We start from the raw sequence: 72,089 nt of genomic DNA, 5'->3' as shown, positions 1-72,089 counted from the left end.
AAACACACACACACATACATATACAGATACATGTATACGACAGGCTTCTTTCAGTTTCCGTCTACCAAATGCACTCACAAGGCATTGGTCGGCCTGGAGCTATAGCAGAAGACACTTGCCCAAGATGCCACGCCGTGGGACTGAACCCAGAACCATGTGGTTGGTAAGCAAGCTACTTACCACACAGCCACTCCTATGTATGCATGTACATAATGTATATGTATACATACATATACATATACATAAATATCATAAATATATATGCACATACATATACATATTATATAACAAAAAAATAAATAAATGTGCCCTTTTAAAGCGTAGCCAGGCTCATGGGCCCGGTTTCCCGGTTTCTATGGTGTATGTGTTTCCCAGCTGGACGAGACGCTAGTCCATCGCAGCGTTACTCATTTTTGCCAGCTGAGTGGACTGGAGCAACGTGAAATGAAGTGTTTTGCTCAAGAACACAACTCGTCGCCCGGTCCAGGAATCGAAACCACAATCATACGATCACGATGCTGACGCCCTAACCACTAAGCCGCGCACCTCCACATACATATTATATACATATTATATATATATATCATATATATATATATATATATATATATATATATATATTATAATATATGTATGTGTATATATATATATATATGTATATATATATATATATTATATATATATTATATATATAATATATATATATATATTTATATATATATATATATATATATATATATATATATATTTATAACGGGAAGGTTTACGAAAATAAACAAAAGATGAAGGCAGGTGGAGTACAAACAAACAAAGGTATTAGTATGGCGCTCAAGAATAGAAATAGAACAAGTCTTTTACGTTTCGAGCCTACGCTCTTCGACAGAAAGATACACAGAAAAGAAACAAGGAGAGAAATATATATATATATATATATATATATATATATATATATTATATATATATATATATATATATGATATGTATATAATATGGAGGTGCGTGGCTTAGTGATCGTATGATTGTGGCTTCGATTCCTGGACCGGGCGACGCGTTGTGTTCAATCAATCTCTCTATCTATTAATCTATCTACGTATATGTGAGTGTGTGTGCGTGTTTGCATGTGCTTGTGCATTTAAATATTTGCATATACCTAGATGTGTGTGTGTGTGAGCGCCCAAGTGTATACATACAAATACACACAGATACACGCAAACGCACACATAAAAGCATATACATATATGCTTATACATAAAAGCTACTTAAGAGGTTATTAGCCGTTACATATAAGGAATAGTTGAAGAGCACCTGCTCTTCCTGCATATCCTTGATACATATAAGTCACATTCTCGTGTTCATTGATGATAAGCCCATTAGCATGCATCATGTACTTAACAAGGTCCACAAGCATTGACTTTGTCACAGAACATCCCGATGGCACTACATTTTTTCTCTCTTTTTGTCACTGTCTCATTCGCCCTCTCACCTTTCTCAGTCCCTCCCTCCACCATCTTCTTTCTTCTTCTTCCTTTCTGCTCGATATTTTCCACTCAAAATCACAGAGAACAAATCCGTTAGTACTAATACTACAGAACTGCCTGCTGGGGTGTATTGTACACTACACATCAGCGCTATTTATCAAAGCCAATACTACCGGCGCATGAAGTAAACTCGTATGTTTATACCAGCAGAGCAAGCTGGAATTTGACGTGCCAAACGATACTAATAGTCAAAAGTTACACAAAAAAATTTACTAGACATTGGCTTACTTGTATTACCCAAAAGATATTTCCTGCTTAAAACTGCCTCACTTTAATTATTGAACTGCCACATTTTGTCAAGTGACCCGGATAGGCGGGAATGGATATTCAGCAGGGGCACACCGGAAGTTCCTTAAGGAATACCGGTGTGGACAAGGATCGGCTCACGACAACATTTACTCGTTAGTAAACGGGTTCATTAATAATGTGGACGGCTGTACTGTACTGTATCATTTATAATAAACATGAGGTATCTTACATCGGTTGATCCAATCGTAAACTGAATATCTGCATTAAAGTTCACGTTTATACAAACGTTTCCTCCAGCTTAAATCATTCGGAGAGATAGTCTTTTACACTCAAAGTAAAGAAAGAGATGTTGGACATTTAAATAATAACCTTTCCTGGCTAAACTTCTTAATCCACGCAAATTGTTTCATTAAACACAACCATTCCGCGTAAACTATAGCCTCTTCATTCCAGTGTTAGTTCCTCAGAAAATAACTGATGAGTTATTTGAGCTAGCTCATTCTCTGAATTTTCATAAACGAATTTTATCACCGATATACAAAGTAAAATATATATATATATATATATAATATATATATATATATATATATATATATATATATATATATATATATATATATATATATATAAAACTCTCGTTTGCATATAATTTCATTGATTTTTTTTCTTTCGTTTTCACTATTTGGGAATTTCATTGTATTGGATATTTTTAATATCATATACATACATACATGCATGCATGCATACATACATACATACATACATACATACATACATACATACATACATACATACATATATATATATATGTGTATGTGTGTGTAAATAAATAAATATATATATGTATATGTATGTATATATATATGTATATACGTATATGTGAGTGTGTGAATTTGTGTATGTATATAGACAACACACATTTGTGAGCGCGTGTATGTGTGTATATATATATATATATATATGTGTGTGTGTGTGTGTGTGTGTGTGTATGTGTGTGTGTCGTGTATATTGCCTCCTCACTTCTGTCTCCACTAGAAATATGCTGTCTGTTGTTCTTTCCAGTAATTGCATATATGTATTTATGTACACTCATACTTGTATATATTTTCTTTTTTATATTTTCAGATCGAGGGAATATTGTTACAAAAATTAGAGTTAAGATCTAAAATACACATTAAAAGAAAAAAATTTACGTATGTATTTTCTAATTTTTTTTTTTACTCTTACGAAAGTCTATGAAAGAATTCTTCTCCTTCTCCACGTAACACATTTCTTCTCTAGTCATAAATGCATTACGGTACCTAAATACAATATTGTTTATATTGATCACAAATATTTCTGAAAATATTTTGAAAGCAAAATGGATTTGATTGTGCATACAACAGCAAACTGACAATCCTCTCTGGCATGGCAAATACGAATAAGTCCAAACTAAAACCGACAATTCTACTGCAAAGACTAAACAAGTGGAAGAAATATTTCCAGTACATTCACGGTAATCCTCTAAAAGTTTTTCTTTATCGCTCTTTTTTTTTTTTAGTTTTTAGTTTTCAATAGAACAAACAGTGATAACGTATTATATGAACTCACTGGAGTAGTAAAAAAACACAGGAACGCAGCTGACTTTCATAATGTACCACTTGAAGTTTGGAAGATAGAAACACTGAATAATACCTTCTGCTTTGTAAATACAATCAAAAGCCAAACAAATGGATTGAAAATTGTATTTTCCCATTCCCTAAGAAAAGATCATTTAGGCATGTCTAAAGATTGCAGAGAGAATACTATTACAAAACCAACAGTAAACCTCTACAGTAAGTGCACTGTACTTTAAGAAGCGAAGTCAATGATCCAGCTATGCTGTTTAGTTTCTCGCTCCAGTGTCACATGCTATTGTTTGGGATTGAACCATACCTTGTGAGTGAAAACTGTACAGAAGTCCCACCGAGTGCATTGTATCTGTAATTCTAAAGGTAGAGCCTATCATTCGGTACGCCATGCTGATTCTGCGATTATACATCTGTCTGTAAAATGCTCAGCCACTTACATGTCAATTAATGAACAGAAACGAACAACCGAAAAACACAGCTCAGTCAAACTTTTCTACAACAAAACTTGCGTTTCTTCTTTATGTTGAGCTAATCGGAAAAATTAAATCTATCTTCTTTTCGAAGATGGGTTTCGATCTGTTCTCAATCATGTCGATGGGAACTAATTTCTGAGAATATGAATTTGGACATTTGTGGTTTCTTGTTAGTAGATTTGTTACGGTATCATAGATTCAGAGAGCAACAAGGAAACAGTCGAACAAAGACAGAAGGGTTTGCTTTCATTTAGTTGTCTTAGTTCTGCATTGTTCTTGAATATAAGTTTGAACACACGATTCTTTGTTCTTGGTTGTGCAATTAGTCTATTAATTAGCGCCAACATTTCAATAGTGTTTGGAAGTGAAAACCGAGTATAATATTCTGAGATCATATTATTCCCATTAGATTCGATTTACTCAGAACGACGAATTTAGTACATGAGTTGTATCACAAGTATCACCTTCACTGAGTCCATTCTCAAACTTATTTAGGGATTTTGTGTAGCAGTTATGATGAGAAATTCCGTCTGGAAGCCAAATATAATGTTCTTCTGTGTAATGTTGATAGCCAAACTCACAGAGCATGCTAAAATGAACGAGAACACTGCATATGGCATAGTGGTTAAGAGCGTGGGTTACTAACCCTCAGATTCCGAGTTGAATTGCAGGCAGTGACCTGAATAATAATAATAACAATAACAATAATAATAATAATAATAATAATAATAATAATAATAATAATAATAATAATAATAATATAATAATAATAATAATAATAATAATAATAATAATAATAATAATAATAATAATAAGGACTACGTAAGGACTACGGCTGCTATAATGGTACGATTATAATTGTAACGGCAATGATGGCCGTCTCCCCACGAGCCAATCAAAGCTAAAAAAATGATAACATTATTGTAGCACCAAAATGTTTTTGGAAACTAAAAGGAAAACTAAATCAGTATACCAAATCGCTTGTCCTATGGTTAATCTGGAAGCGCGTCCCCCAGGGAAGAGCCAGCCTGGGATCGAAAAGTCAACAACTGGCACAAACTCTTCTCCGAATACGGACATGGATGGTCACTTGAACGGGAATCCCCCACTCGAGCCCTCCAAGTTCACCACCACAACCACCACAGAAAGAAAAATGTAAGCGGAACAAATGGACCCGAGAAGAGTATAAAGAAGTAATATACGCTTATTACTATGCATTAGGTAGGCCATTTCAAGAGAGACACACCGCAAACTCTTACAGTATATGGAGAACACGGAATCAAGACAGTAGGCCCTATTTGGACGAGAACAAATAGCAAATGTGAGGAGGGATATCTTTAGAAATAACAGACTCACAGACAGTGAAATAAGCGCGATCAAGCACGCAACGGAAAATGACATAAATATAAGACACAAAGGAAATGAAGAAACATGAACAGTATAGCCCGCCACGAGGCTTAATTGAAAGACTGCCATCTGACCAAAGTACGCAAAGGCCTGAAGATACAAGAAATTCTATTGTACCTGTTAAAGATAGCCAGGAAAACGAAAAAACAACAGTAACTGAAGATCTCGCAGAGAGTCTATAGCAGAAATGAGGCAGAAAATCCTGAATACGCTTGAAGTTGTAAGACATACAAGTATGAATGATAGAGAACCGCTTCATAAACTCTCAATACAAACCAAAATAAAAAACAAATCCAAATTGGCAACTATGTAACAAATGAAATAATACGAGAATTAAAACCTGATTTTACTGAGTTAAATGAAATTATTTACGCTTCTGCTAGGGCAATTGAAACCAGCTGTATGTCCCCGAAAAAACAAAGAAAACAAAACCTGGGAAGAAATCAAACCTGGAGAAGTAAAATTGAAAAAGAGATTGAATTTATGAGAGGGGAAATATCAATATTAAATGAACTAATATGTGGAAATGATGTAAGATCCAGAACAGGAAGAAAGATGAAGAGAAAATTTGGATCCTCACCAAGAGAAGAACTGATATCAATAAAAGAAACGTTGAACAAAAAGTCCAAGCAAAAGCCAAAGAATACGAAGATTTGAGAAGAGAAACAAGTTTTACAAGCAAAATAAGCTGTTCACATCCAATGCCAAAAACTTCTACAGAGAAATAGGGAAGGAGAAAGTAACCGTTAAAGACCCCCCTCCCATGGAAGAAGTTCAAAACTTTTGGAAAAGGATTTGGAGTGACAAGAAGACGTACAACATAAATGCAGACTGGATTATACAAACTGAAGGATCCTACCAAAATTTACAACAACAAGCATGGGAAGACATCACAATAGCAGACCTAAGAAAGGCACTCACGAAGGCCCATAATTGGAAATCCCCCGGTAAAGATAGGGTGCCGAATTTCTGGCTCGCATCGCTCCCGTGCGCACACGGTAAGCTAGTTCAGCTGCTCAATGGAATTATGAGAGACCCAAAGAAAACACCTGAATGGTTAGCAAGTGGCATTACTTACCTACTCCCAAAGAATAACGAAACCAACCTTCCAAAAAACTATCGGCCTATAACCTGTCTATCCACCACGTATAAAATCCTAACATCTATCCTGGCGGAGAAAACATATGCATTCATGGAGAAGAACGATATTTTCCCCATTGAACAAAAAGGGTGCCGCCGAGGCTCTTACGGATGCAAAGATCAACTGCTAATCAATCGTATGATCCATGAGAACTGTCACAACAAGCGCAGAAATCTCAGCACCGCATGGATTGACTATAAAAAGGCCTTCGACAGTATACCACATCCATGGATCTTGAGATCGCTGGACATCTTCAAAATTTCCCCTGTGATTACAAACTTCCTGAAGCACAATATGTCGTTGTAGAATACGAATCTCCAATTATACCACTCTAATGGAGTACTTGCCTCAGAAAATATAAACATCAACTGTGGAATTTTTCAAGGTGACTCACTTTCACCTTTAATATTCTGCATAGCCCTAATACCCCTTACAAGTGAATTAAACAGAACAAGGTATGGGTATAAAATTGCCAATAAAAAAAAAGCCATCTTTTTATATGGATGACTTAAAACTTTATGGTAAAGACAATAATGAACTTGAAGGCCTATTGCGCACCGTGAAATCATTCAGCGATGACATCGGGATGGAGTTTGGACTTGAGAAGTGTGCCAAGGCCACTTTCCAGAAAGGGAAAGTGAAGACCACAAATTCAGTCGTGTTAGATGTTGACACAGTCATAAGAGAGCTTGAGCAAGAACAAACATACAAATATTTAGGGATAAATGAAGGCTCTGGTATTCAGCATGCAAGCATGAAAGAGAAAATCAGGAAGGAATGTTATAGGAGAGTTCGTGCAGTCCTGAAATCTGAACTAAATGCACGTAACAAGGTGTTAGCTATAAATTCCCTAGCAGTTCCAGTTGTTACTTATAGCTACAATGTGTTGAACTGGAATATGAGTGAAGTAAAGAATATAGATAGAAAAATACGCAAGCTGCTGATTGTAATAGGATGCACCACCCAAAGGCAGACGTAGATCGCCTTTACCTTCCCAGAGCCCAAGGAGGTCGAGGCCTGATCCAATTTGAATTAGCTTACAAAACAACCACAATTGGACTGGCCAAATATCTCGAAATATCGAATGACTGGATGCTAAAGCTCGTGGAAAATCACGAGAGACGAAAGAAGCTTCATTCTATCATCAAGGAAAGCAAAAAATTTGCTATTGATCTCGTGCAGGATACCCAAACTGACAACCCGAGGGAAGTACGGCGGCAACTATTGTTGCAAAGAAGGTGAAAATGATGGCAATGAAAAAAGCGCACGAGCAATTGGCTGATAGGTGGGAGGAGAAACCTCTGCACGGCAAATATGTGACCCGCAGCAAACAAGCTGATGTTGACCAGAAGCAAACCCATCAGTGGCTGCGGAGCTCAGGGCTAAAATCAGAGAGCGAAGGTTTCATCCTGGCTGCTCAAGACCAAAGCCTATCAACCCGGAACTACCAGGCCAACGTGATGAAAAATGGAGCAGACCCAAAATGCCGATTCTGCAACGACATGATTGAAACAGTGGACCACCTAATCTCTGGATGTAAGTCTTAGCACCAGTGGAGTATAATTAAGACATGACAGAGTTGGCCAATATCTCCACTGGCTAATAAGTCGGCATTACAATATCAAAACTGCCGACAAGTGGTATATCACCCCCTGAGGCTGTAACTGAAGGAGAAAATGTAACCATTCTGTGGGACTTTCCAGTACATACAGACCGAACCATCAAGGCCAATAACCAGATATTGTTGTGAAAGACCAAACAATAAAGTTTGCTTATTGATCGACATGAGCATCCCCTGTGATCATAATATCTCAGCGAAGAGTTGACAAGCTCAGAAAATATAAAGACCTACTCATTGAAATTGAGAAAATGTGGCATCTCAAGGGGTTACAATACCAGTGATCGTAGGAGCACTAGGAATGATCAAGAAGGGAACCGAAAATTATATGAGAATGATCCTGGCTTACCATCCCTGCAAGAAGTGCAAAAGATTGTCTTAACTGGTACATCACACGTATTGAGAAGAGCATTGTCGATGTGAGAACTGTTGCTGCTCATGCATTTTAATTTAACTTTAAAAAAAAAAAAAAAAATTAACGAACTACTGAGTTTGGTTAATGGCCTACCATATACACTATGAGTTTCTTTGCCCTAGGAGTCGGGAAGACACTCAGCAAGAATGGAAGAAAATTTGAAAGAAGAAAAAAAAAAGTAATAATAATAATAATAATAAATAATAATAATAATAATAATAATAATAATAATAATAATAATAATAATAAGAAGAAGAAGAAGAAGAAGAAGAAGAAGAGGAAGATGCCCTGATGCAGTTCCAGGCAGTAGCTCTCATGGTTTTTGATCTTAACTGATTGGAAGTGTTATCATGTACATTGTTTTGTCTTGGTATAAAAGATGGGCTACAGCAAATATTCTGCTCAAATACCACAGATTTGCTTGTCAGTTGTTTGACCTTAACCAGTTGAGCATGTCCCTTATGGCTGACGATATGTGCATCTCTGATCACGAGCAGAGTAGTGGGGGAGCCTCATAGCCATGTGTTGAGAGGGATTCTTTGGGGTTTGAATAATTCACCTCTGGAACATGGGTGGTTCTTTCAACATCCTTAAACAACTCTTATTCAGGGATCTTTTGAGCGGGATGGGCTACTCAACCTGAAGAAAATTCTAATTGGGCCCCACCTGCAAGGTGATGCGCTGTTTATCTTGATATGAGATCACCATGTCGCGCACATATAGTTGTGATGCATGTGCCTGGTGTACCCTTATCAGACGGGTAGTCATGATGGGTATATTGGGCTTCATACATTTTACCCCAGTGTCACTTTGATGGCATGAACTGCTCTCTCACTCAATAATAATAATAATAATAATAATAATAATAATAATAATAATAATAATAATAATAATAATACCAAAAAACATGCCTCCTCATTGATATGACTGTCCCAATCGATATAAACGTATCTGTCAATACCTGTTGTCATAAGTGCCCTGGGAATGATAGCAAAAGGGGCTGATTGCTACCTAACTCAGATACCAGGAAACCCCAAAATGGCAGAAATTCAAAAGATAGTGCTCATGGGAACTGCCCATATCCTACGCAAAATACTTTCTATGTAATCTCAAGTTTTAAAACAAACATAATTTCCGTATGGTCTTTTAGACATTCACTAGTACAACACTAAGTACAAAACCAAATATACAGTACCCTAGGCATAACACCAACATGAACTTCCAACTTGTTGTCTCTTGAGGTCTCTGGGTGAGATTTGGAGCCAGCTTCTACAAATGTAAAGCAAAAGTCAAACATAGAATAATAATAATAATAATAATAATAATAATAATAATATAATAATAATAATAATAATAATAATAATAATAATAATAATAAAAGCGATATCACTAAGCTAAATGACTTAGTATACGCAGCAGCCACTGCAGCCACAAAAGAAGCTGGATACTCACTCAAACCCATCCAAACAGGAGTACCACCACCCAAACAAACCCTGTGGATAAATAACATCCAAAACAAAATACAAAGAATGAGAAAAGATCTGTCAATTCTTAATGAAATCAGTAGACAATAAACGCTACTGAGCAACAAAAAGAAAACAAAAATACTCCGCAAATATAACATCACAGAAAAAGATTTACCTGAGATAAAAGAAAAGCTGAAGCAAGATATCCTTGCCAAAGCACAAAGGATCCGCCAGTACGAGAAACTCCAACGCTTCTTTGAACAAAACAAAAAGTTCAACTCCAACCCCAAAAAGTTCTACCAAGAACTTGGCAAAAATAAAATAGAAATCACTGCAGCACCAACGGCAGAAGAAGTTGAAGAATTCTGGAGAGAAATATGGTCGGCGAACGAACAACAAAAAACAAACAACAAACTCAGCATCTGAGCAACTTTGGACCCCCATAACAACTGAAGAGGTCACCCAGGCACTGCAAAGACTGGAAGGCACCTGGGCATGACAAGAACCCCAACTTCTGGTTGAAATATCTAACAGGAATGCATAAAAAGCTGGCTGAAAATTTAACAACATACTAGCAGAGCCAGAGACAATGCTGAATGGCTCACGAAGTGGAAAACCATCTTAATTCCCAAATCAAATGAGACAGTAAAACCAGAAAACTACAGACCAATAACCTGTCTCCCTACAATGTACAAGGCATTTACTGCAGTGATATCGCAAAGGTTGAACAAGCACCTGGACGAAAACAACCTGTTTCCAGAAGAGCAGAAAGGATGCCGCAAAGGCTCATATGGCTGTAAAGATCAACTAATGATTAATAAAGCCATAACTGAAGACAGCCACAAAGAAGAAAGACCTCAGTATGGCCTGGATCGACTACAAAAAGGCGTTTGATAGCACCCCCCACACATGGATCCTCGAAACACTAGCCATTAACAAAGTAGCACCAACAACTATAACATTCACAGAGCACACTATGAATAAATGGCAGAAAGTGCTACAGCTCCAAACAAAAGAGGGACTCATGAAATCCAAAGCCATCCCCATTAGAAGAGGAATATTCCAGGGAGATACGCTCTCTCCACTCCTTTTCTGCTTGGCACTGTCACCTCTATCTGATATGCTAAATAGAACTGGATGCGGATATAAATGTCACGGCAAAACGATCAGCCACCTTTTATATATGGATGACCTAAAACTATACGCTGCAAATGACAAACAGCTGGAAACACTATTAAAGACAGTTCATGGATTTACCAAAGAAATAGATATGAAATTTGGATTAGAAAAATGCGCCAAAGTAACCATGAAAAGAGGAAAACTGGTTAAGAGTAGCAACATCATACTAGATAAAACCAATGAAATAAAAGAATTAGACCAAAGCCAAACTTACAAATACTTAGGAATCCATGAACTAGATAAGACACAACACACAAATGAAAGAGAAAATAAAAAAAAGAATATTATAGACGAGTTAGATCAATACTAAAAACAGAGCTCAATGCTAAAAACAAGATAATAGATATTAACACTTTAGCTGTCCAGTTATAAGTTACAGCTACAATATCCTTAACTGGACACTAAATGAACTGACCAAAATAGATAGGAAAACAAGAAAATAATGACAGGATCTAGGATGCATCATCAAAATCTGACATAGAAAGACTATATATACAACGTATAGAAGGTGGTAGAGGCCTTATACAGCTGGAAAACTACTATAAGATAACCACCATAGGACTGCAAAAATATCTACTTCAGAAGGAAGGAAAACTGATACAAATAGCGGCAAAACACGAGCAACAAAAAAAACTGTTCTCAAAATTTAAGGAAGCTGACAAATACAAACAAGAAATCATACCACCTAATAAATATGAAGAAGAAGAAGAAGAAGAAGAAGAAGAAGAAGAAGAAGAAGAAGAAGAAGAAGAAGAAGAAGAAGAAGAAGAAGAGAAGAAGAAGAAGAAGAAGAAGAAGAAGAAGAAACAACAAATGAAATCCAAACTAAAAATAGAACAGCAACGAACCATGATAAAACGATGGCAAGAAAAGCCCATTCATGGTAAATACTGGACTAACCTAAATGCAAAAGAAATAGACAAAGAAAAATCCCAGCAATGGTTGAGAAGCTCAGGACTCAAAGCAGAGACAGAGGGATTTTTAATTGCAGCACAAGACCAAAGCCTCCCCACCAGAAATTACCAAAAACATGTAATGAAAAGAAATATAACAAGTAACTGCAGAATATGTGGAGATGGACAAGAAACAATAAATCATATTATCGCTGGCTGCCCAGTCCTGGTTAAGAAGGAATATATTCACAGACATGACAGAGTTGGTACCTACACACACTGGAAGCTATGCCAACATTATGGAATAACAACAGAAAAAAGATGGTATAGGCACACACCAGAAAAGGTCACAGAAAACGAGAAAGCAACCATACTCTGGGATATGCCGATACACACAGATAGAGAATTAAGGCCAACAGACCAGATATAATTGTCAGAGATCATGAAGAAAAAAAATGCTTTCTAATTGATGTATCAATACCGGCAGATGACAACGTGTCTCTAAAAGAAATGGAGAAACTCTCAAAATACAAAGACCTGGAAATAGAGGTAACCAGAATGTGGAATCTAAAAGCAGAAACAATTCCTATCATAGTAGATGCATTAGGCATGATAAAAAAATATTCAGACAAATACATAACAAAAACACCAGGACTTACAAACACATATAACATACAGAAAATTGCACTACTAGGCACTGCACACATCCTACGCAGAACACTTTCCATACAATAACCATCAGAGCATCACAACAAATCACAGCACATACCTAAGGCACACAGAGCTGCGCTCGGTAGTGAAGTGAAAGCACGCTATAAAAATAAAACTACAGAACAATAATAATAATATCGAAACATACCTTAGGAATGAGAAACCAGGTTCGAAATTTCCCCAAGACACATGATAAAGGCTGTAGGGTATATCAGATGAAACGCTGTGTTAACAACAAACAAGATGAGGACAAATACCCGTCAAATGTGAATAATGTAAATAATGTACATAATTCCTCATCTCTTATGTATAGAACTGTAACCCTACTTTAGTTTCGATTTGGCCATAGCAGCATAGAAGTGTTTTATCTTGTTTCCTATTAGTTTTAAATAATTTAGGAAATACACAAAGAGAATAATACAATTGTAGCTAACAGTAATTTGCATAATTGAAAATAAATACCTAATTTATTTTTAAATTTCTTTACCTGACAGAGAAGGAAACCAAAAACCTAGAGGCAAGTTTTAGCAACTCTGATTGACAAGAGGAGATAATTTCAAGAAATTTAGAATAAATTCAAAATTTAATTAGTTTGCAGTCTTTGTTATGGAAAAGGGAGACTGCTATGGGCATTGCTTTTCGGCCTTAATTTGGCTTCATCAGCATTGCATAATCTTGTCTGACCTTCTCCTTCAAAACAAGAAGTTAATACATTCTCACAAAATATTGGAATGTAATTATCATATATTCTAACTTTAAATACACACTGCTGCGCAGACAAGTAATGATGTTGCAACGGTGATAGCTGTTTAGAATACTTCGATATAAATTTGTTGTGTTGATGTGGTAGTTTTTGCTGTCGGTGTCGTTATTGTTCCTTATAACCCGGTCATGTCTAATTAAACAAGCCTCTAGTAAAGGCATTCAAGTTAACACAATTCCATCGGGTTTTTCTTTTCATTCTTCCTAGAAAATGTATTGTACTATGTATACATTTTCAAGGTAAAATGTTGCGACTTGAAAAGAGTTAGGTGTTGATGATAGCCAAGTACATGTAAGGTAAATATAACAAAAATTATGTTTACTATAGGTTGTTCGCGCATATATTAATATAGGTAGGCACACACACATACATGTGTGTGTGTGTATATATATATATATATATATATATATATATATATATATATATATATATACATATACTAGACTAGAGCACCCGTGACCCGTTGGGTCACCGGGAAACTGAGTTTTCCAGCAACGGAGTTTTGTTTCGTGGATTTCTTTTTCTTTTCCAGGTTATTTCGTATGCTTTCAAGGAACTTGACATTGAAATCACGTGTAAAGATTTGGGTGCTAGTTCTTGCACGCCCTGCTATCACGTGACAGGTATTTCCGGTCCTTTATCACAAAAAGCTGTTACGTGGTAGTAGGGCGTACTAGAATTGGCAGCCAAATATTTGGAGGTGCGATACGTTGAATGCACTGACGTTACGAACGGGTATTTGACGGAATACTGTATTTTTAAAGTCATTTTCACTTTACAACATTTTCCATATATGCCAAAAATAATTTTTCTAATGGTATTCACTTGAAAGTAATTTTTAAAAATGCATTAAAATATTCTTTGTTTAATGAAAGCTAAAATATAAATACTTACTCTATGAATCAACTTACATTTTTGAAATCACATTCACTTAAAAATATTTCTAAATGGTTACAATATTGTGTTTAACAAAAGCGACAATAGAAACATTTACTATGAAACAAAGAATTGTTTCGTTGTCAACTCAGTCAAATAGAAAGATAAGAGTTTCTTACCTTTCAGGATGAAGATTATTTTCGGAGTATTTTCCCGTTATGCGCCAGCTTAGCTGAGTAACATTACAAGCAAGCAAGATTCAAATTGACATTTAATGTATTATAGATATACATACATGCATACATGTATGTATGTAGTATGTATGTATGTATGTATGTATGTATGTATGTATGTATGTATGTATGTATATATATATGTGTGTGTGTGTGTATGTGTGTGTATGTATATATATATATTATATATATATATATACACAGACAAAGAAGGATTAATACATATATTCATACATATGCCTAAATGTATAAATGTATATATATATATATGTATGTATATATATATATATATATATATATATATATATATATATATACATATATATATATATAATGTATATTAAATACATGCAATACAAAAAATGTACATATGTATACATATAAAATGGTCCAACTGATGCAGAGTACAAATGATATACAGAATTAAAGAGGCGAAGGAAAAGAATAAAAAATCTAACAGCTGTTTCTGGGGGCTCAGTGGCCCATAATAATGCTTGTAGATTGATTCCATCATAGGATGAGATGAGCCTCTGTCTTCAGGGAAGAGATCTTGCATTTGAGATGTTAAAGGAGAAAAGTTCAAAGATGGGATGATTCAAAGTGGAGAGCTAAGTGTATTAGAGGGCGGAAATGAGGAGGAGATATTAAGGTAGGGAATAGTGTGAGTAGAAAATATAGTTCACAAGTGAGGAGTTAATAAAGAGGCCAGTAGGGAGTAGTAGTATTAGAGGTGGAAAGTAGGAGGATGAGAGGAGTGTGGGGTAGGTAGTATGTGAGAGGTGGTATATTGTAATAGGTTTGTATGAAAGCTATAGAATTAATGCTTGGCAGTGAGAAAAGGGAACGGCCATTATTTGAGGGAAGTAAGGCGACTAGTTCAGTGGCTGAAGGAGATGACTAAGGTATGTAGAGAGGTATGAGAGGGAATAGAGGGGATGGACAAAGTGGGGTCTGTGTTGGTAGTCGATATAGCAGTGGTTAGTGTGATAATGAATTTGAGTTGGGTCTGGAGGGTGAGTACATGTGTATGCAGAGGTGTATGAAATTTAATAAAGGGAAGTGAATAGGGAGGGGGTAGAGGTTGACAGGTTAGTATCCAAAAGAGTGGGGTAATATTCGGTGTAATATTAAGTACTTTTGGTAAGGAGGAGAAATGAGAGGAAACTACTTAAGAGAGTGGGAGGGTTATGAGGGAAGTGGGAAGTAATGGTTTAAAAGAATTTCGAGTGGTACGTATGAGAAAGAATAGTTTAATAATGAGGGTAGTATTTGTTGAGGTAGTGGGTTGCTAGGCCGAACTTGTCTTAGTTCAAGGGTAATTAAGAGTATGCATACTTATATTTATAGGATTACATAGATTTAATCAAATGTGTGAATGATGAGTAGAACTTGTGTGTACAAGACAATATTACATCTGAGAATTTATTAAGTAATGAGGGATCGTGGAGGCGAAGAATTGTTAAGAATGCTCTTAAACATGATTTTTACATGCCGATCTTTGTGTCGTATGGGGGGGGTCACTTACTATGGACCAGGATAGGGTATATGAATATTTTGAGATTTAAGGTTGCGTTACATAAGTTGTTAAGGAGGTTGGTAATTTAAAATTTGGATTGGAGAAAGGGTTCGTCACTAAACGGTAGCGGCGCTTGAAAACAACAATGCCGCCGATATAGACCCTTGCTTTGTGGGAGCGTGGTGTTATAACATGACAATTGTAGATTACATTTTTCGTTGACAGAAGATTCCAAGCGGGCATAGTTGAGGAACCCGAGAATTGCAGGTTTCCTTACCTGCTCTGATGTTTAAGTTTACACAAGTAATTAGTGAAAGGGCATGGTCTAGTAGATAGTGTATTCGGCATGGACAAGTAGATAGTGTATTCGGCTCATTTTTCCGGGGTTTCAATTTCGCGAGGAGACGACGCATTCCGCCTTTCATCCCAACTTACTGCAATCTACTGAGCTTAAAATAAGTGCCAGACGATTGCTGGGTGCAGCTCTGCCCCTCTCCAGTTGTCACTTTCTGAATATGCTGCTGAGAGAAATGGTGGAAATATTTACAAGATATACTATTTGGTATGTAGCGGTTGACTCTTCATTTATGCATGTATGTATGTATGTATGTATGTATGTATGTATGTATGTATGTATGTATGTATGTATGTACGTATGTATTATATATGTATGTATGTACATGGAAATATTATGTACGTTTGCATGTATATATGAAAACATGTATGTAGTATATATGTGTGTATGTATGGGTGTATGGATGAAAATACGTATGTATGTATGAAAATATTATGTCTGTCTGAATGTATGTATGGATATATATATATATAAGAGATAATTGTGTCATTGAGACACAAAGGTGCCAGGTAATGCTGAGTAAGTTCTATAGACAGGCCATAGTTAAGTTCCAGATTCGGTAATTTTACGAATAAAGGGTTCAACGTTGGTTCTTTGTCGGCGTGTGTATATAAGAATTTTTTGCGTAATAAGATAAAAAACCTAGGGTGTGTAGATATTAGAGCATTTATAGACAGAAGGTCTTACAGATAGAAGGGATATAATTTATAAATATCCTAGAAACAGCTGTAAGACCTATGTATAAATGCTTTAATATCTACACAGCCTTGGTTTTTTATCTTATTACGTAAATACTTCTCATATATATATATATATATATATATATATATATATATATATATATGTGTGTGTGTGTGTGTGTGTGTATGCATATAACTATGTGTGTGTGAATATATCCATATATATATACGTATATTGCACGTGTATATTCGTGCAATTCGTATATACACACATACGTACACGCCAACATAGAAATGTATATAACCTTAAGTTGCTGTCGCTGTATCTTGTTGATAATGATCAAAGTGGCGTGTTTGGAGACAGTGATGGAAATAAACGAGCATCATGTCTGTTGGTGCTACGTTTCAAGGTGGGCAGGAAATTTAAGAAAATTAGCTAAAAATTCGCGGAGATAGCTTCGAGTTATACACCTGCCACGCTATAGTAATTTCGCTGCCAGAATCGTGAGAGTGTCGGAAAAATTATTTGCATTATTTCTTTCAGCTCATTTCGGTTTGATGAAGGCGTTGTCTAGTGGTTAATGTGTTGCACGCAAGTTCGTGGTTTCGATTCCCATACCGGATAGGACGTTCTGTTCTTGCGAAAAACACATTATTTCACATTCAGTTCACTTAGCCGTAAATGCATAAGCCTTCGATGGACTGGTGTCCTGTTCAGAGGGAATGTTAAGATCTCTGCTACTTACACGTCGTGGAAACCAAGTATGGGGCCCTATGAATTCTGGGAGTCATGGCAGTACATTCATTACGTCTTTAGTTCAAATAACATGAAGGGCAACTGTTCCCTTCATACCTCCTGGGTTATTAAGACTGAAACCAGTGATGTATTGGCTTCAGTGGTATTGATAAAAACGAGTACTTTCGAAACTCAAGGAAGCGCAAATTGCCACTTCTAAAAATCTGTGCCTTTGTAAGTTTAGAAAAATAACTACTTCTACTGTTCACTCTACTCGGACGTAGGATACAATGTTTCATTTATGCTTCACACGCAAATGATACGCGATGAATCTTCGACAAAACTCTGAGTATATTGAGCAAGTCTCAGACAACTGGTAGCATCACATCGAAAGTTTTTGAAAAGAAAACCTGTTGGTAGTTTAAAATATTTCGTCACATCTTCTCATATATAAGCAGCAGAAGTTTATTTGGATTCTAATGATAAATAAAGTTGACTCCAAGTTTTGCAGCTTTTAGGTGTTGTCTTCTGGATGAGTGTTATTTCTTAAAGGAAACAACGTACTGAATAAATTTACACTTTAGAACAAATATTTTATATATATATATATATATATATATATATTATATATATATATATATATAATTTACAAGATAAGGGCAGAAGAAAAATTCTAATGCCAAATATGCCGAAACAAAAAATTGTCGATAACCATTATAATTTATGCGTCTCGGAACAAACCGATAGAAATCTCTAAAAAAAATTCGTTATTACCGTATTGGTCTCTATCGGTTTGTTTCGAGACGCATAAATTATAATGGTTGTCGACAATTTTTTGTTTCGGCATATTTGGCATTAGAATTTTTCTTCTGCCCTTATCTTATAAATTATGTATAAATTTTACCTTTAAAGGCATTTTTTGATATGCTGGCCATTGATAAAATTTTTTCCCGAAAAAATTTTATCTTATATTAATTATAAATAGATTAGTGTTCACTTCCGGATTCTATCACTCTGTGAAAGTTTCTAGTTCGAATCACACTCGTCTCGAGGTGCGCCGAAGATTTTTCTATTTTGGATATATTTGGGGTACTTAAGTCTGCTCGGGACTTAGTACTTGCTTTTTCCATGGGTATGAGTAAGTATTTCATTTATATCTCGCATATTTGCCGCTGAAGAGGGGAAAATTTATTATGAATTAACCCCGAAATTGGACCAATACGGTAATAACGAATTTTTTAGAGATTTCTATCGGTTTGTTTCGAGACGCATAAATTATAATGGTTATCGACAATTTTTTGTTTCGGCATATTTGGCATTAGAATTTTTCTTCTGCCCTTATCTTGTAAATTATGTATAAATTTTACTTTTAAAGGCATTTTTTGATATGCTGGCCATTGATAAAAAATTTTTCCCGAAAAAAATTTTATCTATATTAATTATGTATATATATATATATATATATATATATCAGAAATTAAAGAAGGTAATGCACACACTTTACATGATTTTAATATAAATTTTAATATATCTTGTATTGTGTTTGTCGACCGATTTCGCTTTCGCTATTCATGATATTAATTTTTTTTAGATAAGTATTATCTGCTTAAAAAGAAACTTTTGGGGTCCATGTTGTGTATGATATTTATGAGTAAATGATTCAACAATTAGAAAAATCTAAGGGGGTTCCCCTTATTATTGTACGCAGGGGAGATAACTGTTCAGCTTATAGTTGGGGATATATATATATATATATATATATATATATATGTATGTGTGTGTGTGTGTGTGTGTGTGTATATGTGTATGTATGTATGCTTGTATGTATGTATATGCACAAAAATTCGAAAACTAGATTAGTGGGGAGTAATATGTACAGTGATGGGTATATAATCGTCAATTAAAATATGTAAAGAGATCAAACTTGGTTATGCGTGCATATTTAGACGTGTTCTGTATTTTTCGATGAAAAATTTTTCTTTATTTTAACGTTCTTTTAAATAAATTCTATCTTTGTACTGGTAGAAACGGAAAACTGTGAAATATCGTTTGATGTTACCTGCACATTTTTCTATGTGTTCAATTAAAGGAATTTGTCAGTTTTGCGGGAACTAGATCTGCTCTTTATGTATAGTAGTTCTCCATCTCAGAGTCATACTCCACTATCATATGTAGTGATCTCCACAACCTGAACAGGTTATTACGTAAATTAGGTTCTCAGAGGCACAAGTGAAGTTGGTTTTAGTGTGAACCTCTCTCCTTATTTGAAAAAGAATCTCAGCCTTCAAATAGGTTGAGGCATGTTCCACAGTTTGGGCGTTCACAGTTTTTAACCGTTGGCTTCGTGGTTGTTGTGTAAAGCTTTGCATTTGTTAGAAGTCTCTTTAGCGATTTTGTTGAATTTTGCTTTTGGTGAGTTTATGTGTTTTCAGGATGTTGTTCATTTTTGGGTCTCTTTTTGGGAGATTTTGCACAATAGTTTTGTATGCCTCATTGTTTCTAGGGTTGAGGGTTGATACATACAGTAGTGTTTTGAGATGAGATGTGGTGTTATGCTATGTTGTTCTTGGTGTTTTTATGTCTAATTTCTTGGTATAAGCTTAATGCCATCGTCTATAAGTGAGGATGGATATTGTCTTTCAGTAAGTGTTGTTTTGAGGTCTTGAAGACGAAGGTCCTGAGTAGTTCTATCAGACTCTATTGTGCAAATCTTTTTTGCCAAATTAAAGGGAATACTTATTTTGATGTGTTTCGGGTGGCATAAACTAAATAGGAGATATTGTTTCGAGTCCGTTGGTTTATAATTTGTTATAATTTGGTTGTTGACTTTTTTTATTCTGATATCCAAAACTGGGAGCTGTTCTTTGTTATATCCCATTGTGAATTGAATATTATATCATTTAGTGTTGATTTTAAGTCCAAATGTTTGTCAGTGGTCTCCTTCCAAATGATAAAACAGTCATCCATGTTTCTTTTCCAGCTTTCTCTTATGCAATGGTGAAATGGATAACAATATTTTTGAAGTGACACTTCATATATGACGAATTCAAAAAACCCATTATCAGGTTCGCAAGAACAGGGGCTCCTTTCTTTCCCATCGCAATTCCGCATTTATGACGATAGTATGTGTCATCAAATAGGAAATAATTGTTCTGAAGTATAAATTTTAAGATTCAATAATAAAGATCTGATTTATGCATTCCGGGGCTACTTCGGGGGTTCTTTTTTCAACAAGAATTTGATTGCCTTTATTCCATAGACATGTAGGATGTTGGTGTAAAGATTGATAAAATCGAAGGAAACCAATATTGCCTCTTCATTAATTGGGTTTGGTAGGTGGTCTATTCTTACTTTTATTCTAACTCCAATAAATATACTACCTTCCTCCCCTTTGTAAGGTTTATACCATGTTCTTTATGTACAACTTTTATCAGTTAACGGTTTGGAGCCGTATACTGAACAAGCAGGAAAAAGAATACCTAATTGTATATCTTTAGCCAACTCTGATGAGATTCGACTTTTAAATGGTTTTAATTATAGTAATTAACTTATTAAGGTCTGGAATAGAAACAGCTTCCAGAGATGTTGTCTAATTCTTTCATTGATAAATAATTATAAATTATCTCTCTATTTTCTTATCTTCTTAAATTATATGTAAAGCACGGTTTATTTAGTTACCTTACAGCTGAACGTTAATTGTAATTTTCAACACTTTTTAAATAGGTAACAAACCAGCATTTTCATTGGACTTTATTATCCTTTATTGAAGTTTGTAATATTTATTTGAACTTATATAATGTGTGTTTAGGCACAGGAGTGGCTATGTGGTAAGTAGCTTGCTTAACAACCACATGGTTCCGGGTTCAGTGCCACTGCGTGGCACCTTGAGCAAGTGTCTTTTACTATAGCCACGGACCGACCAAAGCCTTGTGAGTGGATTCGGTAGACGGAAATTGAAAGAAGCCCGTCGTATATATGTATGTTTATATGTATGCGTGTGTATATGCTTGTGTGTCTGTGTTTGTTCATCCAGCATCACTTGACAACCGATGCTGGTGTGTTTACGTCCCCGTAACTTAGCTGCTCGGCAAAAGAAACCGATAGAATAAGCATTAGGCTTACAAAGAATAAATCCTGGAGTCGATTTGCTCGAATAAAGGTGGTGCTCGATCATGGTTGCAGACAAATAACTGAAACAATTAAAAGAATAAACGAATAAGAATATGTATATATATATATATAATATATATATATATACATATATATATATACATATATATACATATTATATAGAGGGCATTATTACACATAAATGCCACACGCTAGGAGGGACTCAAAGTCAAAACTACTAAAATAAATAAACATATCGTACCGAATGCAATTCTCGAAGCAAGACATTTAAAAATAGGATAAAATCTTCAAAAGAATTTATCAAGTAGTTAGCGTGAAAAACCTCATAAGAGAAAAAAAATCCACTAATTTTTTCACTTGAATATATTTATTTGTATTATTTATTTATATTATATTATTTATATTATACAGGTGATATTCAGCTGAATTCTGTTTTTAAATGTCTTGCTTCGAGAACTGCATTCGGTACGATATGTTTATTTATTTTAGTAGTTTTGACTTTGAGTCCCTCCTAGCGTGTGGCATTTATGTGTAATAATGCCCTCTATATAATATGTTTATGAGTTATTAGGTGTTTGCAACAAGTGACTCTGCTAGAAGCAGTTTTCACACTGATATGTTTGAGTTTGTTATTCAGTCTATAGAAAAGGCTGTTTAGTTACAAACATACACACACACATACATACATACATACATACATACATAGATACATAGATACATACATACATACATACATACACAAAAACACATACACACATCTGTATATATCCAATGATACACTCATATAGAGAAGCACACAGACACATGTATGTATGTATGTAGTATGTATGTATGTATGTATGTATGTATGTATGTATGTATGTATGTATGTATGCATTGCTTGGAAAGAAGGAGTGTAGCGTGTGATCGTCGCATTGATCATGACAGTGGAAGTTGAGCAGAGAATTTGCACCAAATTTTGCCAAAAGCTTGGTGATACCTGCTCAGAGATCTACGCCAAGTTTTCGAAAAGTTTTTCTCATTCTCGGAACAATCAAGGAAATGTTGTGCATCTGAAACGCGAGTGTCTTCTTGGTCAGCGAAAGGCAGCTTTGGCACAAACTTGACAGACACGCATCTCAAACCCAAATCTTCAGTGATAATAGACTGAACTGAACCGTAACTAATCTGCACATCCTCTGATAACTCACGGAGGTTGACTCGACGATTTCTCCTTACAGCTACACACACATCTGCGATGTTTTTCTAATTTCTTCTGGTTGCGGGTCTCCCTGAATATTCGTCCACATCGACATTTTTTCGATCAACTTGTAAACGTCTGAACCATTCCTCTCCGTGCAGCTCATACATTCCCCTCCATCCACTTTCTGCAACTTTGCGTAGGCCTCTGAGCAGGTATCGCACTGACAGCTTTCTCTGTCATAGTCAATGCGATGGTCACACGCTACACACCTTCCTTCCAAGCACTGTCTAGCGGAAGTGAGCTAGAACGTTAAAGCTAAGTGCGCATGTACAGCAGAAAACAAGGTCAATCTTTGCCTAGCTGCTGGCTTCATATTACGTGCTTTAGTTCCGTTTCTATGGCAACGGTCCGGATACCTATTGATCAGACCTCGTATATACATACATACATAATTACACACACACACACACACCACACACACACACATATATATATATATATATATATATATATATATATACATGTATGTGTTTGTGTGTGTATGTATATATACATATACACCTAATATACCATAACTATACATACACACACACACATTTATGTATCGATAGAGACATAGAAAGGCGAGAGAGGGAGAAAAAGAGTCAGCCATACAGACAGAGATTACGTATTTACTATCATGTGTAATGCAAAGTTCACAATGCCTCACGGCGGGTAGAGTCAGAGCCCCGCTATGAAAATTCAAGACATAGTAGGACATTGAACTTTCGAAATACCACAATAGGATTTAAACTCAAGAAAGCTATTGAATTCTGTCTCCCATCAAATCATTCTTCAGATGCGTGTTTGTTGTGAGTTTGCGAGTATATCTGTGCGTCTGCACACAATTAGGAACTCATTCCTACTTACGTTAAAGCAATGCGCTTTACTTATTTATTGCTCTTTGCATTGCTTCTGTTGTATTTCTTTTTTTCAAGCTCTGCTGAAGTCGTTTTCAAAATATTTTCGTTCTTTCCTTTTAGGAATGATAGCATTCAATTTGTTATAAATGGGAATAAAACAGATGAAAGAAATACTTTTCTTTGATACAAAAAAACTACATCATTTCACACCACTAGTTATGTAATGATGGAAAAGGGAAATTATGCCGGAAGTATCAAACACAAAGCCAGAAACAAAATACAGCAGATATATTTGATATAATATATATGCACGCAGATATTTGTAGGCGTGCACACATACACACATATTACATATAGCATATATGTAAACATTATTGATATTATTATTATTATTTTATCATCATTATTATTATTATATTATTATTATTATTATTATTATTATTATTATCATTATTATTATTATTATTCAGTAGTTTTATTTTTATTATCATTATTATTATTATTATTATTATTATTATTATTATTATTATTATTATTATTATCATTATTATCATCATTATTATTATTATTATTATTATTATTATTATCATTATTATTATTATTATTATTATTATCATTATCATTATTATTATTATTATTATTATTATTATTATCATTTCGCTTGGAGATAGTGACTCTAATAACCCGGTGTTAGAATTCGATATACATATGCGGTGGAACAATGCGTCCGTCGAATATTGAGCAATAATGAAAAATTACAGTGACAAAGGAGAAAGAAATTATGCAATAAATTTCATTAGCTTGCAGCTGTTTCTGCTTTTAAGATGCAATGCACTCATAGTTGAATGAGTGCAGTTTTATATGTGAAAGCAATTACATTTGTGAATGTAAATGTTTTGCCAAACGAAACTGCGTTTCGTGTTTGAAGCTCCGATGAATCTATAGGGTGATACACAAGTGTTCTACTATAAATGCATCACATCTCGCAACAAAATAAACAGTAAGCTAATGATGTTCATCATATGATTTCTTATTCCTTTGTCATTTTAATTTCTTTTATGCACACACAAACACGCACACGCACACACAGACACACACACACATTTATGTATATATGTATGTATATGTATAAAATCATATATGTGTGTTGACACGCTTAGTGTGTTTGAAGCATTACTTCCTTTATTTTTGCCATGCTTCGTGTTGCTAGAATTACCTAAAAATGTCTGTCTCAAGCTCACAAGCAAATGAGACCGGAGATTAAAAGGAACTTCAAAGTTTCGTTTGGGGATTTGGTTTGCAAGATTCTTTATATGAGTTCGTGTGTTGAAGCATATTCTGTTGTGTCTGGGGATAGTCATTTTCTTTTTGTGACTTATTATTTAACACACTCACCGGTAAAATTTCCACTTATTTCTTATTTTTATTTTCATGTTTTTTCCCCAGACACAACAGAACTTCAAAGTTATTAGGTTGAAAGTACAAGACGTCAGGTTGAAAGAACGCGACGTCAGCGCGACCCAGGATGAATTACCAGACACCACTAGTAGTTATTTTCAGTCGTATATAGCGAAAAAGACTTGAAAGTTTTTTTTCGTTGCTCATAGACAGTATCGAAACCAATGTTACTCCGCTATATGTAGAAGGTATTTAAACAACTAGTTAATGAATAATTAATGGATAGGACTGGTGCTGATGAGTAACAAGAACTCCTGAAATATGGCATCTACACTAGTTACCCATTTTGCCTCTTCGATCACACTGTTGACTATAATTTCTTTAGGAAATCTGTAGAAACAACTTTAATAAATGATTTAATAGCACTGGTAACACATTAGAACACAGCATTGACTAATTTGTAGTATATTATGGTTGCATAGTGAAAAACGGTGTCCCTACAAGTCACTAATATTTACGTACCAGCTCCCAGGAATGTGTTTAATATGTAAATTGGTATACACAATAATGTTACACCGCTAAATTTAGTGGCTATTTAAGCAAAGAATCCGAAGATGATTAATAGCTTAGATGGGTGCTGGGCATATATGCTCATTAACCATTTTCTCATCTTCGAATCTCATTGGTTTTTTTACATCTGACTTCTCAGATACAAAACGTCGTAAAAAATTTGTTCCGCCTATAATTTCAATAGAAAATCTGTAGCGATGACCTAAACACGTGATTTCAGTGCACAACTAGCACAGTAGTACATGATATTGACTTATAAAACGTTTAATATGCTTTGTAGCATATTATGGTTGCATAACGAAATGCTGTGGGCTTACAAGTCATTAATATTTGTTTATATTGATCAAATATCTCAAATCGACGTTGTCTAAAAGGATTCACGAAAAAATCACGGAGAAACGGGAGACTAACTGTTTTGATCAAGAGCACAATGCATCAGCCCGTTATATTATATTCTAGTTTCAACTCAGAGCTGTGGCCATGCTGGGATACCGCTCTCTAATATGTGGAATTTGGTGAATAAGAGAGTTTGATGTCGCTACCCTCATTTGCACCTCGTGTCGTGAGGTAGGTTCATCTGGGACTTTCGACAAGAAGAGGTCCAGTTTTGAGTTGAAAGCACCTACATCAACTTTGCGTAGGTCTCTCAAGCTCATTGGGGTGATATTAAAAAGCTACGGGCTCCTGAAACCCAGGCTGTTGCAGCAACTGGTCCTGATGTGCGATGGCATTGTTGGGATCTTTGGTAATGTGCAATGTCGACCCGTTCTGGCATTTGTGTAGCTTTCAATGTCAAACTTTGACACAATTTCTTCCAGGATCTTCCAGATGTATATTACTGCATACCTCTCCCGCCTTCGCTCCAGGGAGTAGAGTCTTAGCTGCTTCAGCCTTTCCCAGTAGCTGGGCTATCGCAATGAGACGATGTGGGTGACCATAGCTGGGAGCAGTAATCCAAGCGGCTGAGGACGAATGTCCTCCAGAGTACCATCATGATTTCCTTCTCTCTGGTTCTGAATGTTCTCAAGATCCAGCCAGCCAGTCGTCTGCACTTTGTTGCCATCCTGGTAATGTGCAATTGGAAAGAGGTATCATCGCACATGTCCATACCCTCTCTGATTTAGGTTCTGGGATTGTAATCCCATGTGGACCAGTGTAACCTGTAAGTTTTATATTCAGTTTTGGACGCTGGTAGCGCGGGGCTTGGAACTTTTCAGCATTAAACTGAATCTAATCATCCTCAACCCATCTGTAAATTGAGTCAAATTCCTACTGCAGGTGTGCAAATTTGCTTGGGTTCTGTATTTTCTGCGATACTTTCGTATCATCTGCGTAGCAAGCAAGGATTTCAATCCGGGCAGTAGCAGGCATATCTGAGAGGGCCACAATGAAAAGCAATGTTCCCAAGACTGCCCTGTGAAACACCGCTTGCTATTTGTATTTTCATTGAAGTGGATCCATTGGCCACTACTGCCTGACTTCTATCTATCAGAAAGTCATGTAACCACTCCCCAAGTTTTCCAGATATGCGTAGATCACGTAGTTTGTGGCATATCATACCATGATCCCCTTTATCAAAAGCTTTTGAAAAGTCAAGGTATATTAAGTCCACATTTGAGTTGTTGAGTGACTGCCTTAACACACAATCATAGTGCTGTAAGAACTGGGTCAGGCAGCATGAGACCTTCGAGCTATTTGACACTGGGAAAGTTGAAATCACCCATAAGAAATACGCTTACGTGGTGTTCCAGTTTCATGAGGATTTCTTTAATTCTTGTGAGGCAATCTTCAAACTTACCTATGTGGTTTGGAGCATCCGATGGGCGATATGTATTGTATATGACTATATTGTGTTGTCTTATGCATACAATTAGAGTGTCATATACTGAATTTGAGTATGACAGTAAGACCTGTGGTGTGAGGTCTTCATACACCAACTCCACCATGGCTCATTTCCCTTCTGTTTGTTCGCAGTATAGTATGTTTTTTTACATGTACTTTTGCATCCTCTATATAAGGGCTCAGATGAGTTTCCATGAGTGCTATGCATAGGGCTTGATTGCATGCAGCAAGGTCTCCCAGGGAAAACTTTTGCTTTTGTTGTTGTTATGCAACAGGCTCCCAATATTTATAAAAAATATTGGCGTCACAACTATGCAGGCATTAGGGGAGGCCATCCCGGGCCTGTTGATTATGATGGTCTTGCGCAATGGTGGTCAAGGTTCCTTGTTTGCGCTTGATGTAGCTAGGTTAGCTGCTGCACAATCATTTGCGCCATGCACAAAAAAGGCTCTTGTTCTGCTTCTGCCTTACGTATAACATCTGGGGAGCGCACTGCATTTGTATATTTTTTTCTGTGGAGACGGTTGATGCCTTTCCTCAAAGGAAGTATTTTTCCTTAAGGCCCCTGTAGTTTTGGCAGGCTGTCAAGTGAACATACCGGCTGTTTGTACCGTCTTCCCCATGCCAACATCTGCATGTCCTTGATTCACTCTTCTAGGGTTTCGGATTCCATTGGAGCCTCCATATTTGAGTTTTCTATTGTTTGCTTGATGGTTTGGGGTTTTGACTCTAGTTATTTAATGTTTTCCTTTTCCTTTTTTCTCCCTTTCCTTATTTATATTTATGCTCGTGTTCTTTCCTTCCTTTTCGTGTGGTAGAACTTGCATCCTTCTGGTTGTCCAATGGGGTGAGGACTCCGTTCCTTTGTAGGACCACAGGCACAGAGGGATTTCTGGTTCCTAAGCTTCCCTATCCTTATCAGCCTGGTTGTTCAGAAGAGTGGAGGATCCATTCTTTTGAGGAACCACTGGATCAAAGAGACTTCTGGTTTTTGCTTCGTTTTCCTTATCCTTATTAGCCTTGCCACAGTAGTTTTCCATGATGACATCAAGAGTGTTAATGTGTGGTCTGATAAGGGCATAGGATCAGATGAATTCGGTTTTTTCAGTTCTATCTGCTCAATGGTTCTACAGAAGCCATTGTTCATCAGTGCAGCAGTGATGATATTGTTTGGCGGATCGCCGCTAGTAATCGCCTATGCTCGCAAGAGAAGATTCAATTATTGTTCTCCCTCTTTGGTGCCATCTTCGTTTTCCAAACATAGAGGGGGGGACAGGGTAGAAAGGGAGTGAGAGAGACAGAGGAAGGTAGAGAGGAAGAAAGACAGAGGGAGAGAGAGGGAAAGAGAGAGGGATATATGAAGAAAAGAGAGGTGATATGAAGAGAGAGATGGTATGTAGCGATAGCGAGACAGAAGGAGGGAGAGGATGGGAAGAGAAAGAGGGGAAGAGAAAGAGGGGAAGAGAAAGAGGGGAAGAGAAAGAGAGTGAGGAAGAGAGAGGAAAGAATGAAGGATGTGAGGGAAAGGAAGAAACGGAGTGAGAAGATGAGTAGAAATGACAAGTATATGAGGAAGAGGGTGAGATGAGAGGGGAAGGATTAGATGTAGGGAGAGACTAAGGAAGGGGGAGAGAAGTGGAAAAAGGAGGAGGATATAAAAGGGAGGGAGAGACAGAGTGAGGGAGAGGAGAGACAAAGAGGAAGTAATGAAACAGAGAGGGAGAGAGGTAGATGTAGAGAGAGACAAAGGAAGGGAGAGGGAAGTGGGAAAAGGGGAAGATATGATAGGGATGAGAGAGGAATGGGAATATATGAAAGAAAGAGGGGAGGAACAGGTAACGAAAATATGAAGGAAAGAGAAAAACGAAAGGTATAGATCGAGAGGGTGGCCATGCTGGAGCAGCATCTTTAGTCGAAGAAATCGATCCCAGGATTATTCTTTGTAAGCCTAGTACTTACTCTATCGGTTACGTTTGCCGAACCGCTACAGGGCGTAAATATATCAACATCGGATGTCAAGCGATGGTGGGGTGACAAACACAGACACATAAATCTTTACATATATATAGACACAAAATATATAGAAGTATATATATATATATATATATATATATATTATATATATATATATATATATAAATTTAAATAATAAGGGTGAAAAATTGAATATTAATTTGATTAATATCAATTTAAAACCAGTGGTCTAGCATATAGAAAACTCTGAAGATTCAGAAAAATTATATTACATATATATAAGAAGGATGACCACTAAGTGGACATCCATATGCTAGAAGTCGACCATAGGGGCAACTTCTAGCATATGGATGTCCACTTGGTGGTCATCACTCTTATATGTATGTTTTATATATATATATATATATATATGTGTGTGTGTGTGTGTGTGTGTATGTGTGTGTATGTTATATATTATATGTATGTTATATATATACATAAGGTGTCACGCAGTGGGACTGAACTCAGAGACATGAGGTTGGGAAGCAAGCTTCTTACCACACAGCCACACCTGTACCTATATATTCCTTATTTTATTCTTCTTATACACGATTCAGTCCCTTGACTACGGCCATGCTGGAACACCACCTTATAGGTTTTTAGACGTAGAAATCAATCCCGGGCTTATTTTTTGTGAACCTAGTACTTATTCTGTCGGTCTGTTTTGCAGAACCGCTAAGTTAGGGGGACATAAACAAACCACCATTGGTTGTCAAGCAATGGTTTGGGGACAAGCACTGGCACACACACGCACACACACACTCATACACGCACACACACACTCATACACTCACACACACACACACACACACACAAACACACACACATCAGGTTAATTAAAAGTTAGCAATGTATTGAACCATGAAGAATTTGTACCGGATTTTTGCAGAGTTTTGAATTTTTTTAAAGCATTTTTTGCAAACTGTCTCATAATAAAGACAGATTTGCGAAATGCATCAATAAATTAACGTCGATTTCGCCGTTGTTACAATCATCTAAAAATGGAACTGTCAGAGCGCGATATTGGAGCAATATTGCTATTCGACTTCAAACTGCGCGTGATATCAATGGAACTTTAGGTGAGGAAATGACCAGTGAGAGGTCAGCTCAAGAACGGTTTTAACGATTTCGCAGTAGAGACTTGAGCCTTAAAGATCGTGAGCATAGTGGACGGCCATCTGTCATCGCTGACGTTCAATTAAAAACCGTCATAGATAAAGATCCACGTAAAACCACTCGAGAACAGACAAAAGAACTTCAAATTAGCCATAAAACTGCATGCAACTAGTTGCATGCGATCGGAAAATTAAAAAATCTCTACAAATGGGTTTGAATGAAAATCAGAAAATGCGCAGGTATGAACTTTGCTCATTACTTCTTTTCTGTGTGGAGGCGCAATGACCCGGTGGTTAGGGCAGCGGACTCGCGGTCATAGGATCGCGGTTTCGATTCCCAGACCGGGCGTTGTGAGTGTTTATTGAGCGAAAACACCTAAAGCTCCCCGAGGCCCCGGCAGGGGATGGTGGTGATCCCTGCTGTACACTTTCACTACAACTTTCTCTCACTCTTACTTCCTGTTTCTGTTGTACCTTGTATTTCAAAGGGCCGGCCTTGTCACTCTCTGTGTCACGCTGAATATCCCCGAGAACTACGTTAAGAGTACACGTGTCTGTGGAGTGCTCAGCCACTTACACGTTAATTTCACGAGCAGGCTGTTCCGTTGATTCGGATCAACCGGAACCTCGTCGTCGTAACCGACGGAGTGCTTCCATCCACTTCTTTTCTGTAACCAGACCGATCCATTTCTCGACCGCATTGTACATTGCGATGAAAAGTGGATAATAATAAAAAAAAAACGTTCTTTGCATTGGTTGGACCAAAATGAAGCACCGAAAACCTTCCTTAAACCCGAGCTTTTCAAAAAGAATGTTATGGTGACTGTTTGGTGGTGTAGTGCTGTACTCATCCAATGTAACTTTTTTAAACCCGGAAAAACCATCACTGCAGAAACATTGCCAGGAAATTGCCAAAATGGACCTAAAAACCGCTAGCCCTCCGTCCCAGACTGGTCAGCAGAAGAGGACCAATTATTCTTCATGACAATGCTCGACAACACGTTTCACTAATGACGCTCCAGAAGTTGAGAGAACTTGGCTACGAAGTTCTTCCCCACCAAGCTTATTCCCCAGTTCTTTCTCCTACCGACTACCAGTTTTTCAAGCACCTTCATAGTTTCTTGGGAAAGAATGAGTTCAAAAATGAAACCGATGCTGAAAGTGCGTTCAAAGTGTTCATCAGCTCCAGGAATCCAGATTTTTATGTTACCGGAATAAAAAAAAAAACTTGTCAATGTAGTGGTACTTACTTTGATGAATAAAATTTTCGCATTTCATGTTTCAAAATGTTGCTTAATTTTCACTCAACCTTATATATATAACATACCCCTCCTAAAAAAAGACCACAGAATGAACACAATCCTCCAAACACACACGATCATAAAAAGCAAAAGACAGCCTAGATCCATGAAAAGTCTCCTTACACAAGCCCGAATTCACTCTTCAACACAGAAGCCGACAGTAAAAAAATGTGGAAGACCCAATTGCGGGATATGCGACTATCTAATCGAGGGTTCTGAGTTCTCCTTCAAACAGGGACAACGGTTTTCAGTGAAAAGCAACTTCACATGTGCTTCGGAGAACCTAATATACTCACTAACCTGCTCCGGGTGTCAAGAGCAGTACATAGGCCAAACAAAAAATGGTTTGCGTAAACGAATGGCCCTGCACAGATCCCAGATAAAAATTCCCCAAAACAGAAAAATAGCTTTTAGCCAACACATAGATACTTGCGCCAACAAAAAAACACCAAACTTCAGAATTTTCCCCCTCTACCAATTAGGGACGATACAACCTCGAGACAAAGAATAAGTAAAGAAAATCTCTTTATTACAAAATACAAGCCACTTCTTAACGGGTCTACGACAAACAATTAATATACCTCAACTTTAGAATAAAAGAAAAAAATATATATACACACACAAATACTACACTCCATAGAATCCATTACTAATCAGCCCCTTCATAGCTATATTTACACCCATTCATATTCTCCCTTCTCTGTTTCTTTCTTCTTCTTCTTCTTCTTCTTCCTCTTCTTCTTCATCATCATCGTTATCATCATCATCGGCGTCATCATCATCGCCACCATCATCACCACCATCTTCTCCTTCTCCTCCTTCCTCTTCTTCTTCTTCTTCATCATCATCGTTATCATCATCATCGTCGTCATAATCATCATCACCATCATCTTCTCCTTCTCCTTCTTCTTCTTCTTCTTCTTCTTCTTCTCCCCCCCCTACCCCTTAAGTTTGTCACTAATGTTTTTTAGTATAACACCTACGCTAATTCTATAAACAAGCCTGTCAATATAAATATTCTCCTGAATTGAACTGAGACTGCCAGCCGCCACTGACCATTCAAAATACGACCATCAGGGCACTCCCAGATTCTCCCACCCCCCTTTCCTCACCAGCCTTCCCTCTACTACCTTACCAAGAACTCACAACTACCTCGAACACACAAGTGCAAACAAGGGAGTCAGAGAAAGGCAGAATGCCACTTAAATCTGAACACTACTATAGAAATATCTTTTAAAAAAACTTTTCTTCTAATTTTTCTAAATTTAATTATTTAATCGTTACAGTTGAAAAGGTCTCAAAATGACCGAAACCGGTACTGAAATGTTCACTATAAAATTATTTTAGCATTTTCTATTTTTTACTTGTTTTTTCATATATATCAACTCGTGTGTTCCTTTTCACCCTTATACATATCATTAACCCACACGAGATACAGAAAATGCCGACAAAAACAGACACAATCACCTCCATAAACGAAGAAATACTGAAAGAACTCAAGAAAATCAACACAAATTTGTCAACTTTTTTGAACAAATTCGACTCGACACTTCAACCCAATCGAGAGAACAATGAAGAAACAGATACGAAAAATACAACCTCCGAAATTGTCGAAAACCTTGGAAACTTATGCGAAACAATTAGAACATTTTTCTCTAACAACGCTAACCAAGGACCTCCAAACGCGTCAATATATGGGATCAATACTCTAACAACATACCAAATGAAACACCACATAATACCACAATGGAACAAATTACTCAGAGATAGAAAGTTCGCCTTTTGGAAGATGATCCAAAACAACAACAAAGCGGATATATACGAAAAATGGCTCAACCGGACCCCGTTAATCCTCCCACGTAAATTCCAGTTCAAAGCTATTACAGAAGAACCTGAAACACAAAGACACCTCAGGGAGAGAATGGCACTGGAAAAAATGAAAATGGAAATAGAACTTCTGAAATTGAGGGCCCAAACGAATGAGGATAAAATAAAATCCACCGATGAAGATATCAACGAAGAAATTCGCAAAATGACCCAAGGCCCAGATCAAGAGAAGTTCTCCAAACTATGGAAAGAGGACTGTGAAAAAGAAGAACTAAAATCTCTCCCACGCTGGGAGAAAAGCGCCACTTGGTTCTCAGACTATGAAGCCGTCTTTCAAACAGAGCACGCCTCCAACAACCCTTTCCAGAAAATAAGAAAACCAAAACAACACCCAAACACCGATACACACCTGTCTAAAAATCGGAACCTTCACTACTATCAAAAAAAGAATACAGGACCTAACCTAACTCTGTAAGCAGCCAGCGATACAATATCAGGAATACCCCCTTCAAGCAGAGAAAGGATAAATCAACACCCACAGCATAGACACTGCAACCTCATCCCCACCCAAGGAGTTACCAACGAAATCTTCGTCCCATTACCGGTTAAACAACCATGCAACAACAAACCACACCACTTGCAATGATTACCAACGAAGGCCTCCTAGAACACCACACCCGAATATGGGATATCGGGATGCTCTCCTCAATACTGCTCCAAGAACACACACCATAAATCACAACAGGAGACCCCTAATCAACAAAGAACAACTATATACTAGCTACCGTCCCAACCACCGCATTCATTTTTTAGACCCAATACGCAAACACAGAGACACAAGATAGCACCAAACAAGCAGGAGGAACCAAAAGTAATAAAAATTATTAATCTAACTCACAAGGAACTAACAGCAAACCAAATAAACATACTTTCCAAAGGACTCAAGTTTACACCCACCCCACAACACCCCAACTACAATGAAATGAAAGAAGACATCGCAGAATTCTGCAGAAAATTAAGACTTACTGAGGAGCTATACGATAAATACAACGAGGACGAATCGTTAGCCAGAAATAGGAGTAACTACACCCCCTCGAAAGGTAAGAATAAAACACTTGATGATTTCTGTGACCACATATCAAATTACCCATATCAACATATGCACAAACAAAAACACAAACCAAACTTCAGCAAAAAAGAATGGGCTGAGTTGAACAAATTAAAACTAGATAAAACAATAACAAAAAGAGGCCGATAAAGGGAGTGCTGTTGTCTTAATGGATACGACATTTTACATAACTTTGGTACTTTCTATGCTGGAAGACACAACATACTATGAAAAGGCACAAACCTACAGTCAACAAAAAATAATGAGGGAACTAAAATCCATATTAAACCCATACAAAGCAGGGCTCACCGACAAAGAATATGATTATATGACCAATTTCACAAGTAAAACTAGCCAATTCTACGGTATACCTAAGATCCACAAAAGTGAAAAAATAAGCAACGCATGCAAGATAGCTACAGACAAAATAATTAAAGTCCCTAATCCTAATGACCTCAAATTGAGACCCATAATAGCAGGTCCCGCATGCGAAACCCACCGCCTCAGTAACTTTTTAGACACCCTGTTAAAACCACTCCTCAAACATGTCAAAAGCTATATAAGGGACGACTTAGATATGCTCAATCACCTACCGAATACTATAAACAAAAACACCATACTGGTATCCTTCGATGTAGTCAACCTCTACTCCATATCCCCCACAACCTAGGACTAGAGGCAATCCAATTCTGGCTAGAGAATCACGCCAACGAACTACCACACCGCATCAAAAAAATTTGTGATAGAAGGGGTTAAATTCATCCTGGAAAATAACTTCTTCGCCTTCAATGACAACTTCTACCGACAAAAATCGGGGACTGCGATGGGTACACGAATGGCCCCCTCCTTTGCCAACCTAGTCATAGGATACCTAGAGATCAGTCTGTATCGTAAGGTTCTAGAAAGATATGGCAGCCCTTTCTCCATCTACATAGAAAACAACTGGAAGAGATATCTAGATGACTGTTTCATCCTTTGGCATAAAAATATAGAAAAACTCATAGAATTCCAGAAAATTTTAAACGGACTGGACGTAAACATCCAATTCACGATGGAATATAGCCAACAACAACTCCCCTTCCTCGATATTCTCATTAAGAAAGCTAATAATATAATAGAAACAGACATATACTATAAGCCTACAGACTCTAAGCAATATTTTCCATTCAATTCATGCCACCCCAGACACACCAGGATGAATATCCCCTTCAATCTAGCAAAAAGGATATGCACTATAGTCTCTAACGCAAACACCAGAGACACACGACTACAAGAACTAAAAGATACCCTAATCACCAGGAACTATCCACCTTCACTTATTGACAAGTGCATTCAACGTGCCCTTCAACTTAACATCAAAGAACTGAGACATCCCAAATCAAAGAAAAACTTACACCAAAAGCCTTACTATACATCTCCACACACAACCCTCTCAATAACGAAGCCTTCGACACCATCCTCCACAACATACCCCTCCTAAAAAAAGACCACAGAATGAACACATCCTCCAAACACACACACGATCTAAAACAAAAGACAGCCTAGATCCATGAAAAGTCTCCTTACACAAGCCCGAATTCACTCTTCAACACAGAAGCCGACAGTAAAAAAATGTGGAAGACCCAATTGCGGGATATGCGACTATCTAATCGAGGTTCTGAGTTCTCCTTCAAACAGGGACAACGGTTTTCAGTGAAAAGCAACTTCACATGTGCTTCGGAGAACCTAATATACTCACTAACCTGCTCCGGTGTCAAGAGCAGTACATAGGCCAAACAAAAAATGGTTTGCGTAAACGAATGGCCCTGCACAGATCCCAGATAAAAATTCCCCAAAACAGAAAAATAGCTTTTAGCCACACATAGATACTTGCGCCAACAAAAACACCAAACTTCAGAATTTTCCCCCTCTACCATTTAGGGACGATACAACCTCGAGACAAAGAATAAGTAAAGAAAATCTCTTTATTACAAATACAAGCCACTTCTTAACGGGTCTACGACAAACAATTAATGTACCTCAACTTTAGAATAAAAGAAAAAAATATATATACACACACAAATACTACACTCCATAGAATCCATTACTAATCAGCCCCTTCATAGCTATATTTACACCCATTCATATTCTCCTTCTCTGTTTCTTCTTCTCTTCTTCTTCTTCTTCTCTTCTTCTTCATCATCATCGTTATCATCATCATCGGCGTCATCATCATCGCCACCATCATCACCACATCTTCTCCTTCTCCTCTTCCTCTTCTTCTTCATCATCATCGTTATCATCATCATCGTCGTCATAATCATCGTCACCATCACTCTCCTTCCTCCTTCTCTTCTTCTTCTTCTCTTCTTCTTCTTCTCTCTCCCCCCCCCTACCCCTTAAGTTTGTCACTAATGTTTTTTAGTATAACACCTACGCTAATTCTATAAACAAGCCTGTCAATATAAATATTCTCCTGAATTGAACTGAGACTGCCAGCCGCCACTGACCATTCAAATACGACCATCAGGGCACTCCCAGATTCTCCCACCCCCCTTTCCTCACCAGCCTTCCCTCTACTACCTTACCAAGAACTCACAACTACCTCGAACACACAAGTGCAAACAAGGGAGTCAGAGAAAGGCAGAATGCCACTTAAATCTGAACACTACTATAGAAATATTCTTTTAAAAAAACTTTTCTTCTAATTTTTCTAAATTTAATTATTTAATCGTTACAGTTGAAAAGGTCTCAAAATGACCGAAACCGGTACTGAAATGTTCACTATAAAATTATTTTAGCATTTTCTATTTTTTACTTGTTTTTTCATATATATAATATATATATATATATATATATATATATATATATATACATATATATATATACATATATATATATATACATACGACGTGTATTTCTTTCAGTTTCTGTCTACCAATTCCAAGTGCAAGTATTTGGTTGGCCTGAGGCTGTAGTAGAAGACGCCTGCCCACAGTCCTACGCAGTAGGACTGAACCTGGAACTATATGGTTGGAAAGCAAGTTTCTTACCACAGGTCACGCCTGGGCTAATGTATATATTATACACACAAGCACACACATAGGCACACACTCACAAACACACACACACGTATGTTATATATACATAAATACATGCACACACGTTATATATATATATATATATATATATATATATATATATAGAAAACATTTACTTTACTGTCGTTATTATATTATTAGAGTTTCCAAGAAAACGTTATCTTCAGTATAATTATGAAAACACTTATCCACGTACGAGTGTAGAATATTTACAGCTATTTAAATATTGACATGTATACAATTTACTCGCTGTTTTTATCAATTTATTTGTATTAATTTATATAGTTATTTGTTTATACACGTGCCCTGAGAGGGAGTTAATTATATCATATATAAGTGAATGGAAACTGGCTTACACGGAACATATATTTTGTGAAATTTATATATAATTATATTAGCATATTGTGTGTATCGTGTGTATATTTAAATGCCTGTACATAAGTATGCATATATGTGTGTCTGCGCGCGTGTGTCTATGTGTGTGTGCATGAATATATATATATATAAATATATATATATAGAGAGATAGATTTATAGATATATAGATAGATATGTATATAGATATATATATAAATATATAAATATATAAATATAAATATATAAATATATATATATATTATATATATATATATTATATATATAGATAGATAGATAGATAGATAGATAGATAGATAGATAGATAGATAGATAGATAGATAGATAGATAGATAGATAGATAGATAGATGCGTTTATATGTATATATGTGTATATAGATATATATGCATGCATATGCATAAATAAATATATATGCGTGTGGGTGTATGTCTGCATGTAAGTTTGCTTACTTGAAGAAAATTTTGCTTACCCATTGGTTTTGTCCTTATCTTTCACATTAGACTACCTTCTAATATAATTTGCATTTCCGATGTCTTTCGCTGCACCATAATTGTTATATATGCCTTTTGTTCATCTCTAGTAGAAATACTACATACTTATGTCACATTATATTCCTCAAATTATTTCATGGAATATTATACTCACAGATTTTATTTACATTTTTCATTTCTATTTTCGTTGTATGTATTCATTTTATATTTTGGCAAAATTCCTTCCTATTTGTAACTGTTTATGACAAACCTATTTTCTTTAGGCATAGCCGAAACTATATCAAATCTAATTTGCTGAAGCGATATAGAAAACAATATTTACATGCATTCCTGCAACGGCGATCTACTTAGCCAGATTTTATGTTTTATTACTTCAAAAATCCATTAAATATCATTCAAAATGTACCATAAAATGGTAATGCCTAATCAGTTATTGTTTATTAAAATTAGAGTAATATAAATTACAAAACAAAATTGTAAATATACTCAATGCTTTTTTTTTTTCAAATTGCCAAAGAAAAATTCGTCTATTATAACATATTAGCAATTTTTCAAACATGTTGCTACTACTTGCATTGTATTTGCAAACTTCTCATGAAAAGTACTTAATAATGGTACCCTTGAAACTATATGACTGGAGTATACTATACCACATATTTCTTTACAAAATTTCAATAAAGCTCCGATTATGCATATAGAAATTGTTCATCATAATTACTTTTGTATAAGATGAACCTCCCGTTTGTCATTATCTCCATCTTTTGACCAAAAAAACCCACTACTACTACTACTACTACTACTACTACTACTACTACTACTACTACTGCTGCTGCTGCTGCTGCTGCTGCTACTACTACTACTACTACTACTACTACTACTACTACTACCACCACCACTACTACTATGTCCTTTTATAAGTCTATATGTATGTTGGTATGCTTGTGTGTTTGTGTGTATATATGTATGTATATGTGGGTGCATGCTTGTGTACGCGTACGAATTTACACAGATATGGATAAGACACTAAGTTTATTACATTTGTGTAACCGATTCAGACTTTTCTTGGTTCATTCTCACTCTCATATGCAAACTGATTCAGTTACTTGCCTTAGCACCGTTTAATAAGGTGTATTTATGATATCGAGTTTATCTCGTGCATGGTGGTAAAAACACGGTCCAAGATATCATGCTGTATACCACAACCTTAATTGTATAGCACCTATCTTGTACTGCTTGCAGTCCAAGCAAACGGCATTTCTGCTGAGGTAGGAAATTTATCTCAAAATCCCACACACTCAGTCAACCGTTCTTTTGAAGAATTTGTTCTGTGTAATGATCACACCATATGTTGAAAGCCATCTTCTTTGCAAATTTTCCAATTTAAGATTGTTGTTACCATGTCATATTCAAGTTCTTATAACTCTACTGAGCATCTATTTTGCATTCAGAGACCATACATAATAGTGTCTTCTTTTTCCTCACTCATACTACCTTCAGCCAAGACGCTTGCGTTATCTATGTTATTCCTGGTGAATCTTGTTCTGATTGTTTCTTTCTGCGCAACTAGAACCGTGCTTTCTATCTCTTTCTTTAACATTCCCTTCTTTAACCATTGAAATGACTTCTGATCACGATATCCGTCAGTATTTTGAAAAATTTTCCACATAGGCGCAGGAGTGGCTGTGTGGTAAGTAGCTTGATTACCAGCCACATGGTTCCGGGTTCAGTCCCACTGCGTGGCACCTTGGGCAAGTGTCTTCTACTATAGCCTCGGGCCAACCAAAGCCTTGTGAGTGGATTTGGTAGACGGAAACTGAAAGAAGCCCGTCGTATATATGTATATATATATATGTGAATGTGTGTGTGTTTGTGTGTCTGTGTTTGTCCCCCTAGCATCGCTTGACAACCGATGCTAGTGTGTTTATATCCCCGTTACTTAGCGGTTCGGCAAAAGAGACTGATAGACTTCCTGGGGTCGAGTTGCTCGATTAAAGGTGGTGCTCCAGCATGGCCGCAGTCAAATGACTGAAACAAGTAAAAGAGTAAAAGAGTATAAGCCTTTCTCTTCGTATGGTTGGCTCCTTTACTACTTCTTCAGTTAACTGATCCTCACTTAGAGCATTCAAATGTGCATTTTCGTTCTCAGCACATACTTCCTTAATTTTTCTACTTCTACTACCACACATTCTTCTCATCTTATCAATAGTTTTCTTTCACCCTCTCTATTGAAATACAAATTTTCGACATCTGCCTGTGGCTGTAATGCTTTGAATTTTACCAGTAATAACTGTTTTCTATCTAATTACTCCAAGTCTACTATTGTTCATTTGCGTATTCTGACGCTGTACCTGGTAATGGTTACAGTCCTAGTGTTTTTGGCAGAGATGATGTTTTTAATCTAGATTTTAGCATCCTACGTATCCTTTTGGAATATTCCTTCCTAGCGTTATCATTCATTCTCCTAACCTTTATACCATCCGCTTGCAAGACTTCCAGATATCTATATGTATCATCTATGTTAATATCTTGTATTTTCTCATTCAGCGAATTTAAGCCATCGCTTTTATGGTATTTTCATTCCTTCATCACAAAGTTCAATAAATTCCATTTTGATATCATTGCTAAACACTATCACAGTATGTATATAGATCATCATTTCTCTCTCAGTCTTTCTGTATAGCTTTAGGTGGTCTATGGAGAGCAAATGGTTAACTATCCCTAGACTCTTCCAGTGCTATATCTAGCTTTAAGTTTTAAGTCACAGCAAAGAGCAGAGGTGATACGCAGCACCTTCGAAGACACAGTGATCTATTTGACTTCCTAGTGGGTGTCAACCAGCTGTTAGTTCCCTTTTCTAGTTTTCCTTGTTTGCTCGTATAAGTTAAGTGATATTATTTACAATTTTGAGCACTTTGAGTATCTTTAAACATGTAAATCCGTGTATGCCCATGTCATATGTGTTTTTTCAGTCGATCCGCCCAAGTGCTAAACCATTCTGTCTTTTCTTACAATTTCTTATAGTCAGCTTGTTGATTAATATTTGGCATCTTTTCTGTTCGTTAGGGCATCAAAGGGCTGTGTTCCGCTAAACGTGAGTAAATCTTCTTTGCGAAATAGTCGCTAGTAGTTCCATGGTAGTAGTAAATTTATTATCGATATGAGGCTTAAAACCTCAGAACCTCTCTACTTGTCTTTCATTATAAAGGTTGTTTTAGCTTCAGCCATCCAATTTCAGATAATTCCAACCTGAAAACTTCATTTCATAATTTAATGAGTCTCTGTATATCAATGTTTTTCATTTAGAAATCGTGTAGTCCGACAAGCCCGGAAGAATTCTCGTTAAGCAGATAGTTTTGCAATGAGATCTGAAGTGATTACTATATCGATCCGTTGTCTTACTCTTCTTAGTTTGTTATCTACTCCTTTTATCCATCCCACCTCCTCGTTGTGGATATTTTCCTTCTTTTATCATTCCAAAATTTCTAGTCTTCTTTTCCTCTAGTGTTTCATCAATATGTCTCTCTACCAGCTGTAATTTTTCAAACATCTCTTAGATTATTTTCCAACCTTATTTGCCTAAACTGGTCTACTCTATGTCACTTTTCATTTCATTTCTATTAAAATATTTAGTGGAGGCGCAATGGCCCAGTGGTTAGGGCAGCGGACTCGCGGTCATAGGATCGCGATTTCGATTCCCAGACCGGGCGTTGTGAGTGTTTATTGAGCGAAAACACCTAAAGCTCCACGAGACTCTGGCAGGGGATGGTGGTGATCCCTGCTGTACTCTTTCACCACAACTTTCTCTCACACTTACTTCCTGTTTCTGTTGTACCTGTATTTCAAAGGGGCCGGCCTTGTCACTCTCTGTGTCACGCTGAATATCCCCGAGAACTACGTTAAGGGTACACGTGTCTGTGGAGTGCTCAGCCACTTACACATTAATTTCACGAGCAGGCTGTTCCGTTGATTCGGATCAACCGGAACCCTCGTCGTCGTAACCGACGGAGTGCTTCCACCATTAATGTTTTTCATTTAGAAATCGTGTAGTCCGACAAGCCCGAAAGAATTCTTATTAAGCACGTAGTTTTGCAATGAGATCTGAATTGATTACTATATTGATCCGTTGTCTTACTCTTCTTAGTTTGTTATCTACTCCTTTTATCCATCCCAACTCCCCGTTGTGGATATTTTCCTTCTTTTATCATTCCAAAATTTCTAGTTTTCTTTTCCTCTTGTGTTTCATCAATATGTCTCTCTACTAGCTGTAATTTTTCAAAAATCTCTTAGATTATTTTCCAACCTTATTTGCCTAAACTGGTCTACTCTATGTCACTTTTCATTTCATTTCTATTAAAATATTTATTCTCATCGTTTCCTTATTTCACAGTATTTTTTCCAGGGTTTGAACAGCACTTTCTGTATTGCCCCTTCTTCAATGATCAGTAGTAAACTCATTTCACGTCTGAAATTTTTGATGCCTTCCATCCGCTTTTTTTTTTTCACCAAGGTATTTGTCTGCCCGTTCCCAGTTTATTTGCATGGTAGCCAACTTCTTTTTCTACACCTGCAAGAGCCTTGCATAGATAATTTACTGCCAATGGAGAGGTGAAAGACACATATCCTATCATATTGCCAATTCCCTTCGTCTATTTTTTATCGTGTTTCTATAACCCTAAGGATAGTGAACTTGTCATTATTATTTTTATTTCGTTCACATTGGTCTTATATCTTGTTCATTAATTCGATCTTGACACTTTGAATGTCTTGCCACGTTTTGAACTTAATTTTCTTTTTTCCAACTCAGCGCTTTCTGGAATAGCTTAAGAACATGCTTCAATTTAATTACCTTCGCTTTCACCGTAGTGCTACGTTATATTTCTACATCTTGTTTAGTTTCTCCTAACCCCAGGCTCGAAAAATAAACATTATCATGCGTTATATAACAGCTGCATTCTCAGGTTCTATTCTGTCACTGGAAAAACGCCCGTTTCGTTCCAAATTTTAATATTTTCTCATGTAATCTCTCATTTTCGGTTTACTCATTTTATTACTAGCTTGATCGGTTATGTCATACAGGTGGTTTTAACTTGGTTTCTCTCACATTTACGAGTTAAAATTCTGAGCTAGAACAATTTTAACCGTTAGCAAAACCAGGGTTCATACTTGTATAGCATTAGGATGAAGAACGACAAGGATCTATTCTTCCATCACCCACCTGTTGCCTTTGGCAGCTTCAACCCTATAATCTCAATTTTAGTTTCTATGATATCCGTAATCTTATTATTTGATAATTCCACTCATAATGAGTTTAGTTTTAAGGAGACAAAACCGCTGGAGAATTTATTGGGGATTTCTTTCTCGTGCAACAGCATTAATTCCGCCAGATTGGTTATAGCGCATCGGAAAAACTATGTAGTAGCCTTTCTTTCCAGCTTTTTACAGTTTTAGTTCAAATACAATCGATGTCGACTTTGGCTTTCATCCCTTCGTGATCTTTCAAATCAAGTACCAGTTAAGTACAAGAGTCAAAATATAATCTACTGCATCCCCTGCCCTAAGAACTGTTGGCCCTGTGCCAAAATTATAAAGAATAACCATTATCAGAGAGTTGGCATGGTTGTTGCTGCACTGGACAAATGTTTTGTAGCATTTATTCCGTCTTTGTGCTCTGAGTCTAAATGCCGCCCAGGTTATCTTTGCCTTTCATCCTTTCGGGACCGATAAACTGAACACTATTTGAGCACTGGCATTGATGTAATCGACTAGCTCGTCACTTCTCTCCACAAAAAATTCAGGATTTGTGCCTATAGTAGAAAAGATTATTAAACAGTAGAAAAGATCATCATCATCATCATCATCATCATCATTCTAATATAGGTAGAAGGCAAGAAGAGAGGTGGTTAATGGCTACGATCGAACCCAGTACTTGACCGAATCCAGTGCTTTATTTTATCAACCTAGAAAAGAGCTAAGACCAAATTTTATTCAGCGCCGTTTGAATATAGGCTATAGAAAACCAGACGAAATGAATATTATTGCAAATAATAAAATAATTTAACTTGGGAGAAGAGAAATTCATTGCTCCAGAAATTATCCAATAACAGCGGATAGAAAAATTAGCCACCAAATCGAGAAAACTGGCTGAAAGATATCTGTGTAAGTATTTACTCTGTTAGCTTTACAAGTCATTGTCACATATAATTAATTAATGTATTATAAATGTGTGAATTATTCGTCGTTCTCATGCTATTTTAAAACTGACAAATATTTCAGATATAAACTGATTCAATGAGGTCATATTTATGAGTTTGGAAACATTTTGAATTTGTTGCGCAAAAATTACAAAAAAAATAGTGCATGTGAAAAAACGCAGTACCAGCATAAATAAAAAATGAAAATGGTACCCGAAGGAAGTGACGAGAATCTGAATAGAGGTCTGGAGATCACATCTAATGCCTTGCACATAAAATAGGAAAAGGCACACATAGAGGAGCGGAATATATTTCTATTCCTGACACATATTTTACAGAGATACTCTACCCATAAAACTTGGAGGAAACATTTTCAAATAATAACTACAGCCCAAACAACAACAACATCAACAATAATTATTATTATTATCCCTTCTACAATAGGCACAAAGCCTCAAATTTGTGGTGTGGGGTAAGTGGATTACATCGATTCCAGTATATGACTGGTACTTCATTTATCGACCCCGAGAGGATGAAAGGCAGGGTCGACCTCAGCGGAATTTGAATTCAGAATGTAAAGACGGACGAAATGCCGCTAAGCGTAATTCCTAAGATATCAGATAGGTGTGTGGTGCACATATAGTTCTGATGCATGTGGCTGGTGTACCCTTATCAGAGGTGTAGTCACAGTGGGAAATTTGGGCCTCGTATAATTGTACCCCGGTGTCACTTTGATGGCATGTTCTGCTCTCTCATTCCATGAAATATAAGAAGTAGAAAGTTGCTAACAAGTCACAACGCACTCCATTCTAAAATTAATACCAACCGACTCTATGTACCAAGAAGAGAGGGTAGCAGAGGATCATTAACCGCGGAAGACACTGTGGGTGCTATGATACTGGGTCTGAAAAATTGTTGTGCAGAGTAAAGAAATAATACTTTCGGCAGCAAAGAGATACCCAAAAAGTGACCGAAACATTAGGAGAATTCAAAGAGAAATGGAAGAACAGTGGAATAAACAAATTGAAAGAAATGCAACTGCATGGCCAATCCATGCTACAAACCGAAAATGTTGACGGACGAGAAATTGAAACGAGAAATTAAAATTTTGATTATGGTTGCCCAAGAAAAAGGCTGTTGAACAAATCTTATATAGGTAAAGATTGACAAAACTCAGTCAGACAACGGTTATAGCATCTGAAGGAAAGGGGGTGAGTGTATCAATCATATTTTGAATGAGTGTACTAAAAAGCACAAAAGAAATATAAAACTTGACGTGACTGTGTAAACGTGACTGAGTGCATTGGGATGTTAGCCGAGAGCGTGGCTTTAAAATAACAGAAAAGTGGTATGACCATAAATCAGATGCTGTGAGGGAAAGTGAGAATTAGAGGATCTTGTTGGATTCCTCCACAAAAACTGACCGTACTAATGATGTAAGCAAACCAGACATGATTACAAAGGACAAAACAAATAATGTAAGATTAGGTTTTACAATCCCCTATGATTGCAAAGTCAACACCAAATAAATTTAAAAAGTTGAGATATATTAGCATCCAGCCAGAGAGCTGAGGAGTCAGTGAGAGACAATAACAACAATTACTCTTTAAGAGTGGCTGTGGGGTAAGTAGCTTGCTTACCAACCACATGGTTCCAGGTTCAGTTCCACTGCGTGGTACCTTGGGCAAGTGTCTTTTACTATAGCCTCGGGTCGACCGAAGTCTTGTGAGTGGATTTGGTAGACGGAAACTGAAAGAAGCCCGTCGTATATGTGTATATATATGTATATATGTATGTATGTGTATATGTTTGTGTGTCTGTGTTTGTCCCCCCAACATCGCTTGACAACCGATGCTGGTGTGTTTACGCCCCCGGAACTTAGCGGTTCGGCAAAAGAAACTGATAGAATAAGTACTAGGCTTACAAAGAATAAGTCCTGGGGTCGATTTGCTCGACTAAAGGCAGTGTTCCAGCATGGCCATAGTCAAATGACTGAAACAAGTACAAGAGTAATTGATGCACTTGGCACAATACCCAAAATGCTATCTAAAAGATTGAAAGAGATTGGAATTGAAGCTCGCATTGTCGAACTGCAGGAAAGCACCATCCTATATTCTGCAAGAATTTCAAGATTCTTGAGATTTGAGAATATTTCTTGCCTGCAAACCTCAAGATAAAATACATGCTAAATTAACATCCACTTGCATAGATGATAATAATAGTTTCAAATTTGAGCAGAGTTCCAAAGGTTTTTTGAAGAGAGAAGGAGGTCAATTACATCAACCCAATACTTGACAGATATTTATTTTATCGACCGACCCGAAAAGATGAAAAGCAAAGTTAACCTCGGCGGAATTTGAACTCAGAGCGATGAAATGCCGATAAGAATTTTGTCTGGCGTGTAAACGAAATCCGGGCATTCAGGAAGATGCAGGCTGCGACAACCACTGACTTTGTTTAATATCGATTCCCGCCTTCTTAGCAGGTCCCTTTGTCGTCGCCATCTCACGACAGTCCAACTTTTATTGATATGAAACTTTGATGTAGTAACATTATATATACATCTATACATATTTGTATCTGTGAGTATGTGTGTATGTGTGTGTGTGTGTGTGTGTGTACACGTCCGCACACACACACACACACACATATGATAGTGAGTATAAACTTGTTTCATTAAACCATGTTCACACTCAATGCCTCAGTTTTAATATTTTGAGAGCATGACCATAGTTTTTCTTGTGCGCAAGTGTATGTATGTATGCAGATATACACACACATAGCCACATGTACACGTGCACACACACAAACACACACACACACATATATACGCACACACACACATACATACATACATACATACATACATACATACATACATACATACATACCTATAGAAAATACACACATATAAAATGCTGTCTGTCCAATAATGAGTGTGACCTTTCCTTCTCAATGCAAAAATGATTTCGAACTACAGCTTCTTCAACAACTATCATAAAATGGCATTTTAGTTAATGCAATGCAGCATCATGACATTTTGGTATTGTGTACAAACATTTCTCACTTCAGACCACACTTGAAAGACAACATTTATTACATATAATACACTAGCAGACATATGTCCATTCAGTCGTACAGGAATTATAATAACTGAATATGTTTCAAGCACCCTTGAATGGTTAACAGGAAGACCAGCCATTGATAAGACAGCCTTGTTTATAACTTGAACATTTGAGATTAGTGATATCATAGGGGCTTCCATTCCTTGCGCCTTGTATCAATATTGCTTGTTTATTACGCCTCTCTGTATAAATACATTGAATATATTTTCTCCCTGCTGCTGTATCATTTGCGTATCCATATTCATAGCATTATGTGTATCTTAAGATTAGGATTTTGTTTTTATCATCTGCTATCCTTATGCATTATAAATACATCATCTACACAGCGGCTATCTTGTTTACTTAAAGACTGTCTGATATTTCTACTTATCTATCTATCTATCTATCTATCTATCTATCTATCTATCTATCTATCTATCTATCTATCTATCTATCTATCTATCTATCTATCTATCTATCTATCTATGTATCTATCTATCTATCTATCTATCTATCTATCTATCTATCTATCTATCTATCTATCTATGTATCTATCTATCTATCTATCTATCTATCTATCTATCTACCTACCTACCTATCTATCTATCTATCTATCTATCTATCTATCTATCTATCTATCTATCTATCTATCTATCTATCTATCTATCTATCTATCTATCTATCTATCTATCTTTAATATACACACACACACACATGAAAGGTGAGCTAGCAGAATCGTTAGCGGCATTTCGTCCGTCTTGACGTTCAGAGTTCAGATTCTGTGGAAGTCAACTTTGACTCTCATCCTTTTGGGGTCGACAAAATAAATAACAGTTCAGCACTGGGGTCGATATAATCAACATTCTCACTCACCCGAAATTGCTGAATCTAGAAACCGATATGTATGTATATGCGTTTGCGTGTATGCGCGCGCGCATGTGTGTGTGTTTGTGAAATCATAACAAACGTAAATATAAAATATATTTAATAGCTAGCACGAATAGATATATATTTTGATCCACTACTAAATTCTACTTCATATATAGTATATAATATATATACATATACATATATATATATATATATTATATATATATATATATATATATATATATATATATATATATGTATATATATACTTTATATAAAATCCGTTCTGCCTGTGTAATTCTTCTCGGTTCTCGAGCATCCTCCATCCGATTGCGCTCAAATTTGATATGTAGATACCGACAGTATCAGGGCGTGTATAAGTCTTGGAAAAATTCCAAAAATCGATTCCAGGTGAGAATGTGATCAATAAAGACGTGGGAACGTGCATTTGTACGCGCAAGTACATCAGTCAAAATCCGTCTTTTGCTGGTGTCTCAAATTTAGGTTAAATCAGTTTTTCTCAAAGGGGAGGCCTATGGGACGGTCGGACAAGTTGTTTTGAGAAATTTTGATTTAAATGCTTGACAACTCAGCACCGTCCATTGGCCGTGGGGAGCGTTTTGCTCATATATATATATATACGTATATATATATATATGTATATATATGTGTATATTCTTACTCTTTTACTCTGTTACATATTTCAGTCGTTTGACTGTGGCATGCTCGAGCACCCCCTTTTAGTCGAGCAAATTGACCCCAGGACTTATTCTTTCTATGCCTACCACTTATCCTATCTGTCACTTTCGCCGAACCGCTAGGTTCCGGGGACGTAGACACACAAGCATCGGTTGTCAAGCGATGTTGGGGGGACAAACATATACACACACATACATATATACATATATACATATATACGACGGGCTTCTTTCAGTTTCCGTCTACCAAATCTACTCACAAGGCTTTGTCGGCCAGAGGCAATAGTAGAAAACACTAGCCCAAGCTGCCACACAGTGGGACTGAACCCGGAACCATGTGACTGGTAAGCAAGCTACTTTATTTCATCTTATTTGCCATAAAGACAGTATACAGAGTAGCTGCGGGCTGGACAAACACTTTAATGAATGAAAATGAAAAATGAATAAATGAGAGACGAAACCCAACACCTGCCGATTGGATTTTTCTCGAAAACATATTTTCTTTTTTTCAAAATCACTAAGATGTTTCAAACATCTTACAAAAAGGAGGCATTAAAACTTCTTACTTAACATGTTTTTTTTCTTTAAAAAAAAACACACAACTATTGTTGCCCGACTTCTTCCTTTTTAATCCTCTTTGGATTGAACCACATCCACCTCTCCCTTTGACCGGGTTGGGGAAGTCACTTCTAGTGACTGTTCCAGGACCTTACCATGGTCCTGAGGGCAGTTCTTTTTAATATGGCCTGGCTGCAGGCACGAGTGACACTTGGGGGACGTCCCTCAAGTATCACCGGATACCTGCAGTCAGCCATTTAAAAAAATCTGGAAAAACCAGATCTGTTGCGGCCGATGTGGTCCACAGGGTCAAAATGGCATTTGACCCTTCCCAATCGACCGCCGGCGATACCCTTACATTTAAGAGCCTGGGCCCGTTACCCCCAGTCCCCGTCGGATGTTATCTTAAATCCAACCCACCTCGGTGTCTAGGGGTAACACACATACCCAGGCTCTTATTAATTTCCTCCCGTAGTACGACGGGAGGAACAGAATTTCGTTGTCCTCCAAGGGCTGGCTCGCGAAATTGCGAGCCTCTCCGTAATATCAAACAGCAACCATGCGGTTGCATGCTTGACACCACGTGATATGAATTTCACAAAGGACAAATAGTCTTTCAGTTCTTTTTCTATAGCTGGTTTTGGGAAGACGGTGATGGTATCAAGAACTTTTGAGTAAGTTCTAACCACGACCGTCCTCTCCTCCATATCTTTTAACCACTGTTTGGGTGGGATAATTTCCCACTCCAAGATAGGGTTCTTCTTTTTAAGTTCCTTCTCTGCCATGTCCAAAAAAAAAAATCAGTTCAAAAGTAGTTCATAAAAACAGTCCACCAAAAATTAAAACCGAATAAAAATAGAATAAACACAAGATAAAAGAGAAGGAAAAGAAACTGAAATTAAAATAATGAGAAAAAGAATGAACCGAAATTTAGAAAGAAAGAAACATGGAAGAAGGGAAAAAATAAAAATAAAACAATACTCACAGATAGAACAGACAGGGAGTCTACGGTTCTGTATAATACTCCAACAGGTATATCCAATAGTTCTTCTCGATAGTACTCCAGTTACGTAAACTCCACAGTCTACCACTTTTTCTAGTGAAATACGCCCACCAGAATGTACAAGTTATTTGGCAAAAAAACGCCACACAGAGTTTTACTCCAAATAAGTTTTCAAAAAATTTTCAGTCCACCGTTATCGCGACGAGAACACAATTGTTTTTCTCGCTAGAGCAAGCTACAATTTAAAGCCACCAAGGCAGACGAAATTGCCCCAGAGCTAGGCAGGAACTTACTTGCAGTCGCGCCTCTTCAATAGTTCTTTAAATCAGGACAGCCCCCAAAGCACGTCCCGACAGTGTTCACTTCAGCAAGTAACTAACAAACACGCATGCGTAAGCAAGCTACTTACCACACAGCCACTCCTACACCTATATATATATTTATATAGGCGTAGGAGTGGCTGTGTGGTAAGTAGCTTGCTTACTTATGTATATATATATATATTGAAACCCCCTTCGGTCATGACTGACCATGGAATTGCACCTAGAAAGTTACCCTCCCAGGCAAGGTTGTTTATGGAAGACCAGCATTTGCCCATGCATACCGGCCTCCCCTCTCCACGCCACCAGTGTTATCCAAGGGAAAAGCAACAACAGATACAGCTGTGAAGTCGCAACTCATTTCTATAGCTGAGTCAACTGGAGCAACGTGAAATAAAGTGTCTTGCTCAAGAGCACAACACGCAGCCTGGTCCGGGATCGTAAGCTCGACGCTCTGACCACTGAGCCATGCGTCTTCACATAAATTAAAGAAAACAAATTATATATATACTATTTCTCATAATCTAATAACAAACACACGTGGATTTCGTTTTGGGAATACTAATATTGAGTGCGAGTATATGTTTATATATACATACACACATAAATAAATAAATATATATATATATATAAAATTAGCATTCCCGAAACGAAATGTTTGTTATGTGTTTGTTATTATGAGAAGTAGTATATATATAATTTGTTTTCTTTAATTGTCAACGTGGATATGATTTCAAACCTCCGTCTAAAGTCCCGTATTTATAACCAGTGTCTCATGTGTATCGTTGCTAAATTTTACTTCATGGAGACAAGACGATGTGTGCTAAATCCCCCTCTAGATAAGATGTTGTTATCAGAAATTTTTGCTATCAATTACCGACAATAAGGGGACATGAGTCGCATAAAATCATGTGCGTTACCGGAATAGATAACGAGACGCCTGCGGTAGATTTAAACTTTAAAATATTTTGATTTCCTAAATGTTCTTTCTTTCCTTCGTTTCTGTTCTATCTCCGTCTTCATTTGTTTTCAACCTACACTCTCTGAACACCCGTATATGCACACACACACACACACACACACAAACACACACATATACACACAGATGTATATAAGTGCAGAAGACAGGCACAGAGCGAAAAGTCGTTAGAGGCATATTCAATAAATAGCTTCTCGATAAAATTGTGTGAAAATATGCAATCTTAAACTTTGTATTCATGTATATTTTCTCTAGAGAACAGACACACTGAAACACACACATACACACACATATACACGCATGTATGTGTGTACGTTTGCTGGTGTACATATACATTTATATACACTTACAGACACATGTAATTCAGCCTAACCATATTCGTTGTTTAACGCAAGTAATGTAGTAGTAGTAGTATCGCATTGTATTAGGTAGTCACTTCATATTATTCCAGATGGGTCATGAGATCAGATATCTGGCAGTCTAAATGTTTAAGCCAGGCTAGACAGCTTTCGTACCTATCATCATCCGACGGCAACAACGTCGCGAAGGTCGTTTGATTTACTGGTTGTGGATTTGAGTCATTCATTTTGCTTTGAACTTTCTGTCGTCTAGAAGCTATCCAGAAGGAAACTCCTCTAATGTTGACAATTAGATTACATTTCTGATATCCAAGGAAAGTGATATTTCCTGGTTGCATTAATAACTGATGCATCGAAGTATGCACTAGCTTTATCACCGATACTCCATATTATTAAAATTTATCCAGATATCTGGTTCGTGATTTCCCAGACGAATATATATTACCCAGTACGTTTTATTCCATATGCCTCATCACCAGAAAAATAATTAAGTGGTGATAAACAATTTTCGTTCAAAAGAGATACAGGACAATAGATTTTATATAAATAGATTTTATATATATGCATATAAATGGCGGTGCCCCAGCATGGCCACAGCTCATTAGCTGAAACTGGAAATATCAAATATCAAATATCAAATATCATACGTGCGTGTGTGTGCGTGCATGTGTGTGTGTGTATGTGTGTGTATATGTGTGTGTGTGTGTGTGCGTGTGTGTTTAGTTCCATACCGTCTCCCCCTACCAAAGTCACTCACAGGGGAATTAGTCAGTCCGGTGCTATAATAGAATACATTTCCCCAAGTACAGTGCATGGCGATTGAACCCAAAACCATGTGGTTGCAAAGCAATCTTTGTAACCACACAACCATGTGTCTGTGTGTGTGTGTGTGTGTGTGTTTGTGTGCGTGTGTGTGTGAGGGTGTGTGTGTTTAGTTCCATACCGTTTCCCCCTACCAAAGTCACTCACAAGGAAATTAGTCAGTCCGGTGCTATAATAGAATACATTTCCCCAAGTACAGCGCATGGCGATTGAACCCAAAACCATGTGGTTGCAAAGCAATCTTCGTAACCATGCCAGCACCTACACCTATAAAGAAACAAAGACACACACACCCATATATGGGAGTGCGTAGACTTGTGGTTAGGGTGTTATACTCATGGTCCCGAGATCGTAGTTTCCATCCCTGAGACGGGTGGTTAGTTTTGTTCTGGAGCAAAACACTTCATCTCACGCTGCTTTGCGATCCTTCCGACAGCTGAAGTATGGTAAAGAGTGCTCTAGTACAGATAATACTGATTTGATAACGGGAGTGAGCGTATATGCAGCACAAGCTTTTGATTGATCACTGTAAACAGATCGTCTGTACAGGTTCTACAGCAAGGAATTACAGTAGCCTCTTTTTCGAACTCTGTGACTATCAAACATTCATACATACATACATTCATACATACATATATATATATAATACAAAATGGGACAAGAACGCAAAACATCCAGATAGACGATACAAAGGAAACTATTAAGGGTTATTGGGAGTTTTCTTTCCTCAGTCGAGTTCCAGATTATCTTTGCAATTTCGGCTAGTTATACTCAAGATTGCTCCAATCTGGTCATATATATATACATAGATATACAAACATATATGTCTGTGTATGTGTGTGTGTGTGTTTGTGTTTGTGCGCGCACGCGTATGTATGTATGTACATACACACATATATATATATAAAACTCATTTGTGCGAAAATTCAAAGTGAACAATATTAAATTTCCACATTGGTTGAGGACTGTCTGTAATAATGGCGTGCCATTTTTTATTACAAGCATAACAGTTGGATTTCTATTGTGACATGCTTGTCATAACGTCTGGTAATAAACAAGTCACTGGAGATGGTGGAATCAAAACTCTTCATCGAACAACTGACCGATGCCTACGTGTAGCAGCAGTCTGAATTGCAAGACAAGAGAGTGTATAAAGTATGTTCGCAAACTATCGCCGAAGAAAAATTCGGATTTTTCAATAGCATCTTCACATATATGTTAATTTATGTAAATTACTACTACTACTACTACTACAACTACTACTACTACTACTACTACTACTACTACTACTACTACTACTACTACAACTACTACTACTACTACTACTACTACTACTACTACTACTACTGCTTGTTTTCACCCACCCACCCCCATTACATTACTGATGTAGTGAAAATTGTCTTTTTTCCATAGAAATATTGTATACCTCCCTATACTTCCTTCATCTGTAAATAATAATTTGATAGATCCCAAATGCCTAACTTAATAATGCTGATGAGATCCAAGGAGACTGAAATAACAGCTGTATGCAGATGATAAGGACTCTGTGGTTAAAAGAAAGTATAATCAAATAAATGCATAAACATACTTTTTATACCTCTTGCTGCAAACCACATTGACCACGTGGATTCTGGGAACAACCAGTCAGTTAGGTTCAAGCAATTTTAATAGTGTTTACTAGTGTAGAGATTTAACACTAAACTCTAGTACACTGTGTGATTGACTATGTATTGTCCCTATTGAAACAATCTAGGTAAAATAAGGAAAGAGGAAAAGATAAATGCGTGTATGTAATGTTTGTATTTTAAATATATTGTGCAGGTTTGTCTATGCCCGTGTATTTGTGTTTTATGTGAGCGTGACAGGATTTTGTTTTTGTGAGCGTATATTCAAATATTAATATGAAGTTAAGAAGAATGACAGGGAAATATTATAATATGTTATTATACAAAGGATTCATTTGAAATATGCTTAACATAATATGTTTGAGTTCAATATAAATCTATTATATATGTTTCTAACTATTATGAATTAATTTGTTTAATAAATTTAAATATCATAGTGCACGCGATTTATGTTTGCGCGATTCTATGTTATTAGCGGAGAATCTAGAAGATATAAAGTATCGTTCTAAAATGATTGAATAGCGTTTAAAGTCTCTCACGAAAAATTATATTATGAATGGACAAATATTCGTATTCTTATAGTTGCGGTTTGGTACTCTTAGTCACAATACATTCATGGGGGTTATCATTCATTCTTTGGTATGAATAAAGCCGGTGGTCAACGAGCTCTTTCCTTTCAGACGTGATTTATAATCGGGGATTATTCACTGAGTCTTCGCCTCTTCGCAGGCTTTATGTATAGTAAAGATTTATACCCGGAGTCGTCCTTCCTCAAGTCAGGCTGCCTTTCAAGGCTGCTGTTATACGGCTGTTTTATTCGTAGGTATAGCAATGCCTCCTCCCAGAGACATTATTTAACAAAATAAGTCACTCCTAGTAGTCTTAGAACACGCTGGACGCAAACCTGGAATTTCTAAGACCCAATGCTATTAGTAGATCATCATTGAATTTACACTAGAATCGTCATTCATTTTCTGCAGGTAATGTTTTTGTTTTGCTAGCTTTCTCGCAACATACTTCACAAACCAAAAGTAGATACATAACATTGAATATAAACATTCAATATGTCAACTAAATTACAATACAATACAGGGGAGTGCTGAAAAGTTCTCAGCTTCAAGTGTATCGCAAAAGACATGTTTGGAGGCCCAACCTTCTGAGTTATTTTACAGGACTTAGATAAACAGAAGGACAGCTGCAATAAGTGTGTGAATCTTATAGGGGAATATAGTGAACAAAATCATGATTAACTGATACTCCAGTGTTTTTTTTTAAACCTTAAGCAGCGACTGAAAAAACGGAGAAATTTTACACAAATACAAATGCAAATAACAGGACAGAACAACAGTTGCCTTTCGACTAAGGACAAATTAAATTAAGCTGGCATGTGTGGAAGTAAAGTTTTACGGCAGGGACATAAGATGTGACAGGCACAGCGAGGAATATAGATGTCGCACGGATGGTAGTCGGACCAAGAAAGAAAGGTCAGGCTTGGCCGAACACCGCTCACGGTGGGAGAGAAGAGAGAGAGAGAGGTAGTGGTATGGGATAGAAGAATTAAGGAGGGGTGAGAAAAAATGAAAGGGACAGAAGACGGAAAGTGAGCATGAAGAGAAGGTCAGGAAATGTGAGAGAGAGGGAACGAAAGAACGAAGAGTGAAATGAACGAAGTAAGTGTGAAAGGGCTGATAGAAAGAAGGAAAGAATGAAAGAATAGAAAGAATAATTGAGTCGTGCAAAATTTAGATATATTTATACTTACATATAAGAGACCAAAGTGTACGTACGCTGCTATATTTTTATATATAAAAAGATACAAAAATGGGACAAGAATGCAAAGCATTCAGATGGTTATGTGATACAAAAAACGGAAAACAAAACCGCCAGACAGACGATACAAAGAAAACAAGGACGGGTAATTTGGAGTTTTCTGGATGTTTTGCGTTCTTGACCCATTTTTGTATTTTTTTATATATAAATATATAGCGACGTACGTACGCTTTGGTCTCCTATATATATAAAGTTAATCCAAACAAGAAAGCACAAAAAAACACAACAATGCGAGGACGTGTAACAAATATAGTATTATTGGACGCTCAGGAAAGGAGGGTTTAACGTTTCGACCGGAGCTCTTCGTCGGAAACATAGGAGAAGGATGGATCCAGAGAAGGGAAGACAGAGGAAAAAATCGCCAACGGTACACACGTGGTCACATTTTGAAAGACCGGAAGGAAATGGGTGAAGAAAGGTTTTTTCAAAGACAGGAGAGTGGTAGAGGAGGAGGAGGAATGTGTGTGTAAGTGTGGATATGTGCGTATATATATATATATAAATCAGTAAATGGTGGGGCTGTGTTAACCGCACGTGGAGAAATGATAGGAGAGGGAAAATTATAATAAGGCAGAATGCTAAATTGAAAGTAAATTTTTATAAAAATGGGTGTATGGAAAATTAAAAAAGAAAAAATAATAAATCATACCGGTTTTCATTGCAAGGCAAATTTTGAAGATTTGGAAGGGGAAAAGAAACTTTTTTAAATTGAGGAAGTGGAAAAAAGAAACTTACAATATTTAAAAAAAAAAATAATACATATATACAAAGATTAATAAATAAGTATATCAATACATTGTAGAGTCTTTATACTTTTAGAGTTCAATAATAGTCCTTGGAAAAACTTCTTTGGAGGATTAGGATCCATGTGCTTAAATTCATCCAACGATTTAAAGTAAATACTAATGTGTGTAGGAGCGTGCGTACGTATGTATGTATCTTTGTAATGTAAGTATGCATTGAATATAGCTTCACTAAGTTATCTGCAGATGTTTTCGAATTTACATATAGATATACTGGCAGGTATGTTTAAACAATTTTACTTAGAAATACCTATGGAAGATGGCAGAATGCCCAAGGACATACTCTACGGAGAGCTTACTAGGGGCACTAGGTCTGTGGGAAGTCCGTTCTTACGATACAAGGATGCTTACAAAAGGGACATGAATGCCTGCAACATCAATATTACCAACTGGGAAGCAGATGCCAGCAACCGTGGAGATTGGCGACGTACCGTAAAAGAGGGAACACAAAGGAGTGACAGAGAGAGAGAGAGAGAGAGAGAGAGGGGAGAAATGGAAAGACAAGAAAAGACGTCAACAAGAAGCTATGACATTACAACCAGCCAGGAAGTCTTCGCTACATCTGCGGCACCTGCCAGAGGGAGTGTTTGTCCAGGATAGGACTACACAGCCACATCAGGAAATGTATTAGAGCATGAAATGTAAAAGCCGGACTAGATTATTCTATGCGCAACTCCATTGTCTCCCGAGACAAAAAGGATGCCAATACAATACAAACAATACAATACTTAGTGATACCTATGAACTATCTTGTGCATTCATAATCTTCAATTATTCCAAAAATATACATTCATGTAGAAGAATGGCGCAATCAAGATGGAATTGGGAGCGCATTGTAAACAGCATCTGATGTTCTGGTCGATGCTGTGATATTATGAATAAATTTATATATTCATATGGAATAGAAATACGTAGTGAACTTATCTAGCGGGGCATACATGCATCACCTCATAGTTATTACGATTCAAGATAATATGTTTTTCTTGGACTAATTTTAAATTTAGATGCTAAAATTAAACTAAACCTCTGTCTTCCCTTCTCTGGATCCTTCCTTCTCCTATGTTTCCGACGAAGAGCTCCAGTCGAAACGTTAAACCCTCCTTCTTTCCTGAGCGTCCAATAATACTATATTTGTTCCACGTCCTCGCATTGTTGTGTTTTTTTGTGCTTTCTTGTTTGGATTAACTTTATATATATAGGAGACCAAAGCGTACGTACGTCGCTATATATTTATATATAAAAAATACAAAAATGGGTCAAGAACGCAAAACATCCAGAAAACTCCAAATTACCCGTCCTTGTTTTCTTTGTATCGTCTGTCTGGCGGTTTTGTTTTCCCTTTTTTGTATCACATAACCGGTGTTCGGCCAAGCCTGACCTTTCTTTCTTGGTTCGACTACCATCCGTGCGACATCTATATTCCTCGCTGTGCCTGTCACATCTTATGTCCCTGCCGTAAAACTTTACTTCCACACATGCCAGCTTAATTTAATTCGTCCTTAGTCGAAAGGCAACTGTTGTTCTGTCCTGTTATTTGCATTTGTATTTGTGTAAAATTTCTCCGTGATTTCAGTCGCTGCTTTCTTCCAATGAATCTAATGCGCATAGCTTAGTTTTTCCTTGGGGTTGGTCAGATTGCAGCACCATCGAGTATAACCAGCCGAAATTGCAAATATAATCTGGAACTCGACCGAGGAAGAAAGCTCCGAATGATTTATCCCTGTTTTCTTTGTATCGTCTATCTGGATTTTTTTGCGTTCTTGTCTCATTTTTGCATTATATATATATATATATATATATATGAATATATGGATATTATGGGTATATGACATCACCAACTGTATAAATACCAAAACAATACGAGTTAAATACTGAAGCAACGAGAGAAGAAGATGGAAAACAGGACAAGTAAACACGGAGAATGACACTTTATCAGTTTTCAGCTGTCTATCTACTCCTCATTTCGAGCATTCAACGACTATATGAGACTTCAAAGACAGTTTCTCCCATAAATTCCAAAATAAAGTTTAGGATTTATAGAGGGTCAAAGTTGGGAACAAAAACAGGACAGTGGAGACACACAAGGAAACCGAACGAAAACAGGAGGGTCGTTAGACCAGAACGAGAAGAAAATATTGAACGCTGGGAGAAATATTCTCTTTGAAAAGAGAAAAGATAGAAGAGAAAGAAAATGTCCAGTCCTTTGAACGTTCGTACAGAAAAAGAAAGATGGTCACGTAAGAAAAAGAAAGATGGGCAATAGTCACGTATGAGCAACGAGAGAGAGTGAGAGAAAGAGATAGAAGGGGAGAAAGACAAATAGAAAACGGTGAAGCAGGACAGGGAGAAAAAGGGAATTAGTAAAGGCTGGAGGAAGAAAACAGTAGAGAGCAGAGTCGCATCAAAAACTTGAAGATAAACTTACTTTACTGGATGCGGGGCGTTCAATTAAATATTAATATAAATAATATATATATATATATATATATATATATATATAATATATATATATATATATATATATGTATGTATGTATGACTACAGGACGTCACCAACTGTGTAAACAACATGAAATACGAAAGCAAACGAGTTAAATTCGCTAGCAACTAGAGATAGAAATGGAAAACAGGACAAGTAAACTCAGAGAACGACCCTTCATCACAGAAAGAGGTGGAGAGGGAAATAGAATATACGAGAATTTATTAATAATTATTTTGACACACCTACCATCGATCCATCGAGAGTAGGATATTCAACAACTGGTTCAGAAGCATCCGGTGGTACAGATGTATCTCCTCGGGTGATAAATAGACACAACTCATTAAAGTAACAGTTCCGCAATGTAACTTCTCGTTTTTTTTTTTCTTGAAATAAAAGCAGCCGGAGGGAGGGAGGAAATAGCTTCATTTGCATAGAACATCAAAAATAAAATCTCAGATGGGAAAAAGAGAAACGAATACGCAATACAGCGACAAAATTATTTTAAATAACTGTTAACAAATATGGATGCATAAACTCGCTCGGTGAATCTGCATGGTGTAAGTGCACTCGCACTTACAAGCACCTACGAAAATGCGAGGTGTTTGTAAGAATGGGGAGATTAACAGTAAATATATATATATATATATATATATCTATATATATATATATATATATATATATATATATATATATATATATGTGTGTGTGTGTGTGTATATATATGTATGTATATATATCTATTTATATATTTATATATTTATATTTATATTAAGCACAAAAGTACGCACGCAACTACCTGTTACTGTTACCTGTAACTAAATAATACATATATGTGTGGAAACCATGCAATATATTTTCGTGAACTTTCGTTTTTTATTTCTTACTCTACCAACTTTCTAGATGTATATTTCATATTTTATATTCTTGCACTTACTATTCCTTTTATTGCATTTTTTATTTTATTATTGTATTGCTCTTACTTTATTGAATTTTAGATTGATATATACTGTTCTTTTCCCATGCCTGATAATTTTCAATGAAATATTCTGGAAGACGTCTGATGCTGCGATACGTTTTTTTGTTTTTGTTTTTGTTTTAACTACGATTGCCAACTGATAAATCCATAGCTTCTTATTATGCAAACTATTTAACCCTTTGTTTTCTTCGTGATAAGTCATTTACCCCATTGTAAAAGTCAGAGATGTATATATTTTATATCAAATTATTGTAAATACTCAAATGAAATATCTATATTTCTGTACATCATTTGCTAAATACAAGATCACCTGGCATTTCTTTGTCTGGCTGTTTTACTTGTGAGTTTTTCTAACATCAAATTTTTTTTTTAATTAGCGAAACCATTATAAAAATTAATGCAAGAAAATCATATGTAGCCAAACGCAGATGTTCAAAAGCTAATGTTTTCATATAGTCCCTGATTGCAGTATTAATAATACTTCTACGCTTATTCTTATGGTGTCAAGCAAACTTGAGTGTCGTCAAAATCTCAGATATCTATATTCTGTAGAAATGTCCATTGATGTTCAAGGTGTTGAACGCGATTCACCACTACTTACGCAGCTGGTAGTCCGATATTTTCTATTCCATCTTGTAAAATATCTATTAGCCTTTTTACATAACAAATTCTAGATGCATGCTATATCAATATTGTTTTATCAAATATCATCAAGGTTTTATTAGCAGGTAACAGTAGCCGGCCCTGCTATGCTGTAAACACTATAGAATAACAACTGAGAATACTTTAATCTGAATAAAAGACAAACATATCTAATGGCCAGTGTTAACAGTATCAATAAACCAAAAGCTATAGCCCAGAAACAAAATTGCTATGCAATTTGCTTTTGTTTGTTTTACGCCTACAAACGACTTCAGTAGAATAATATGTTATCGTCAATTTCTAAATGAGAATCGAAAAATGGATTTCGTGAAACTAGTGAAGTGTAACCTCACTTAAAGTAAAGCACTAAAGCATACCATTGTTAACTAATGGAAGTGACGATCAAAACTCTAATGGAAGCTATTAAAACTAATCGAGGAACATCTATTAGAAATATTTCAAGATATTTAATCCCACAAAATTCCCAAATGAGTCTACAGAGTTTCGGAATAAAGTAGATGTTTATGAAGAGATCTTTCGGCAAACAATTTTATATTTCCTATAATATCAGATGAGAAAATTCCATTGAGATAATTTCTTTTTTTACAAAAGCATCACAGGTTGCTGTTGTATAGATAACAATCTAAGTCAATTGTTCAAAAAGAGGATAACAGAAGCAGTATCATATGAGATGGAGGTGGGGTCTCTTAGGCCTGTAGCTAGTAGGATGGCTGTTTTTGCAACATTTAAGATAATTCTGACACATCACACCATGAAGTGATAAGTTATAAAAATCCAAAGCAAGCGGGAGGTTGATATTGTCTTTAACAAAAATTTCTTTATAACAAGAAAAGGGAGCATTATAAGCAAGAGTCGACAATGCAACACACACACACATACACACACACACACACACATACAAACACACACACACACACACATGATATATGAATAAATATAATAAATTAAAAAGACACCAGCTGTTAATCCAACATTTTTTTAAAGTTACTTGTTACAGTAGTTTATTACCGAATCAACATTTTGGTGTTGCTGTTGATCTTTACTTTATTAGAACTCCTACTGACAAAGTCTATGGTCTAGAAATATTGAGTCGAAAGACAAAATCTATCCATTACTTCAGATAAATGAAGTCTGTGTATGGTTAAAAAATCTCACTCCAATCTCCGATGTGTATGTGTTGGTTGATGTACAATTTAAGTAGTTTGGTACGTGGATGTTTTTAACACTCCATGGTGTTCATGTAACTTCGGTGATGATTATACCGGGAGTGAAAACAGGGAATAAGGTCGGAGTAAACCAGTCTGTTCTACACTTAGATCTGACTGTGTTCAAAATAGTATGCAGTGATAATGCTATAGTCTATGCAGTGAAGTTACTGCTGTATGATTCGTCTGCTCTTTTATATGTTAACTGAATGGGACTCTTAGTATCTCAGAATATTGTCGTAACCATTTGTTCAGCACTGTCATGTACATATGTGTGTGCGTGTGTGTGGATGTGGGTATGCGTATGTATATATATTGTTCCAGTCATTAGAGTGCGGCCATTTTGGGGGTGCCGCCTTGAAGAATTTTAGTCGAATGTATCGAAACTAGTTCTTCGATTTTTTTAATTTTTGCAAGCCTCAGACTTAGTTTATGGGTCTCCTTTTCTTTTACCCAACTCAAAGCTTACGTACACACACGCACACGCACACACACACACACATATGTACATATAATATATATATATATATATATGTACACAACTGGCTTCTATCAGTTCTTGTCTGCAAGATCCACTCACAACGCCTATATATATATATATATATATATTGCCATGTTGATATATATCGCCAGATCGCCATGTTAATTCGGTAGCTTCTGCACGCATTTTTTTTCTCTCCTTGTTTCTCTCCGTGTTTCTTTTCTGTGTATCTTTCTGTTGAAGAGCGTAGGCTCGAAACGTAAAAGACTTGTTTTATTTATATTCCTGAGCGCCATACTAATACAATTGTTTGTTTATATTCCACCTGCCTTCGTCTTTTGTTTATTTTCATAAAGCTTCCCGTTATATATATACATACTAATATAGGATGAAGTTTTTTTACAGAAAAAAATTTCAGAAAAAAAATCGTAGTATATTAAGATGCCTTTAAAAAATTAAGTTAACTTTAACCTTTACATATATATATATATATATATATATATATATATATTATATACACTTGCTTAAAAGCCGCCTGGTGAAGCGACTTTTAAGCTAGCTTCTGTGAAGGGCTTTTCATTGGGTTTTGACCCCAACAATGACACGTCATGCATTGAGTACATATTAAATTTTATCAAACTTGACCAAAATCTTTCAAGCAATGAACAAGTTTCATCAAAACAATAATATAATTTATCGACTTTTTTCTATCTAACCTCTGTCTTTCTCTGTCTGTCTGTTTGTCTGTCTGTCAGTCTCTCTCTTTCTCTCTCTTCATCTTTTTTTTTCTCTCTCTCTCTCTCTCTCTTTCTGTTGGTTGTTTTCAACCAGCACCATCACCTGTACCACTACCATCGCCAACACAGCTATCAAACACATATCATTTAGACTTCTGACGCCACCACCAACTTTGACTTCGCCGTCTTCCCCACGACCACCAAAACCATAATCACCGTCACCTCCACCTCTATCACAACTACAGCTCATACTATTACTATCACCCCATTACCATCACATCCGCCCTCCCCGTCTCTCTGCCTACTATTAGTCTCACCCCAACATGAGGAATAGTAGACGTGTCATTGAATAGTGAGAGAGGGGGGCCAAAGTGTGACACACTGGCACACAGAAATTCGTTTTAGCATGTATTATCATATATATATATATATATATATATATATATATATATACTAGCAGTATCGCCCGGCGTTGGTCAGGTTTGTAAGGGAAATAACTATAAAGCATTTTTAGAGAGTTATAGCCAAAAAATAGCAAAAAAATGGAAAAAAATGATGGTAAATTTTTTTGAGAGTAAAAAAGGTGGAGTTGCGTCCCCTAGACAGTTTGCGGTTTGTGTTTCTGATTCTCGACCCCATGTCGAATTTATCGATTTTTTTCAGAACTGGGGGAACTTTTCAAAATTTTCGCTGCGTTAGTTTTGAATTATGACATTGGGCTATGTGTGTGTCAAGTTTCATCAGAATCGGTTGAAAGCCGTGGTCAGGGTGAGGGTACAAGCAAACAGACACACAGAAACACGCACAGACAAACTGCCGTTTATATATATATATATATATATACTAGAAGTATCGCCCGGCGTTGCTCAGGTTTGTAAGGGAAATAACTATAAAGCATTTTTAGAGAGTTATAGCCAAAAAATAGCAAAAAAATGGAAAAAAAGATGTTAAATTTTTTTTTTTTTGTGATTAAAAAAGGTGGTGTTGCGTCCCATAGACAGTTTTTCGTTTGTGTTTCTGATTCTCGACCCCATGTCGAATTTATCGATTTTTATCAGAACTGGGGGAACTTTTCAAAATTTTCGCTGCGTTAGTTTTGAATTATGACATTGGGCTATGTGTGTGTCAAGTTTCATCAGAATCGGTTGAAAGCCGTGATCAGGGTGAGGGTACAAGCAAACAGACACACAGAAACACGCACAGACAAACTGCCGTTTATATATATATATATATATATATATATATATATATTGGTGGGTGGCGCTGGAATACTTAATTCATAAGATTACTTATTGTAATTCTGCATTGTCTTTCTACTAATTTTTTGTGAATTAAAGATGTTTATGCTTAGATTGTGGTGATATATCCAAGAAACTGAAATATATCCATTCAACCTTTTACTCAAGTTTCTTGTGTCTAATACATTGTTATCTAACGTAGACTTATGTACCAACATTTAGGATGGCACTAAATCGAAATATAGGATGGCACTAACCCAAACAATTCATATAAGCTCTCTGAGGAAGGTGACATAGACTGTGGTATGTGTACAGATATCTATGAGCAACATAATATTATTCGTTTTCGTTTTTTAATGTTTTCAATAATAGTGGGCTTACCGTGCTCTGCTAGTTTTCAAGACCTATATAGATAAATGGGTAAACTTATGTATTTTATGGTGCCACCGCTGTGGTGTGTTGTGTCTTGTCTCATAGTGGAGCAAAAATGTATCTGAAGAGAACTATGCTGGAATTTCAAACTTTGTCTCATCTTTCAATACAATGTGAGTGGAAAATGCAATTAACCAATTTCATGAACATGTTTTAGATCATTGTACTACAGTTTGTTCTGCTATATGTGTACTACTTTGTAGATTTTGCGTGTGATAGGATTGGGTTATATTATGTTGGCGGTTGTACTTGGACACTTGAATATGAAAGATATGGTGATGAGTTCAACTCTTTTATACTGATTTTTGTTGAGCTCAAACTATGTTGGAGAGCGTTTGGTAATTTGTGTAGTCTGTATTTGTGAAAGATTTGTGCTGGAATCTTTCGACATAATACAATGTATTTCGAATGTGTTTCAAGCTCGGAGTTGATTGGGATATTATTATAAGCCGGACTTTCTCACTTGATCGATCTTTTTTCTTTTATTATAGTATTCATGACTAATCATTTTTCTATGATATCAAAGTGTGCCTAAGCAGTTTTGCCCGCTAATCCTAACGGATCGGCAGATTGCATCCAGACTTTCTCATCAACTCGGTTATGTCGTAATTTCACGAGCTGTAACATTTTTGTTTATTCGTCTGATGTATATTTAATATAGAAGAAATGAATATTTTGTTTCGTATAGGAATAGAACCGCCACTCCACTATAGACCGTATAGTCTTTGTTCATTGCAAAACTGATTACTTTGAAAAACAATTTGCTGCGTTTAATTTCATAAATATATCTAAAATAAACAAATGATACGAAGAAAGATATTTTTGTAAAAATATATGTTAGTTTCTTTTAAGAAATAACAGGAAGAAAAAAAAGAGCTTACTTTTTCCAGATCTTTTTTTCTCATGTTTTGTCTTTGGCAATTCGAAGATCAAAGAAATGCAATTAATTTAATTTCACACTAAAAGAAAATTTAAATAACATGTCTTATTCGTAATATTTATCTAATTGGTTATCTGAAAATCATGACAGTGATGTTATCTAATAATTTTGTATTAATATGATCTGCAATTTGATTTAACTCGTATGGAAAATTGTTTCATCTAGCTCATCAATGGCATGTTTATTAGTGCAGAAATTAATATGTACTAATTTATATTATACTTAATTGATTTAATTTTTATGTAGCTTCTCCCTTCTTCGTAATAATCTAAAATACCACCAAAGTAAGCTTCTCCTTTTAATGAACAAACGAAATTATTCAGAGAAGCAATCCACTCGGAAAATAACAGTTAAGCTAATGCCATCATATTATTTAATGCAGTGAGGAAAAAGAGTTTCATAAATTGATAATACTTAAGCTATAAACAGAAGCAAGCAACAAATTAATAATTGATATTATTTTTATTTAATAACACAGAACCTGTACAGAGATATCTTTCGTTTTCGTGAAAGATGGGATATTTGCCAATGTGTACTTTTCACCTCTTAAAAGTTATTAATTAGATTTTCTCTTTCTCCATAAAGTATGATGGCACGAAATTTACTTATATATATTTCGCGTGGGTGGCGACTCTCAATCATTATCATTGTTTCACGGCTATCATGTATATTATTGTACATCAATACAGTTATTACTTTATCAGTAAGTAATTTGGTTATCTAAGGGAAGTCTATCTTTCGCTGCGATGATCTAATAAGAGCAAAATGCATCTAGAATTACCGTTGTTAATTCAAAAATCAGGGAAAATAAATTTGTCATTGAAATATAGTTTCTTCTCATTACGACGGTATTATTAACTAATTACATTATACTTTTTCATTCTATGATGGCATTAACATCACTAATACGTTTCAAATCTCAAATTCCGTTAACTATGTACTTATAATGTGTACTTATAATATTACTATGGTCTTATAATATTACTAGTATCGATCGATTGTTATAACTTTTCCTTCCCAAGTCTTATCTTCTGTCACGTGAAGAGTCATTAGTCAGTTGATGCAGACCTGGCTCAGAGAAAAAAAAAATTGATTTAATAAGATTTTCCATGATTACAAGAAAAACATTAATACACATCTATCAATGCTTGTTTATATAATAAACCCATGGGAATATTTGTGTTAGGAACCTATTAGCTTCCGAATGTTTGTAACATATATTGGTATGAAGTTGCACTTTCGATGGGTAATTAAAATCGATTGAAACGATTTAGTGATCTAGCATTTGACAGATGTATATTATACCAACTCATTTAAGATTTTGTGGTGTTATGAGCCAGGCTGTGTTGTAACGGCTCAGAAAAGAAAAAAAAAGAAAAATGGCGCGTATGGTCCGTGTTTCGAACAAGACCATTTTGCGGCGAGGGGGATATTGTCGCTTGGCTGCAAAAAATTAAGTTGGTGGCAAAACTCCAAGATATAGATGACCTAGCGAGTTTCATACCGTTGTACCTCGATGGATCGGCGTTGGCGCTATACCTGTAAATGGAGAGGGACCAGTTAAGCGCAGAAAAATTAGAGCGCCGGTCGATAGAGACTTTTAGAGAGCCACCTATGGTATATGGTTGAATGGAGAAAGCGAATTGGACGGTGAACAGGTCGATGTGTTTGCCAACGTGAATCAGGGCATTGACCAAACTTGTGGGATACAGGAATGACGCGTTGGAACAAACAGTTAAATTAGCATTTGTGACAGGATTTTGTGATCACGTGTCGGTCGAACTGCAAATGCTGCCGAATATTCACTCCATGGCGATGGGAGCGGTAATATCTCGGGCCAGGGCCATCGTCTCCTGTTGCAGGACGACACTTTTAGCAGTAACTGCAACAACGAGGTGTCAAACAAAGAGCGGCGGAGAGGGGTCGAAAAAGAAACGTGTGCGTCCCTTCAACGGGCAGTGTTTTCGGTGTTAGGGTTCGCACATGGCTAGAGACTGCAAGGAGTAATTTGCTATCGACAAAATGGCCACAACGCTAGTGAATGAGTTCAAGGAAACGGTGTAAGGGAGACTACTGCGCCGGTAGTCATCCCGTCGAAAGAATAGAGACGCATATACAGTTGTTGTCAGTCATATATGGCGTGGTGAACGGAAAGGTATCACAAGCCCTCATGGACACAGGCTGCTAAACTACCCTAATGACTCCGGGGATGGCGAAAGAATGGAGTGAAGTGAGTCGTTTAAGGGCTGTTGATGGTACGAAAGTTGAATGCAAAAGAATTACCGATGTGGAGATGATGGTAAGAGAAACGAGATTGAGATTGTGCACGATCGTGATAGACCGCGTGGTGGACGGAGTCGATGTGGTGATGGGGATGGAAGCTTTGGGTTAACTGCTAAACCGCCGGAATCTATTGAAGGAGCAGCTGCGCTGGGACTCAAGCTACAGAGAGACAAGGCCGGCGCGTTGGTGTTTCGGAGAGGGAATGAGATCCCAGGACTGGGATCCAAGACGAGTAGGCTAGAACTGTTTTCTGTGTGTGGGAAGCTTCTGGGACACTACCCGATTGCAGGATGGCTCTGGACGGCATGCAACTTCATCAGGAGGCGAGCTGAAGGGGTGAGGTGGAGTGACAAAGTGGGCGAGAAGAAAACTGCCATGATGCAAGAAGTCTTGAAGAGGGAACTGGTATGTGCCCAAATTGAAGGATGGGATCGTGTGGTGTGTTGCCAGCAGCATAGCAACGGGCGTTGCCCTGGAAATTGAAGGTGTTGTGGTAGAGGATGCGGCCTGGCTCATGAAGAAGGACGACTGCAACTACATCAACGTGGCGGAGCTGGATGCCTCGTTGAAGGGTCTGAACCTGGCCATGATGTGAGGGCTCCGTACCATCGAGATCCCGACCGATTCGGCCACTGTACTTAGATGGGTGGGATTAGTGGTCAGCGGTTAGTGGCGAGCGGAGGGTGCGAACCAAAGGGGGTGCAGAGATGCTGATAAAACGCCGTTTGGGAATTCTGGGCGAGCTAGCTGCCGAGTTTGACCTGAAGCTGAGTGTGGTTTTTGTGCCCTCCGAGAGGATTAGAGTGGACATCCTGACCGGAGTAAAGAAAGCCCAGTTGCAAGTGCCAGAAGATCTGGACCAAGGAGTGGCTGCAGTGTGTCGACTGAGTGGTTCAGAGCTGAAGAGATTGCATACCATTATCACATGGGGGGGAGATTCCTGTTCCTAGCCAGGAAAGTTGACTCTGACGTGACCAGGTAGAGTGAACAAAGATTAGTTGGGAGCTGCGACAGGTACCAGTCCATTGACCCCGCGCTGGGTGTGGATAAGGTAGGAAGCATTCCAGTTGAAGACAACTGGAAATGACTGGCAGTGGACGTGATGCACTGCCGGCAGGAGGTATACCTCTCGATTGTCGACTGCAGACCGGGTGGTTGGATAATGGAGGGAGATGACGATGGGGGCCGCGGAGGAAATCACAAGAATACTGAATGAGGTATTCCTAGAACGAGGCCCTGTGGATGAGCTGCTTGTGAACAATGGCACTGCATTTCGCTCGGAGGTGCTGGGGGAAATGATTGACAAGTGGCATCTTAGCCGTATCTTCAGGACGGTATACCAGTCAAGGATGGGGTTGTGGAGAGGCGTAATCAAGATCATAACAGAGAGGGGCCTCATCTCACCAGTCGAGGCTATTTTTTGGTATAACATGTCACCGAGCTCGGGGCAGGCTGAGGAGTCAGTGTAACACAAGGCAATATTCAAGTACGAGTGGAGACATCCATGTACCACATCGCTGCAACACGCAGAAGAGAAAGTGCAAGCCTTTGTGCAGGTCGGGGAAGAAGTCTGTGTTAAACCTTCAAATGCGCGGTTCACATCACAATGGGGAAAGAGGACAGACATTTCTGTAAATTCGAGGGACAATGTGTCCGTAGATTGCATGCCACGTCATGTTTTAGATGTGCGCAGGATCATCACTGCGACGGAGGATGGAGCCAACAGTAGTGGACAAGAGGACGAAGTCAACAGCAACATGCCAGGAACTGAAGCCAGTCCTGAGGTCCCACGGCTGTCGCAGAGGAAGCAGTGTCCTCCTCACTGGTTGGCTTGTTACGAGACAAGTTAAGGCGTGTGGTCAGGATTGAGGAGTGTGGGCATGTTGGTTGAATGATTTTCAGATCAGGTGGAGCGTGTGGTGTTATGAGCCAGGCTGTGTTGTAAGGAAGGACCCGAAATGAGGGAGTACGTATGCCCTGTCGGAAGTGAGGCATGTGGGGCCCACCGGTAGGCATGCGGGGTCGGTGAATCGCGAGCAGCCAGTTGGTGGCGGATAGTGCATGAGAGCAGACACGTTAGACGGTACGCGGCGGATGGAGCAAATGGACGTTTTGAGTGAACCTTCCAGATTGAGACAGAGTACGTGGACGTTATGAGCGACCCATTCCAGACCGACAGTTAAGACTACCGCAATTCTCTCTTTGCTTCCGTCTTTTGCCCCACCTCACATCATGGATTTCTAAATATATTTGTAGAAATTACGAAATAGAACTAGAGTTCAAGACTGTGAGGAA

Source organism: Octopus sinensis, linkage group LG2 (assembly GCF_006345805.1).
Source record: "Octopus sinensis linkage group LG2, ASM634580v1, whole genome shotgun sequence".
In the NCBI taxonomy this organism is placed as follows: Eukaryota; Metazoa; Mollusca; class Cephalopoda; order Octopoda; family Octopodidae; genus Octopus; species Octopus sinensis.
The sequence above is the reverse complement of the archived record's forward strand: the minus strand, read 5'-3'. Positions refer to the sequence as shown.